This window comes from Podarcis liolepis (genome assembly GCF_965112155.1).
Source record: "Podarcis liolepis genome assembly, chromosome: 15".
Lineage (NCBI taxonomy): Eukaryota > Metazoa > Chordata > Lepidosauria > Squamata > Lacertidae > Podarcis > Podarcis liolepis.
Genome location: NC_139566.1, coordinates 32,401,555 through 32,460,061, shown reverse-complemented (window position 1 = coordinate 32,460,061; position 58,507 = coordinate 32,401,555). Strand labels below are relative to the sequence as shown.

Sequence of the window (58,507 nt, the reverse complement as noted above, 5' to 3'; positions counted from 1 at the left end):
TTCCAATGTGGTTTTTATATGTGTCTGGATTCCACCAAGGGTTCAAATCTCACTTTCAGCTGGTCACTAACTCTTGCCCATATCTACTTCACCGGGTTGTTGTGAGCAGTGCTATTATTCTAGAAAAAGAGGAGCCAGAACACACCATGAACCCTTTTTCTCTTAGAATGGCAATGGTCCCAGTGCATGACCCCAGTCAAGCTTGCAAAAATCTATCATTTGCCCGATAATAAATGTTGGAAATGTAAAGAAACGGAAGGTACATTCTTTCACCTTTGGTGGACGTGCCCAAGGATTAAGGCTTTCTGGGAAATGATATATAATGAACTGAAAAAGGTATTTAAATATACCTTCCTGAAGAAACCAGAGGCCTTTCTCCTGGGCATAGTCGGCCAATTGGTGCTAATGAAGGACAGAACTTTTTTCATGTATGCTACAACAGCAGCAAGAATTCTCATTGCAAAGTATTGGAAGACACAAGATTTACCCACTCTGAAAGAATGGCAGATGAAGGTGATTGACTACATGGAATTGGCAGAAATGACTGGCAGAATCCAAGACCAGGGAGAAGAGTCAGTGAAATGGGTACAAGCTTAATGGTAAGGATTTGCTGAATTAACAAATTTAAGTGGAATACAAAGAAGGGAGGTATGAGGAGGTCCGGGGAAATAAGAGTAAGGAAGATATGTTATGGAAAATTATTTGTTTTTTTAATTGTTTTTATGTTGTATTTTGTATTTTGTTGTTTTGTTTGTTTGTTTTTTTCATTTTCATTGTTATATTTTAAAAAACTTTAATAAATATCTTTTAAAAAAAATAGAATGACAATGGTCCCATGCTAATCTTCTCTGTATCTTTCCAATTTTAGTATATGTGCTGCCGAAGCGAGATAAGTACTGTATTGGAAAGGGAATCATTTACCCACTAGGGGAGAGTGGTTATGTAAGCTTTCAGAATATTTAGAATTAGCCAAATTGACAGATATAATAAGACAAAAACCAAAAAGTGAAGTGAAAAAAGGAATGGGAGTGTCTCAGTGAATACCTTAAAAGCCAAGGTTCGAGGACAGAAATCTGGCTGAGTCTGGAATAACCTTGCAAAGTGAAAGGATAAGAAGGAGGGATTTATATCTGGATGCTAGGACAGAGATGATAAGATGATAAGGAAAACAGGAAGGCCCAAGGAGAGGTAAAGGAGATGCTGTGGGATTGTGGAAGTCAATGTTTTTCTTTTTCTTTTCTTTTTAGTGTTTATATTATTATTTTCTTTTTCTTTTCTTTTTAGTGTTTATATTATTAACTTGTAAGATATGGATTTTTTTGGTTTTTTGAATGTTGCGTTTTGTGTTTTGTTATTTTTCGATATTTTTCGTGTTGTTGTTGTGGGAAAAATACTAATAAAATTTATAATAATAATTTTAAAAAAGAATGGCAACAGTGCCCACTTGAGAGGTGCCACAGGTGAGCTCCTGTCAGCTCCAGCTGGGGTGGGGAGCCCTGGTTTCGAGGATAATATGGAATATGGGAGAGAGGATCGCCACTCTGAGCTACTTGGAGGAATAGTGGGACATAAATGGAACAATACTATCAAGAAGGAAAATTTTCTTAGCTTATTTTTTGCAGTCTGGGCATGCCCTTAAAATGGAAAGGAAAGGTTTTATTCAAGGAGGAGCTGTATTCAGTGAGGTTTGCAATGCCAGAGGCAGAGCCCCACAGCGCTGTTATCAAATGATGTTACCGGTCACAGACAGGTAGCATTGAGACAGAAAAGGTAGTTCACTCTGCCAGTGTAGTAATTACCCCCGCTATTGAAATATTGGGGATTTTTCTAAAAGCCTATTATAAAATAATAGCAGCGCCCAGTTACTGTGGGTTTATCTCATCCATCAATGGAATGCAGAGGTTTTGCAATTCATCTCCTCTGTTTGTAGGGGAGGAGGGAGGTGGAATTTTAGACAGCTGATAATAAAAATTGCCGTGAGAAAAATACAAAATAAGCCTGGGTAAAACCCCTTCATTTCACTGACCAAGGTTTTTGGTTTTTCTGTCTGTGGTTTTTTTGTACAAAGAGGATTGTGGCATTTCATATAAGGGGACCATTGTCCTGGAAATAAAATCTCCATTTCACCTTTCTTCTCTGGCCACGATCAATAGGAGGAAATTAAAGTCCTGTCCTGGGAAGAAACAGAAAGCTAGCTTACTGCCACAGCGATGAAAGATCAGGTAATCATAATATAGGAAAGGGAAGCACAGGTGAGGTTTGGGCGCCATCTCTTGGATGCTGAGTGGCAGTGCTGCTAAGAAGGCCCACACGAAAGCTTTTCAGAAGGCAGCGTGCAGAACAATGAATGGAAGTAAAACATCAGATAAACTGAACAGAGGAAGTTAGCCCATGGGAGTTTAGCTTAGTTTCACTCCATAAATTCTTCTGTGAGAATCTATCATGGCCATAGGTGGAGGGAGAAGCCAGTGGCGTAGCGTGGGTTGTCAGCACCCGGGGCAAGGCAAGTACCGTATTTTTTGCACCATAACACTCACTTTTTTCCTCCTATAGAGTAAGGGGAAATGTCTGTGCGTGTTATGGAGGGAATGCCTATGGGTGGCATGCCTACGGGTTTTCCTCCTCTAAAAATTACGTGCGTGTTATGGTCGGGTGCGTGTTATAGAGTGAAAAATACGGTAATTTGCGCCCCCTAACCCGTGGATTTGCGCCCCCTAACCCGTGGATTTGCACTCCCTAACCCTAACCCCCAGATGTTGCGCCCGGTGCGGCCGCCCCCCCTGCACCCCCCCCCCGCTACGCCACTGGGAGAAGCATGCAACCAGCTTTATAGCAAGGTTACGGCTAGGGCAACCTGTGGCCCTCCAGACATATTGTAAAATCATAGCGTTGGAAGGGATCCCAAGGGTCATCTAATCCAAAGCAGGAATATGCAGTTGTCCCGTGTGGGGATTGAACCTGCAACTGTGGCATTATCTTTTCTTTTTTCAAAAAAAAAAATAATTATTGGTTTTCACACTTATAAAAAAAGAAAAACAAGAAAAAGAAAAACATTACAATACACACAAAAACAAAGACAAACACATAAAAATGAATTTTAACTTCCAAATCCTAATTTCATTACATTGATAACTGACTTCCTCAAATCCCCTCTAACTGAATTTCATTATATCACCTATTTAGCAGTTCTCCAAATTCTTATTTCTAATAATATTAGCTTCTTTCATTTACTAACTTCTTCTCCTTTATTAATATTCTAATCTTTAATATTTATTAATAACATATTCATATTCTACCCCTAAGCCTAATGATTACATCCAAGAAATTTCTCTTTATCTTATATTACAATATTTAGCCAAATATTCTTTAAAATTCTTCCAATCCTCTTGTGTCTCCTCTTCTCTCTGGTCGTGGCATTATCAGCACCACGCTCTGTTGTTGCTGTTTAGTCGTGACCGACTCTTCGTGACCCCATGGACCAGAGCACGCCAGGCACTCCTGTCTTCCACTGCCTCCCGCAGTTTGGTCAAACTCATGCTGGTAGCTTCAAGAACACTGTCCAACCATCTCGTCCTCTATCGTCCCCTTCTCCTTGTGCTCTCCATCTTTCCCAACATCTGGGTCTTTTCCATGGAGTCTTCTCTTCTCATGAGGGGCCAAAGTATTGGAGCCTCAGCTTCAGGATCTGTCCTTCCAGTGAGCACTCAGGGCTGATTTCCTTAAGAATGGACAGGTTTGATCTTCTTGCAGTCCATGGGACTCTCAAGAGTCTCCTCCAGCACCATAATTCAAAAGCATCAATTCAATTCCCATTATAGTGTTGGCTGGGGATAATGGCAGCTGGGGTCCAATATTTTGAAGGCCGTAGGTTTCTCGTTGATACTTCAGGAGAAGGGCCATAGCTCAGTGGTTGCATGCAGAAGACCCCAGGGCCCTGGCAACCGTAAATACACACCTTCCGGCGCCAGGCAAAAACATTCCTCTTCCACCAGGCCTTTGGCCTATTAACATCCTATACCCTTTTTAAATGTGTTTGTGGGAGGGGGGATTATTGCTTTTGTTTGTAGAGGCGGAGAAAGGGGGGTGCAGTGGGTGCGGCCCACCCTGGGTGCCATACCTGAGGGGGGAGTGACATTGCCACGCTTGTGGCAGCCGCACACCCCCAGGACGCTCACCCCACCCCCCTGGGACATTCACTCTGCCCCCCTGGGATGCTTGGTGTTATGTACTGAAGTTCTCACCCTGGGCCAGCAGGGGGATACTGTAGATAGTTTTCCATCAGGTCCACATATGCAAATAAGGGATTGAAAGTGACGTTCAGTGATTGGATAGCTACAGAAAATGGTTACTGTTGCGTTCTAGTGGAGCTCTGGCTGAACCCTTCAGTTCAGTTCTGTTCTGGCCTGTGAATAAACAAGAGCTGTTTGAAGAATCGCTGTGTCGTCTGATATCTTCACCCACAACTTAACACTAGCCCTGCCCCCCAGGTGCACGCCGCTCCATGTGCCAGAGCAGCCAGCTCCGCCTCTGCTTGTTTGTGTTGTTTTTGTGATTTGAAGTCATTTCGCATGTTTCCCTTCCATTGAGAAAACCTTCCTCCTTCCTAGCTTGGCACATTCAAGATTCCTAGGCGTCCTCTGGACCCTTACCAATCCCTCATTCATAAGAGCTTAAGTAGCCACCCTCAGCGCCATGATAATGAACTGCACCATGACCCTAGAGCGGTCTGTAAGTCCTGGCAGGGCAGGCAGAGCCATAAATCTATGGCAACACACTTCTCCACTCATCTCTGGGCCTCCATGTGCCATGCAGCTTCTTCATCTGTCATGCTCACTCGGCTGCATCTGGGTGGGCAGGAAGGACTGCTGATTTGAAAAGTGCTAATTCAGTCACTCTGGTAGCTGTGATTTATTCTTTTATTTTGTAATGGGCATAGGATGAGGGATTCACAACAGATGGATTCAGTGATTTTTTAAAAAAAAACGAAAACAAAACCTTGGTATTTTGTTATAATTTCTAACTTTTCTCCTAAACTTCAACATTTCACAGCACAAAACAGAGTGTCATTTGTGATGCCCCCCTCCCAGACCCCATCCTCATTTCAAGAATTACTAACGGAGCTTTTCCCCCGGCCCACCCCAACCCCACATCGCTGGAGGTCTGCTATATTTGTTTTAAAACTATGGATTTACCAGCTTGTTATCCATAGCTGGGGAACTTTATGCAGGTCTCTTAGGCCTTAAACAAAAAGCTTGGATTAGTGATTTTTTTTCCAGGCCATTGTTTGTTAGTGGTCCACTTGCTCCAAAAGGGAGCAAACCCTTTTATTGATTGAAAATCTGCCTTTGGTTCCATATTGCAGGTTCGTCTTTGGAGCAAATTTGAACAGAGGCTTATACAGTGGTACCTCGGGTTAAGAAGTTAGTTTGTTCTGGAGGTCCGTTCTTAACCTGAAACTGTTCTTAACCTGAAGCACTACTTTAGCTAATGGGGCCTCCTGCCGCCACCGCGCAATTTCTGTTCTCATCCTGAAGCAAAGTTCTTAACCCGAGGTACTATTTCTGGGATAGCAGAGTCTATAACCTGAAGCATCTGTACCCCGAGGTACCACTGTACTTTTGATCCAGTCACGGTACCATAACACATTAGTAAAGGTCCACTGATTTAATCAAGGACATCTCACTGACAGAAGGATGTGTTCTTGCTCCCATCTTATTTAATCTATATTTGACGGACCTTCCCCATACCATCTCATCCACCTAAGACTGGGCTAACTAAAGTCTTTATTCTCCTTTGTGCTGGTGACACTGTTATCTTATACAAAGCTGGGCCAATATATATTTTTTTTAAAAAAACCAACCACCTGAATATTGCGTATTTTTGTTTTCAATACTACTGAAACAAAGCCATCTCATCCACAAGTGGACTCCTGCTGAACTCCTCTCTTCTCCCACACATCCAACCCGTCGATCAGTCTGCACCCTTTCGGGAATGAGTCGACCACGTATCTCCCCGTTCGTCGAATTCGGTGACCGTTCGCCTGGCTTCCTTGGCTATCCTTCGAATTCTACGCAGATAGACAATGACCAGGAGAAGCAGGACTGCTTGCACGAGAAGGAAGATGAAAAGGCACATCTGAGAGATGAGCGCCAGGCCACAGTACCAGTACTGACAGGTGGAAATGATCTCATCCTCTGACAAATAGCTGATGATCCTGCCTTGAAGATGGGAGGGAGATAAGCATATGACGTTCCTGTAAAAGCTCCGGTTCTGCTGCCACTGGAGCCAGGAGCGCAGGTAGAGGATGTGACAGTCACATTCCCAGGGGTTTGCCCACAGGTGAACCACCTGGAGGTCTTTCAGGTTGTCAAAGAGCCCATTGGGGATGGAGGTGAGATTATTATGGTTGAGGTAGAGCTTGGTGGTCGAGGGAGGGAAGGAGGTGGGGAGGTTGTTGTGCATAAGATCTTTTGCCGTGCAGTCAATGAGAGTGGAGGCGCACAGGCAGGGCTCAGGGCAGGTTGGAGTGACGAGAGGGAGGAAGACGAGGAGGAGGATGAGCTGGAGGAAAATCATCTTCCACCCTGAAAGACGCAAGAGTCGCCAGTTAGACCAACAAACAATACAAGCGACACGAAGACCAGTATACTAGATAGCACTGCAATTCTTATTGCATAATATACATGATTTACTACAACAAAAACAAAATGTGTACACTTGTAAATTCTTTAATATATTTGAAATCAAATCAATCTTTGAAAGTCTGTAGAAGTATATTAAGTCTATGGTTGAAACAAAGTAATAGATGCTATCCTGTTGGCTAAGCGGTAAAACTTTTTAGGCATTCATGGTGCCGAAGTAGTAAGTGAATAACAACGTAGGACAGTGATTCCGGATAATCTGACTGTTTCGCTGGAATCTTCTTCAGCACAACTACAAAAGAATTCAAATATGAAACAATGACCTGTGTACATGAAAACTATATAAACTTCACACATTACAACCCATATGCTACAACTACAATAAGAAGAACAAAGGTACATACCCCATAGATTAGAAGAATGCACAAGGAGCAGTGGTCATGAGAATATGTAACCACTGCTACCAGTTGCATGAAACCATTTCCAGATGGCGCTCATTACAGGGATACTGAATTGCAGTTATGAATTGGCCAGTTAGACCAAAGCACTACCATCACACATACCAGGTCAATCACTCAAGGGAATGGAAGGACAGGGTCAACATTGCAGGTCGTCTAAATCAGGGAAATGGTGGAGCTCAAGATGTTGCTGGACTCTAACCCTGATCACCTCTGACTCTTGGCCATACTGGCTGAGGCTGATGGGAGTTGGAGTCGCAACAGTATGGGGTGGGCGACACTGTTCCCTCCATCTCTGGTATGAACTTAAGAGTAGAAAAATGGGAAACATTTTTCTCATCCCGGCGCAAAATCGGTGTGACCCCGGCTGCTTGTCATCTTAATTTGACCAAAGGTACTTCCTTTACTTTTCATAGTACACAAGCAGCCATTTGTGATAACAGGGTGTAGGGATTCGGCTATACAGCTGCAAATCTAATGTTTTGAGTGAGTTTTAAGTGCATTGTACAAAAGTGGCACTAGATGGCGATGGTGAGCTAATGGCAAATTCAATATATATATATTTTAAAAAAATTAAAGCATTTTCGCAGAATGTGTGTCTGTGTGTCTAGATTCAGCCTAGGTGGGGGAAATGGCCTGACCCACCAAAAGTACAGTGCCCATAAAATTCTGCAAATGCCCCATAGCTCAGAGCGAAAGCCTGTTTTCCTCCCTCTGAAAAGCATCCTAAATTTGCACCTTTAAAAGTAAATCAGCAAATGCAAAACGCATGCACATCATATGCAAACTTGTGCCCCAAGTCTTTAAACTCTCTATTGATGCCCCTGTACATTGGTCATTTTACTATTTTATAAAATTCAATTGCCCAGTACCCTTTTTCCTTTCTTGCTAGTATTTGGTGCTGCCAACCAAACTCCCTTATACCGAGTCAGACCATTGGTCTATCTAGCTCAACACTGCCTGATCTGACTGGCAGCAGCTATCCTGGATTCGAGGCACGAATCACTCCCACCTGGAGGTGCCAGGGGATGAACCTGTGACCTTCTGCATGCAAAGCAGATGCTTTACCACTGAGCTATGCCCCTTCCTCTAAAAAAACCCAGTCCTAAATTAAGGTAAAGGTAAAGGTAAAGGGACCCCTGACCATTAGGTCCAGTCATGGCCAACTCTGGGGTTGCGGCGCTCATCTCGCTTTATTGGCCGAGGGAGCCAGCGTACAGCTTCCGGGTCATGTGGCCAGCAGGACTAAGCCGCTTCTGGCAAACCAGAGCAGCGCACGGAAATGCCGTTTACCTTCCCGCTGGAGCGGTACCTATTTATCTACGTGCACTTTGACGTGCTTTTGAACTGCTAGGTTGGCAGGAGCAGGGACCGAGCAACAGGAGCTCACTCCGTCGCGGGGATTCGAACCGCCGACCATCTGATCGGCAAGTCCTAGGCTCTGTGGTTTAACCCACAGCGCCACCCACATCCCAAAATAGAATAGAAGGCTACCATATACCAATCACAACATTGGTCCAGCTAGCTCAGTATTGCCTACAAGGACTGGCAGTGTCTCTCCAGGATTTCCCTAGTGCTACCTGGCGGCACCAAGAATTGAACCTAGGACCTTCTGCATCCAAAGCAGGTGTTCTGCCACTGAGCTAAAGTCCTTCCCTGAAGGAAGACTCCTTCAGATGGTTCCCAGGTTGCTTCTCTGTTAATGGAATGGGAGGAGCACTGTGTCCATTTCCTCCCTCCATTTACACTCGTTGCCCCATTCCCAAAGGTTGCCCAAGGCCCAGGAGCACATTTTCAGCAGAGAGCTGCCAAAGGAAAGGAGCAGGGAAGGCTCATTCGATGAGCAGAACTTCCCCTCCCCAGTAAAGGAATGAGGATGAACCAGAGGTCACATATTTTGGGAGGAATACTTTTAAATCTACCAACACAAGAGATTTGGAGGGGGGGAGAATGAGAAGCAGGAGGTTAGTGTAAGAAGAGCTGTTCAAAAAGCCCATACAAAGGGATTGCAGCCCGTTTAAAGAGTTTTCCGTAACTCAAAACCTTGTGTATTCTTTCATCAGCTGACACACCGGTCAGGAGAGAGACAGAAAGTATCCCCTTGCTTATTCTTTCATCTGTTGCTTCTATGGGACCAGAATAGTTGGCTCCATATCAGACAAAGCGCTGGCAACAGGCAGATCTCTTAGAAACTCTTTGATACCCAGCGCTGGGTGAGTTTTTAAGACATCACTTTGAGACAGGAGTCCTAGCTCAGTGGCAGAGCATCCCAGGTCCAATCCTCCATCTTCCAAGTCAGGTTAGAAAAGATCTGTGCCTGAAGTCCTGCAGAACTGGGGCCAAACAATGGAGAGACAGATGAACCAATGGCGTGACTTGAAAGAAGGCAGCGCCCATATCTCTAGAGCAGTGGTTCTCAGAGGGTGAGATGCGCCACAGCGGTGTGGCAGGAAAGGATGGCAAATGTGGTGGTGCAGTTCAGTTTTTTGTGTTTTAGGGACGCGGGTAGCATTGTGGTCTAAACCACTGAGCCTCTTGGGCTTGCCGATCAGAAGGTCAGTGGTTCAAATCCCCCATGACGGGGTGAGCTCCTGTTGCTCTGTTCCAGCTCCTGCCAACCTAGCAGTTCGAGAGCATACAAGTGCAAGTAGATAAACAGGTACCATAGCGGCGGGAAGGGAAACGACGTTTCTGTGCGCTCTACTTTCCGTCACAGTGTTCCGCTGCACCAGAAGCAGTTTAGTCCTGCTGGCCACATGACCCGGAAAGCTGTCTGTGGACAAACGGCAGCTCCCTCAGCCTGAAAGCGAGATGAGCGCTGCAACCCCATAGTCGCCTTTGACTGGACTTAACCATCCAGGGGCCCTTTACCTTACCTTGAAAAAAAAAGGTAAAGGACCCCTAACAGTTAAGTCCAGTTGTGGACGACTCTGGGGTTGCGGCACTCATCTTGCTTTACAGGCCGAGGAAGCCAGCGTTTGTCCAGAGACAGTTTTTCCGGATCATGTGGCCAGCATGACTAAGCCGCTTCTGGTGAAACCAGAGCAGCACACGGAAATACCGTTTACCTGCCCACCAGAGTGGTACCTATTTATCTACTTGCACTTTGACATGCTTTCGAACTGCTAGGTTGGCAGGAGCTGGGACCGAACAACGGGAGCTCACCCCATCATGGGGATTCGAACCGCCGACCTTCTGATTAGCAAGCCCAAGAGGCTCAGGCTTTAGACACAGCGCCATCCACGTCCTGCGTTACCTTACCGTTTACCTATTGTGTTTTAACAAACAGCCATTACACGAATAAAAATAACAAGAATACTGCTGCTAATAGTGGTTTACATTTCTACTCCCGACCTTTAGAGGATAAATCATTTCCCATACCCCCTTTAAATTTTGTTAGATGAATGTGTAGAGCCTTAGTAAGAAATTTGGATGTTCTAAAGGATATATAACTTCTCTACATCAGACAACAGAAAACAGGTCTTTGCAAGAGATGGCCTCCCCTTCTACGATCTTAGCAATGGGTGGATGTAGTTGTTTCTAATATTATTACAAAAAGGGCATTCAAGGAGTATATGAGTTGCGTCTTCTGTTGACACAGAGTTGCAGCCACAAACTCTGTCCTCCTTCAGACAGCCCGTCCAATCTAATGGAAGGACGTTTAGTCTTGCCTGTGTAAAGGCTACCCTCATTTCAACATTTGGTAAATCTACCACGTACCTTGGCAGGGATAAATACAATGGAATAAATTTATTAGATGGACAAATCACAATCTCAGCAGTTTGTGATTGCATCTTGGTGCGGTGGAAAGATTCAAGGACAATCAAAGATATTTAAACATTTCAGTGTAGTATTGACTTTTTAAAATTTGCAGAATATGGATAGATATCTTTTCCAGATCAAGCGCTACTAGGAGCTGTTTCTTTTTGTTTTCCAGTGCATTTCTTATCGATAAAAGCATTGGGTGTGGCGCAAGCAAATTTTTAATCGGAAAGTGTGGCCCAGAGGAAAAAGTTTGAGAACCACTGCTCTATATTTATACCCTGCCCTTCCTCCCAAAAGAGCCCAAGGTGGAAAATAACTCTTGAGACTGCGATATCCTTAGGGGAATTGCAAAGATGGGCCAAATTATCCAAGAGAAGTCCTTGAGAATTCCTTGCAGAGTCACTGAAGATGTTGGAGCACAGCTCAGTCCTGGCTCATGCAAAAACAGGTGAAGACTCAAGTTTGGGAAGCGCTGCTCTAGATGGACAAACAACCTGACCTGACACAGGACAGTTTCCTATATACCTGTGGGGGAAATGGTTTTAGACTTACCACTCTCAGTTCGCTCCTCTGCAGAATGAGAACCCAAGCTGAATGCTGGCCAGCTGTGTGAGAAGTAGTAAGTGCGCAACTGAGCAATCCTGATAAATCCACTGCCTGCACCAGAAAGATAAGGGGAAGCCTGTTCCTAACCCGTCATTCTGCGGAGACCCCACAGGCTTGTCCTTGCAAGCTGATGCTTCTTCCCTGCTGACTGAAAGACCTGTTTTTTGCATCACGCTCAGAAATGGAATTGCACTCAGGAGCACTATCAGTTGTGGCAGAATGGTAAACAAGAAAACAATTCTGCAATAAAATAAAAAAATTCCTTCCAGTAGCAGCTTAGAGACCAACTAAGTTTGTTATTGGTATGAGCTTTTGTGTGCATGCACACTTCTTCAGATTCTGCAATAGTTCACCAGCAGGGATTCAGAAATACGTTCTCATGTGCCTGTAAGGAAGGGAGGTGGCAGAGGTCCTCTATTTTAGTGTGTTTTCAATATTTTGTTGGAAGCCGCCCAGAGTGGCTGGGGAATCGGGTGAGGTATAAATAAATGAAGAAGAAGAAGAAGAAGAAGAAGAAGAAGAAGAAGAAGAACAACAACAACAACAACAACAACAACAACAACAACAACTACTACTACTACTTCAGGTAGGGTTGGGAAGAACCCCAGTCTGAAACCCTGGAGAATCCTGGGAAATTTAGCTTTTTCAGGATGCTGAGAATTATTAAGAGGCCCCTGTTCCCCTCACATAGTTACAATTCCCAGAGTTGCCTGGAAAGAGGGATAGATTATTATAATACTCTGGGAATTGTAGCTCAGTAAGGGGAATAGGTAAAGGGACCCCTGACCATTAGGTCCAGTCGTGACTGACTCTGGGATTGCGGCGCTCATCTTGCTTTATTGGCCGAGGGAGTCGGCGTACAGCTTCCGGGTCATGTGGCCAGCATGACTAAGCCGCTTCTGGCGAACCAGAGCAGCGCACGGAAACACCGTTCACCTTCCAGCTGGAGCGGTACCTTTTTATCTACTTGCACTTGACGTGCTTTCGAACTGCTAGGTTGGCAGGAGCAGGGACCGAGCAATGGGAGCTCACCCGTCACAAGGATTTGAACCGCCGACCTTCCGATCAGCAAGCCCTAGGCTTTGTGGTTTAGACCACAGCACCACCCACGTCCCCCTGTGGGAAAAAGTGGTCTCCTAATAACTCGTGTGTGCGTGTCTTTGTGATTGAATGATTTTACATGTTTGAGTTTACAATCATACCACAACACATTCTAAGTTACAAGATTCCTACAAACCTCTGGACTTCCCACCTTCCCCTCCATGGGTTCTGTTGTTAAATCTTTTCTGCTGCATCTTTATTTTAATAATCCAATTTTTTATAATTCCATTGTGTCCATAGTTCTCATTACATTACAAGCATTATTGAAAGCTTGCTAACATTTTCAACTGCTTACAGCGGCCTTCAAGGTAAATTATAATTTTCCCCCATTCTTTATTAAAGTTTTGGTCTTCCTGATCCCCGAGTCTTCCGGTCAGTTTTGCCATTTTGGCATAGTCCATCAACTCGATTTGCCATTCTTCTCCGGTAGGGACTTATCTTCTTTCCATCTCTGGGCTCCTAATAGCTCTTAGCACCCTTAACAAATTATATTTTCCAGGATTCTTTGGGGCGAGCCATGATTGTTAAAAGTGGTGCAGAAAAGGGGCCCATGTCTCTGCCATAAATGTGGAAGGGAAGGAAGAGGAGGTCCATGCAATTGTGCAACACATCTGCAGATGCTTTCTGCACACGATTCCTCTCAAACATTCACTCAGGATGAGGAAATTTGTGCACTCGTCGAGTCAAGGGTAGGACTGACCACAAGGACTGATAGCCTGCCTCTGATGACTTGACACCAAAAGCATATGTCGCCCTTAGTTAAGGATGGAGTTCCACCACATCCTGTCAACCGGAACCCAGTCATGCTTCGAAATGTGCACCTCTCTGAATTTTGCAGTGCTGTTCTCCATCCAAGTCATGCATGCAAAAAACACAGGGTAAAGTATATTGCAATGTGAAATTAGGAGACAAAAATGCACTGTGTAAGGGGAAATTGCCTTACAAAAATGTGTACATTAGGCAAAATTGTGTACATATGGGTCCAATGGAGGAATTCATGCAAAAATCTTGTTGAATTTTCATGAGAACTTTTTTTTAAAAAAATCACATACTGGTGTGGAAATCTGGAGAACTGGATTATTATGAGTGGAAAAATGAGAAACTCAAACTGGCAGATTTACCTATCCCTAGTAGAATCTAGCCTTCTGTACAAAGGTGGATATCCTGTATGTTGCTCTGCCAACTTAAGCCTGACAACCAAGGAAGGTTGTCCAGAAGGGAATGTGAACCCTGACTGAAAACATTTCCCCAACCCTGATATAATTTATTGATTTTATTGACTGCATTTGCAGACCATCCAATAAAACAAGACCATCTCCAAGCGGCTTCCCATAGAAGAATCTAGATATAGCTATATAGATATTTCAATCCAGATCATGAAGCTTCTTGCTCACTTACCATGACTGATGGCGATAGTCCTCTCGCTGCAAGAGCCGGCCAACGCTTTGGATCTGAACAAGACTGAAGTCATTGCGTTCAAGGGTCAGGGAATGAGGGAAGGAAGGAATTCTCCTTGCTCAACTTCACAGGCTTAGGTTGTTTCAGGATCCAGACTGCTCTCGCCAGAAAATGCCTGTCCAAAGATTCCACCACTTATTCAAAAGGAAGCTAGTCTGCGATGATGTACAATCTGCGAGGCTGTGCCCTTAACAGTTCAGGGGATTGGACTGGTGCCTAGTATAAAGTCTAGCCTTCCTGAATGGCACCCACGCTTCTGTATGTGGACTTGCTCCCTCTTGTCATCCAGATGTAGCCTTGGAGATTGCTGCTCTTCAGCTCTCAAATGGATTGAGCCCAACATTCGCCAGAGAGTCTAAACCTTCAAGCTTTGTGTGATGAAGGGAAGAAGGGTTGGCCCTCCCTACTCCATCGTGTGTCCCTGTCAGAACTTCAACACTTTACACATGCTAGGAAGGTAGATTTCTGCAATGGGGATCTGAGGCGACACCATGAACAGGGAAACTATGGCCACCCACTGTGCATTATACTACATGTTCCATCATCCTGGACAATTCGCCGTGCTGTCACGAGCTGATGGGAGTTGTTGTACTTATTTGGAAGCAGAAAGGGCACGCTAGTGGAAACACAAATGGGAAGGAGGGGCCTCCACTTTGGGATGGGGGACCACTGCTGGTCACTTAAAGGTGAAGGGACCCCTGACCATTAGGTCCAGTCGTGGCTGACTCTGGGGTTGCGGCGCTCATCTCGCTTTATTGGCCGAGGGAGCCGGCGTACAGCTTCTGGGTCATGTGGCCAGCATGACTAAGCCGCTTCTGGCGAACCAGAGCAGCGCACGGAAACACCGTTTACCTTCCTGCCGGAGTGGTACCTATTTATCTACTTGCCCTTTGATGTGCTTTTGAACTGCTAGATTGGCAGAAGGAGGGACCGAGGAACGGGAGCTCACCCCGTCGCGGGGATTCAAACTGCCGACCTTCTGATCGGCAAGTCCTAGGCTCTGTGGTTTAACCCACTTACCCAAGGGCTATTCAAGTTCTGGAGCCAGCATTGAGTTCAGGTGATTTTTTAAAAATAAGAATTCACCAAGATCAAACTCCTTAAGCATCCCTGTTCTGCTATGGGAGGACTCGCTGATGCGATACCTGTGGGTACTAGTGTGCCTGCCAGTATCACCTATGGCACCAACCAAAGGTCTTAGTAAATATCCCCTCAAAAATCCACAAGGCCCAAGAGACTGTTGGCTCAGTTCCTGTTCGCACTGGCTTGTCCTCTCCTACATTGGACACACCGCTTTAAAGATGCCCACCTTTCAGTGAATACCGGGATCAGACACCCATCCTCCCTTCCATTCTGAACAGATGAGAGCATCAAAGAGCTTCCCACTGTGAGGGAGCCTAGCAGAAGCTGATGTAAGTGCCTTTCCCTCCACTGATGGGGTGGGATGCCCACACCATTTTATGTTCCTGACTCTCCTCCTGCTCTTTTAGATGTGGCAGCCATTTTGTCTTTTGCCATGCCCTCAAGACAGCCATGTAATGTTATTACACCCCCCTACGGCAGCCATTTTGTGTTTTGCTATGACAAGACAGCCATCTTGTGTTATGCCACACACGCCACGGCAGCCATTTTGTGACTGGCGGCCACGACACCGTCTCAAAATGTGCCCACGGACGACCCCTGTGTTATGGAAAGTAATTTAACAGAGTGATCAATGACAAAGAAGCATGGTTTCGGGTTTTTAAAACTTTTAGTTTACTTCATTGATCAGTTCAGGTAGTAAACATTATATTAATAATAATAATTATAATAATTATAATTATAACTTTAATAAAATGGATATGTTTAAAAGGTTCTGTTCTCTTTGATCACCATGACCAAAAAAAAAAAAAAAAGTTCAACAGAAATGTACAAAACAAACAAACAAACGAAAAAGCGGTAGGGAACAGAGCAAGGCAAGGTGGGTGTCACAGAAGCAATAGCAACAAGCCGCAGTTTACAACATGGCTGCAACGAGTGAGGTGTGAGGGGAAGCCTGAGAAAGGCAAGAGGTCATCACATAGCACAGAGAACAACCTTCCCCCCCTCCTTCCAGGGAAAAAAAAAAGGCATGCGGAATAACTTGTGAGAAGAAGCACAAAGTGTGTACCGTTGAATAGCAAACCACCGTTTGTGGGAGCAAATCAGGGTATTGGCACAGATATTGGCTCAGCACCTCCCTGGTGAGGCACAGTCTACCTTGGACCTCTCCAACCCACCACTCACATGCTACTTATGGAAGTTGTGGGCTTGCATCCCCATTGAGACTCTCTTAAGAACATTTAAGAACGGCCCTTGCTGGGTCAGGCTGCTGGCCCTTCCAAATCCAGCCTTCCCATCCTCACCGTGGCCAAGCAGACAACCGTGGGAAGCCCACGGGCAGGACCTGAGTGCAACATCACTCTCTCCTCCAGCGATCCACAGCGACTGGTTTTCAGAAGCACCCTACCACCCACAGCAAAAGCATTGCCTCGAACACAGCACAGGGAAGAGCAGAGAAGCGTACCTCCCGGGCGGTTGTGAGGAAGTGCAGAAATGTCCAGGCCAACCTAGGAGAAGAAAGCAGCAAATCCATAGGCGTCCTTTGCTTTTGGAGAAACCGGTGACCCTCCAGTTGTCGTTGTTGGGACTCCAGCTCCCATCAGCCCCTGGCAACATGGCCAACGGTCAGGGAATGATGTGAGCTGGAGCCCAGCAATGGCTTGTGCACGGCCACAGGTTTCACCATCCCCAAGTTGCAGTGCTCAAAAACTGGAGCGGGAGGACAGAGAAAAGCAAGGTGGGCCTTAATTAAAACCCACAAGCCCCGCTGCTGATATCCTCTGATTTTAGCCATACTCCAACAGCTTTCTAATAAAAAATAAAAAATAGGAAAGGGGTGCAAGGCCAACACAAAAGATAATAAGACTGGTCCCTCACTGCCTGTCTCCTGTACTTCAAGCATTGGTTTGTAACAGGCCAAACCATGTGTTGCAGTTAGAGATGGAAGGATTTGTCCATTTGAGTTCTCTCCGTTTCCCATTTTTCCAAACTTAAAGTCAATTCTCCACATCTCCACAGCAATTTTAGCTTTAAATAAATCCTCATGAAAGTTCTTCAGCATCTCAGTGTGACTCCCCCCCCCCCCATAAGCATCTCTGCGTGCGGAGTTTTGACACATTTTTGCAAAGCCGTTTCTCTTGATATGTGAATGCTATTCCCAATAAAATATTCATTTTTATGCGCTTTCGTAAATGTTGTTTGGTTGGAGACCTGAGCCGTAAAACTCAGGTAACTCTGAATTTCGAAGGATTCTGTGCTTTGCTTCTCAGAGTGTTTCAGAAACAGCAAATCTGATGGATTCGGAGTTAAATGAGTACAGAATTGAAATTCTCCTCCATCTCTAATTGCAGCCCATCAGGATTCGTGCATATGCACCACAGGCCATGGACCTTTCCCATAGACAGCTGGAGAATGGCCAAATGGACTCTACTCTGGTGCAGCTGTGCGTATTAGGGTGTAAGGCAGCTGTCCTTAAGGCAGTGTTTCTCAAACCTATTTAAAACTCAAGACATCCACAACTGTACTTGGGTTCCCCTTCATTTAAAGACAGACCAAACCATCTATGTTCCATTTGCCAATGAGCACACAGACCCACGCTGAACCTGCTGCTATGAGCTAGGACAAAGAGCCCCTCCCATTTAGAGGTGGGGCCATAATTTCTATCCAATTATATTTCGCTTCAGCCCATTCAACGATATTTCAAAGCCCCTGGAATGTTTCCAAAAGCACAGGAAGAAGGAAACATCAGGGGAAGAGCTTCACCTTTCATTGAGTCTCAGGGTTGTATCCAAGGTACCTGTGGCTCTCCAAGCTGTTGTTGGACTACAACTCCCATCAGCCCTGGTCATTGACCATGCTGGATGGGAGCTGAAGTCTAGCAACATCTGGAGGGCCACCAGTTCACCAATCCTGCCATAGCATCTCATACCTTCTCGAAAGCAGCAGTGGTGGCAACACCAGGAAGTCTCCAACTGCCCCAGGATAGTCCCCCTCCTTTGAATTTCCAATGAGCTTCTGTCCCTCAGCTGGAGAACATCGGCTTTTAAGCTCCTGTTTTTAAGGCAAGCTATAGGGCATGGCTGGGGAGGCTGTACCCATCCACATGTTGCTGGACTCCAACTCCCATCAGCCCCAGCCAGCATGGCCAATGGCCAGGATGGAGAGGAGCTGTAGTCCAACTGCAACTGCAAGACCACAGAGGCCCCTCACCACTCCTGCAAGAGAGCATTTCAGCCTAACAGTTGGCCATACAGAAACCCAGTGGGACACTGCTGAATTTCAATTTGTCGGACAAATAGCTGGAGCTGAGATGTATTAAAGAGCTTGCCAACGTCACAGTATTTGCATTATCACCAACATTGCTTTGTCCATTGTTCACGGTGTCCTGCCTTGTTCACTGGTTACTGTAACTATGTTGCTTTCAGCTAATCAACGCTGCCTGTTCTTTTGACATTCCATTCCCTGCTGACCTCATTCATTCCCGCAATGCTGTGTCTCATACGCACGCTTGCCAATTTAGGATACGCTCAATGCATCTGATGGAGCGGTCCATGTGGCCCGCAAAAACGTATGGCGTAACAGATTTATTAGTCTTTCAAGACTCTCTGCTGGTTTTGCTCCAGCAGGCTAGCTCAGAGAGTTCCCACAGTTATGTAGAAGAAATAATGAGCTTTAGATGTATGGCATGTACGCAGCCTAAGCAAGGCTGTGGCATGGTCATGTGGGTTGCTTGCTCTCCTGTGAAGTACCGCCTTATCAGGGAAAGCCACACAGCCTACAGCTTTCTTCACTGGATGCGAGGCTAGCATGAAAGACACGCAGAATGAGAACAGAGCCGTGGCTGCAGGAGAAGGCAATCCTTATCTCTCGCCAACAGTTCCCTGTGCCTTCCAGGATAAAGGGGGTATCATGGAACTTGTCACCCAGACTGGGGCCCCAAAGAAACAAGAGACAAGGGCTGTATTCATACCATCGTTTTAAAGCTCTATGGTGCCACCTTAACATGGTTTCCTGCAAAGCATTCTGGGAGCTGCAGTTGCTTAAGGGTGCCAAGAGGTGTTATTCCACGCACAGAGCTACAATTCCCACAGTTCCCTGTGAAGGTAAAAAGGTAAAGGTAAAGGGTCCCTGGATGGTTCAGTCCAGTCAAAGGTGACTATGGGGTTGTGGCGCTCATCTCGCTTCAGGACAAGGGAGCCGGCGTTTGTCCGCAGACAGATTTCCGGGTCATGTGGCCAGCAGGACTAAACCGCTTCTGGCGCAACAGAACACTATGACGAGTGTCAGAGTGCACAGAAATGCCGTTTAGCTTCCCGTCACAGTGGTACCTATTTATCTACTTGCACTGGCGTGCTTTCCAAGTGCTAGATTGGCAGGAGCTGGGACAGAAGCTCATCCCGTCGCAGGGATTCAAACTGCTGACCTTCCAATTGGCAAGCCCAAGATGCTCAGTGGTTTAAACCACAGCGCCACCCGCATCCCTTTGAAGAGGGACTGGCTGTTAAACCACTCTGAGAATTGTAGAATTGTTGCTCTGTGGGAGGAACAGGGGTCTCTTAACAACTCCAGACATTTACACTTCCCAGGATTTGGGATGGGTGGGGGAGATGGAGGCTGTTAAAAGTTAGAGCATTATACTGTAGATATAGAGGCAGCTTTAAGTAGAATCTGCCTGCCATTTGCTCCAGCTCCTTCTGCAATTGGCCACTCTGCCTTCCACCCAGGGCAGGCTTGCCCATGAGCTTAACCGAAGCAGCCGCCTCGGGTGGCAGAATGCTGTGAGATCTCATGAGAGTTCCACAAGATTTCACCGGAAGCCACCACAGCTACACAAAAACAAGGCCGCAGTGGTAGGGGGCGGCAGGGGAGGTGGTGCCAGGGAAGCTTTGCCTCAGGTGGCGAAACAGGATGGACCGCCCCTGCTTTCACCCCTGCCAGTCCCAATGGGCACCAGCAACTGCTGTCCCCTCCACCATTGCCCCGTACGGGAGCTGATGGGTTGATTCTTGGGAATAGGACACAGCCGGACATTGCGGCTAAGAGCAGTAAGCTAACAGGGGGTTCAGGGTAGGCCTCATGCCACACACAGCTCTGTCCTCCAACACCTCAGCACCATTTGCAACACACACAGAGATTCCACCTGAGGCAGCAGCAGTCATTACAGCCAATGTCAGGGCCGGCCTTTTCTGAGCACAACCATGAGACTCCCCAAGACGCTCTGTGGCTCATCTCGATTTCCTCCAGGCTTTAGCCAGGTGGAACTGAGGTATAAACTAGGGCTGCAACTTGGGACCCTGAGAAGTTTCACTTTCTATAAGGAAAGAAGGAAGTCTTCAGGTTGGTAGACCTGTCAGATATGTGGTTGAAAACATATTAGAAGTATTTGTAAAGAAGAAGCAAACATCTGGGGAATGATTCTGCCATGCCCCATGTGCTTGCTGGGGCCAATGTGAGTTGTAGCGGAAACATCTGGAAGGCAGCAGGTCACCAAAGGCCGTCCCAAACTTGGGTCTCCAGCTGTTACTGGACTACAACTCCCATCATCCCCAGCTACCAAGATTGGTGGTCAGGGATGATGGGAACTGTAGTCCAAAAGCAGTTTGGAAAACACTGTCCTAAATGAAAGTGTGGCACATCTAAGGGCAACACACTATATTCTGCTTGGTTTTTCTGTTTAAGATGGGAGGCGAAAGATAGAAACAGAAAGAAAGAGATTTCACCCTGCTCCCTGCAAAGGAGGACGATGCTCCCTTATCTTTAGCAGTGCCGCAATAGGGTATTTTGATAGGGATATATTCACATTTCTGTTGTGACAAGTTGCTCCTGTAAAAAAAATATCCGTTTCTAGTCAACAGTTAGAAAACAAGGGGCCCCATCTCTCTTTTGCATTCAAAAGCAGGTGAGGGTGAAACTTGTGGCCCTCCAGAGATAAACTACAACTCCCACCATCCCTAAACATTGGCCGTGCTGGTTGGGGCAAGTGGGAGTTGAAGTCCAACAACATTTGGAGGAGCGGGAGGTTTCCCAGCCTGTCCTAAAGGGAGAAGAAGGGTCAAAAGAGCAAAGAAAGCCGAAGGAGCCCTGTAATTTCAAATTAAAAGGTGGGCCCTGGCTACGAGAAAGCTGCAAAAGCTGCACAACACATTCCCTGGGAGCCTCTGGACACTTTCCAGAGTGTTACACACTTTGCACAGAATTTAAGTTTCCTTGTTGCAGAATGTGGACTTCTGGGTGCGAGGTGTATAAATTATCTCTGGCCATAAGACTGCCAACTGCTAGCAACAGTAGAAAAAATTCTGCCTCCCCTATTCAGATCTCAGCTGGTTCCATCTGTGAAGCCATACACCCTATAGCCACATCTCCTCAGTTCATGCATGTGTAGTTTGCTCTCAGTCTCACTGCATCATGGACTTCGTAGATGTAACCTTGTGAGTGTCGGGTGCTGGCCTCTAGACTACAAAATCCACGATGCAGTGCAACTGAGCACAATAAGAAAGACTCACACTAACTCTTTATGCCGCAGACATTTGCACGGTGGCCCAAACTGAAGGAATGCATGTTTCTAGAAGCCCACAACCACACGACACAATCCCAGGTTAGCAGAATACCATGTTTTGCTCCCATCCCAAGTCCATTTTCGGCTGGGATTTTTTAGATCCCTAAAAATGACTTGAGGCATTCACTGGACAGCGTACAAACCAATTAACACATTTCTCTAGGAATCCAAATTTGCTCCATGGTTGGTGAGAGACGAAGCATGGGCTGAGCGTGCCAAGATGATGCTAAACCTCAAAATAACTCCCGCCTTGCAGATCCTTACCTCTGCAAGAAGTCCAACAGTTGTACATCACTCAATACAATGCACCTAAAACAAGGGCAGTGGGAGCTGTTTTTTAACTAGGATCCCTCACCAGCAGGTCTTTTAAGTCCTTCCCCCCGTAGTGCAAAAAAGAGCCATGAGATTCTTAGTAAAAACATCATCGTCATGTCAGGAATGTTTTGAGAAACCATCAAAGAACGCCACACACCCAACCATCCTCATCCTCTCAAAGCGGCTGGTGGGGAAGAGGACCCAGGGATGTCCTAGGCAAGAGGTCAGGCTGGTTGGTGCTCATGTCAGCAGCACTTGGTTCAGAGGTATCGTCGGCCTTCTTGCAAAAGCTTGCCGTGACCTCCGAAAGTTTGAGGACAAAATGGGGGGGTGGGGAAGGCTGGAAAGAGGAGGAGGAGAAGGGTCACAGCACCTTGGTTAGAAGTAAACAGTTAACGTGCATTTACACAAGAGTCCTCAAAATCCATGTGCCATAGAAACGGTGGTTGGTTGGTTGGTTTTAAATACCAGAATGCTCCTTAACAACAGTTTAGTATATCTAGGAAAGAGTGGGGACAGCAGGGAATATCCCGATCGTGGAAGAGGTCCGCAGCAAGCGACCTCTCTCCCCTCTCGTCTTCCCGCCTTCCCACTAACAGACGTTGCTACGATCGAAACAGAGCAGGGAATAGCTGACATGGTGTCCCACAGCCATTGCTGGACTGCCAACTTCCTGTGATGGGCGTTGCAGTTCAACAGTGTTTGCAGGGCACCACGTTGGCTACCCCTGAATTAGAGACATGGAGGGAGGGAGGGAATGGGCGCCGCTCTTGCTCACAAGTCTCTTTGTTTTTTGTTTTGTTTTCTTTGCAACAGGAAAGTCCTTCCTAAATTATCTGCGATTCCAGCTGAACGACAGACAGTGACAAGGATGTTCCTTTCCTTCGCAACTTCCATCCCAGCTTCCTTTTTTTCACTGGTCTTGCATCTGTTGTTTCATTTTCTGCAGCATCTCTTGCATTCTACGCAACTGTGGGAAGAAAAGAGAGGGAGGGAGAGGTTACGCTGTTTATTTGAAACATTGGTATTCCACTTTTCCAGCTCAAAATAAAAAAATTCCTTCCAGTAGCACCTTAAAGACCAACTAAGTTAGTTCTTGGTATGAGCTTTCGTGTGCATGCACACTTCTTCAGATACACTGAAAGAGAAGTTGCCAGATCCTTCTATATAGTGAGAAGGTGGGGAGGGGTATTACTCAGAAGGGTGGTGGGAATGGGAGATTGGCAGATAGCTGAGATGAGCCTGTTGACGACTCTTAATGACTGTAATAGGTCTTACAGGAAAAGGCAAGGGGTGAGAAGGTGAGAAATGGCTTAGTCATGTATAATGAGATAAGAATCCAATGTCTTTGTTCACTTTTCCAGCAATACTCTCTCCCCCACCCCACCCCCGCCGCCAGGCTGCCCCCCATTTCAAGGCAGATTATATTTCTACACTGCATCATGGGCTTTGTAGTCTTCAGTGGTATAGTACAAGCCCCTGAGTCCTAAAAGAAAATGATGTTGCTGAACTTGTGCAGTGGAGTAAGGAATAAGACCTCCAACATCTGACTCTGAGTACTTACACTGCCAACAATGGAAAATTTGCACTTTCAGGCAGCGCAAAAGTCCACTCTTACCTAGAGACATGAACACGCCCCACTCTCTTTTTGACTGATGGGAACCTGGTATTTACATTGCTATTGGAGGCTACTGGTTAAATGTTAAGGTAAAGGTAAAGGGACCCCTGACCATTAGGTCCAGTCGTGACCAACTCTGGGGTTGCGGCGCTCATCTCGCTTTTCTGGCCGAGGGAGCCGGCGTACAGCTTCCAGGTCATGTGGCCAACATGACAAAGCCGCTTCTGGCAAACCAGAGCAGTGCACGGAAACACTGTTTACCTTCCCGCCATAGTGGTACCTATTTATCTACTTGCACTTTGATGTGTTTTCGAACTGCTAGGTTGGCAGGAGTAGGGACTGAGCTACGGGAGCTCACCCCGTCACGGGGATTCAAACCGCCAACCTTCTGATCGGCAAGTCCTAGGCTCTGTGGTTTAACCCACAGCACCACCTGCGTCACTCCGGTTAAATGTTAGCCTCCTTCAAAAACAGTTGACTTTGGGATTGCACCTATTGGACAGTGCCTGTGCCGTCACTGATGACAAAATGACACACACTTATTACCGACACCAATGACTGTGGAAGTTCTGAAGACTTAATATGAGTGAAGTTTTCTTCTTCTCTTTTTTTCTTAATATACTTTCCTAAGTATGCAAATATGCTTTGGGTTAATTGATGAGCCAGGGTGCTGGACCAGAAGGTCCATTGGCCTGATCCAGCATGACACTTGATCCTTTTTCAAGATGAGAGTGAACAATGGTAGGGTTGCCATATTTGAAAAAGTAAACAGCAGGAACCCCGAAAAGTTGTTCAGCTTTTTTTTAGGAAGACCCCCAAATGGTTGAGCTTTTCTTTAGGGGACCACCAAGATTGTTGAGGGTTTTGTTTTTTACAAAAATGCCAAAAAACCGTGATTTTTCAATTGGCTTGCCTAATCATCATCATTATCATAATTAATTTATACCCCACCCATCTGGCTGGGTTTCCCCAGCCACTCTGGGCAGCTCCCAACAGAATTGATGATGATGATGACGACAACAACAACAACAACAACAACAACAAAACAAAAACAAAACATCAGATATAAAAACTTCCCTAAGATCCAGGACAAAATACTGCCTTTCAGAAATTCCTTCTAACAATGGTAAAGTGCTCCAGCGCACGACAAAAGTACCACCACCACCCCCCAAACAGCTCCAAATTCAAGAAGAAGATAGCTAGCTTGGGTGATGTCTCAAGAGCGACCAACAGCGAAATGCTTCCTTACCTCTTCATCTTTCATCTTGATCAGCTTCTCCGTTTCCGCATCCGGTGTTGGGAGCGGCAAAATCGGAATGGGGCTCTCTATCCTGTTATCCTGAGTCAGCTTGCTAAAAACATGAGCAGGAGAAAAAGGGAGAGCGAATTAAGCTGGGTTTCATTAACTCTCCAATCCAGGAGGTTGCTTTATGGCAGTAGTGACGAGTCAAAAGTTCTCAGAAGACACTTTTCTAACAAAACAAAACAAAAATTCCCACTACCACTCCAGGAAAAAAAGTCCCCCTGCAACATTTATCCATTCATTCACCAACAATCTTGTACCTGCCGTTGCTTGCGAGCTCTAAGCACAACAACAAAAAAATCAGTGCAAAGTTTGATAATGATATGGAAGAAGAAAAGGTTGGGAAAGGAGAAAGGTAGAACCATCTCTGTTAATCCCCTTAATTACCTGGGTTATCAGTGGTTAAAATCAGTGCAATTTTTAAAAGGTTCAGTCTGCCATCTTGATTCAAACTAGTGTCCCATTGTATCCAAACATGGGGGGGGTGCATAATTTCAGGAACCGCCATGCAAAATTTGGTTGAAAACAGTGCAGGCTTGAAAGGTTCAGTCCACCATATTGATTCAAAATGGTGTCCAATTGTGTCCAAAGATGGACGGAAATCTGCTCCTTGATTTCAGGCACCACCATGCAAGATTTAGTTACATGTAAAGGTAAAGGGTAAAGGGACCCCTGACCATTAGGTTGAGTCGTGGACGACTCTGGGGTTGCGGCGCTCATCTCGCTTTATTGGCCGAGGGAGCCTGCATACAGCTTCCGGGTCATGTGGCCAGCATGACTAAGCCGCTTCTGGCAAACCAGAGCAGCGCACGGAAACGCCGTTTACCTTCCCGCTTGAGCAGTACCTATTTATCTACTTGCACTCTGACATGCTTTCGAACTGCTAGGTTGGCAGGAGCAGGGACTGAGCAACAGGAGCTCACCCTGTCGTGGGGATTCGAACCGCCAACCTTCTGTGGTTTATGCCCAAATGCATAGTGAAAAATGAACAGTTTTCCAAAATATATAGTTGATTCACTCATCCAGCCAACCATCAACTTTAAATCTCAATCTGGTTTAAGGAGATAACAGAAATCACTGGGTTAAAGCTGACCAAAAGTTCAGCGGTAGCATTATTATCAATTTATGATGGGGTGGAAGGTTTGCAGGCTATGAAGGACTTGCTCACAAACTTATTGACGGCTGCACAAAATATTATAGCTAGGAAGTGGAAGGGGCAGGCAGAATATAAAACCAAAGAATGGTATAAAAAGGTGTGGGATATACCTATGAATGATAAATTCGCATGTGCCATTAAGGTAAGGCAGGGAATATGCAGGAGAAATGATTTTGAGGAGATATGGAGGCTGTTTGTAGAATTTGTACTGTTAAAACGGAAAGGGGTCAAACCATCGCGAGAGGTGTTAAAATTTTGGGAGGTTGGGTAGTTACAATGGACTGGTCTCGGTGGTGGGGTGCACATTTTTTTCCTTATTTATTTATTATTATTACTTCGTAAAAAAAAAACTCAATCTGAAGCAAATGGCTGGTAACAACAAATAATAAATAAAGAATAAATAAAGATTCTAGTTTAAGTAAAGGGCTGAATTAAACAGAAACAGAGGCTCCACCACTGAGCTAAGGCCCTTCGCTGAAATGTTGCGTGTCACATTTTCAGAAGAGAAATCATCCCACTTTCAGAAGACGTTTGCCACACAACAACAACAGCTCCAAGCATAGCTGTCAACTTACAGATTTGAAAATAAGGGACCAGCAGCCAAAATAAGGGATTTTAGTCAACCAGCTCCTGAGCCAAAGGCAGAAAGTCCAGCCAGCCCAGCAGCCAAACGAAGCCTCAAGCGGTAGTTCCCACAGCGCAGCAAACCAGCAAAGGAGGTGCAGCAAGGAAAGCCACCATCACCTCTCCGCTGGGAAGCGCTGAGCAAAGGCGAGTCCCCAGGCAACACGGCCGATTTGATCAGCACAAGGCATGCAAGCTCCACGCCCCAGTCGTTCTTAGACTTCGTATTGGGTGAGCAACGCAGCCAAGCAACACAGTTGGAGCCTCCCTCCGCCCTGGCCGGCAGGGAAGGAGGGAGGGAGGGAGAGGAGCTGCTTCCTTTGAAATTTAAGGGACATCATCAATAAGGGACACCAGCAGGACACAGCGCTGGGATAAGGGAGTTTCCCACCAAATAAGGGACGGTTGACAGCTATGTCTCTAAGGGCTGATTCACACAGACGCATTCATCCCTTGACAGAGCAGAACCTCAGGGGGACCCTACCTGGTCATCTGCTGGATGCACTGCGCCCGATAGTTCTCGTAGTGAACGTCGCAGGTGACGTCCTTCAGGTCGTGCATGTGTGTTCGGATCAGCATGTTCCGCAGTTTCACAAAGTCACAGTGTGCCTGGTTTTCCACTGAGGAAGCAGCAACAACAGGCATCGTTTGGCACACAGCAACAGACAAACAAATCTCGGGTGAGGAGGGGAATGTATGCACCAAAATCCCCCTTTACATCCTAACCGTATTGTTATTTCAAGTGCACACACACACACACACACAACAATGTGTATGACTGTAAAAGGAACTGTTAGAGAATAAACGTGACAAGCACAGCTAAGCGGTGGTGGAAGGAAATCCACCGGTTAGCTCATTTCAGACACATTCCTCTGACATGCCTTGGGGAACCCATGAAAAGAAATACGCAATTTCAAGGGGACGCTGGTTTTTTAATTGCATACGACGCATGTGTGCATGTGCGTTTGTGTGTGTGGAGGCTGGCCCCTTTTTAGGGAAGCTTTTAATGTTTGATGCATTACTGTATTTTAATATTTTGTTGAAAGCCGCCCAGAGTGGCTGGGGAAGCCCAGCCAGATGGGCGGGATATAAATAAATTATTATTATTATTATTATTATTATTATTATTATTATTAGGGCAGATGAGGCACTTTGCAGACACCAGTGGAAGTCACTAAAGGAGCCACTGCTGCCACAGGTCCAACACTGAACTTTACATCCTCACAAATTGCTAAGTCTCCAATTAGTCGAGATGGCATTGTTCCATATCCCCTCTGTTAGTGATTGGGAACATAGACATGGCCTCATCGGATTACAGTAAGGCCCAGGGTTATGCTCCAATACTAGCCTGCCAGAGGCCTCTGAAGCAGGGGGTGGGGAGAGATCTGGCCCCTCAGGTGCTGTTGGACTACAGTTCCCATCATCTCTCTCTACTGGCCATGATGGCTGAGGCTCATGGGAGCTGGAGTCCAGCAGCATCTACAGCAGGGCAGTCCAACCTTTCTGACCACGTGGGCCGCAAGAGTACTTTGACACAGAACCTGCGGGCCACAGCACTGAATTTAATTCCCACATCATAAATGAAAGAGTTTGCAATATAGTTAATACTATTTAATATACACAATTAATATATTTAATTGGAGGACTCTGATCTAGAGGACATCAGGTTGGGGGAGATTGTTTTAAAAGCTTCCCCAGCAAGCGCATTCTGAGTTTTTTGACCATTGGCTCTCTGAATTCCATTGATGCTGCTTGCCATTTTAGCACATCGTGTTATTTATATCATGCTTTTAGCGCTGTGGTTGTTACGCGCTTGTTGCCGTTACTTGCTTAATCGTTTGCTGGGTTTCGTTAGCTGCTTTGAGTGCCCCCATTGGAGGGGAGGAAAAGCAGAGTATTATTTCATTTAATTATTTTAAATATATATATATACCCTGCTCTTCATCACACCTGGGTCCTAAATCTCCTTGCAAAAACAAAAATATACATGAATTTAGAACATGAATTAGAACACCGGGAGAATAAAACAGCATTTGTCACCACAAAGGTCTCCTGAAATAAAACTGCTTTCACCTGGTGCCTGAAACCTGCCAGAGGCAGCAGGTGTGCTGGGTTCCTCCCAACATTGTGGGTGCCCAAGGCGTGGGCATGACTGGTAGGAGCCCCGACGCACCTTCTGAAAGGTCCGTCAGGGCCTGTTGTGACTGCGGCAGGCTCCGTCAGGCCCTCCGGCTACTGCCACAGGTTCCAACAGAGCCTCACCTGCAGCGGGAGGGCCCATCAGAGCTCACTGCAGTCAGAGTAGGGGCCGCTAGAGATAAGGGTACCATCTCACCCTCAGGATTGTGGGTGCCCGTCGCCACAACGCAGATGTGTGACGTCACACGCGCAAACCTGCACATGCCGGACACTGAGGTCCAGCTCCAAGGCATAGCTGTCAACCTTCCCTTTTTTTGCGGGAAATTCCCTTATTCCAGCGCCATTTCCCACTGCTTCCCGCTGCTATCCTGGATTGTTACATATCCCGTAGACTGTCCCCGGGACAGGTGAGGCTGCTGATCCCTTATTTTCAAATCTGAAAGTTGACAGCTATGCTCCAAGGGCCTTCTGGAGGTTCCCTCACTGCGAGAAGCGAAGTTACAGGGAAGCAGGCAGAGGGCCTTCTCAGTGGTGGCGCCCTCCCATCAGATGTCAAGGAAATAAACAACTATCTGACTTTTAGAAGACATCTGAAGGCAGCCCTGTTTAGGGAAGTTTTTAATGTTTAATGTTTTGTCGTATTTTTAATATTCTGTTGGGAGCCGCCCAGACTGACTGGGGAAACCCAGCCAGATGGGTGGGGTATAAATAATAAATTATTATATTAACATTATTACATGTGTGTGTGGTGGCTCTCTTCCGCAGTCAGTGAGGCACCCTATTTCTGCAGGGAGGGGCTCAGAGAGACTCTGCCTCCATGTCTGACACACCCACCCACCCAGAAAAGGGTGCCTCTCATAGGCATCTTCACTGCCACCTGCCAGCTTTTCTCATTGACTCTGTGGGTGCCCAGCCCCCTCAATTATATTCTTGTGGGTGCCCAATCACCCATGGCTGCCTGGAATTGGCTCCCATGGCTGGAGCCCGCCCAGCTGTAGAACATTGAGGGGGCCCTTTGAATTTTTTGTGGGTGCCGGGGCACCCGCAGCCCTGCAGAGATGCCACCATGAGAGGCAGCGAATGTCTGACCTCTAATAGGAGGGAGTTCCATAACGCTGGACCCTCCACACTGAAAAGACAACTCCTCGTTGTCATGAGTCGTGCTTCTGGTCCATGGGGGACTGCTAATAGCAGAAATCAGAGTAGAATTAAATACAGTGGTGCCTCGCAAGACGAAATTAATTCGTTCCGCAAGTCTCTTCGTCTTGCGAGTTTTTCGTCTTGCGATGCACGGTTTCCCATAGGAATGCATTGAAAATCAATTAATGCGTTCCTAGGGAAACCGCCTTCAGACCAGGTCCGGGGACAGTCTGTCCCCGGACCTCTTCTGAAGGCTGGGGGGGGGGCAAGGGCTTTTCTTCCCACCCCCAGCATTTTAAAAAACCCCGGGACAGCGGAGGACTTCTCCGCTGTCCGGGAGATCTTAAAATGCTGGCGGACGGCATTTTAAAATCGCCCCGGACAGCGGAGGACTTCTCCGCTGTCCGGGGCGATTTAAAAGCCCCTGGGAAGGCAGGCAGGGGGGACAAAGACTTTCGCCCCCCGCCCGCCTTCAGAAGGTGTTCCCGCCCCCCGCCCCGCTTCGGAACAGCGTTCCGAAGTGGGGCGGCTGGGGCAGGTGTTCCCGCCCCCCCCCGCCCCGCTTCAGAACAGCGTTCCGAAGTGGGGCGGCTGGGGCAGGTGTTCCCGCCCCCCGCCCCGCTTCGGAACAGCGTTCCGAAGTGGGGCGGCTGGGGCAGGCTGGGGCAGGACACGGGGAGATTTTAAAATGCTGGGGGTCGGCAGCGAACGTTCCCGACCCCCAGCATTTTAAAATCTCCCCGGGACAGGGGGGGATTTTAAAATGCTGGGGGTCGGCAGCGAACGCTTCGCTCCCGCCCGCCAGCATTTTAAGATCGCCCGGGGCAGGCGGGGGGGAAGGCAGGCGGGGGGGAGCAAAGACTTTTGCCCCCCGCCGGCCTTCAGAAGAGGTCCTCTTCTGAAGGCCGGCTGTGGGCGAAAGTCTTTGCTCCCGACCGCCAGCATTTCCCTATGGGCTTTTGTCTTGCGATGCAAGCCCATAGGGAAATTCGTCTTGCGAAGCGCCTCCAAAACAGAAAACCCTTTCGTCTTGCGGGTTTTCCGTCTTGCGAGGCATTCATCTTGCGGGGTACCACTGTAGTATAAATAACCGAGGCATGGGCTTCCTGCTCTGGGTTGGCACTTGGAGGTAGACTGCCCCTGAACCAGCAGGTTCCATTTAGCTAGGAGGGCCAAACAGCTTTTCGGAGACCCAACGTCCAGGATTCCCATCTCACTTCCCAGGACCATGGCTCACCTTCCACGATTCCCCAAGGGTAGAGCCGCCCTCGTACCCTCTGACCTTTGGCCTCCACCACCGTGTTGCTGCCGATGACTGCGAAGGGAGCACTTTCCTGGAACGGGAGGAAAGATAATTTCAGGGTTTATTGGACATGATCAGACATGGACAGAGAAAGAACGTAGAGATCAGAGCAGTTGGAGAAGACCAGTGGAAGAAAAGAAGATTTAAGGAAGCAGAGTGAGGGATTCCTCAGTTTTCTTGGCCCAGGGTTCAACAGTTCCCATCAGCTCCAACCCCTGGCCATGCCGATTGGGAGTGATGGGTCTGGGAGTCCAATAATATCTGGATAGGCAAATGTGGTCCATATTGCTTTAGATGTTTGCCTGACATGCTGAAGGAGGGAGAGGACCATGTTCACGCATCAAGTGTGGGTATTTTAGGACAACATTTGTGTCCAAATTCATAAAGAAAACATCATTAGATCCCTTAGATCTATCCAATTACCGCCCAGTTTCGAATCTTCCATTCCTGGGTAAGGTGATTGAGAGAGCGGTTGCTGAACAGCTTGGTAGGTTTCTGGATGAAACATCGGCTCTGGATCCATTCCAGTCCGGCTTCCGCGCTGGTCATGGGACCGAGACGGCTCTGGTCGCCCTAACAGATGATCTTCGTAGACAGCTGGATCGAGGCGGGTCGGGGCAGCTGATTCTTCTAGATCTGTCAGCAGCTTTCGACATGGTTGATCATGAACTTCTGGACCACCGCCTCGCCGACGTGGGGATCCAGGGCACAGTCCTTCAATGGCTGCGCTCGTTTCTCTCTGGTCGGGGACAGAGGGTGGCGCTTGGGGGGGAACTGTCATCCCGCCACTCCTTGGTGTGTGGAGTGCCTCAGGGTGCGATTCTCTCCCCGATGCTTTTTAACATCTTTATGCGCCCCCTCGCCCAGCTTGTCCGGAGTTTTGGGCTGGGCTGCCATCAGTATGCTGATGACACCCAACTCTATCTGTTGATGGATGGCCATCCTGACTCGGCCCCAGACACACTGATCAGATGCTTGGAAGCTGTGGCTGGATGGTTACAAGGGAGCCGGTTGAAGTTAAATCCTTCGAAGACAGAGGTCCTCTGGCTGGGACGGGACGATATGGGATTGAGGGGGCAACTCCCATCTCTTGCGGGGGTGCAATTAGTGCCAGCACCGTCCGTTAAGAGTTTGGGTGTAATCTTCGATACCTCCCTCTCCATGGAGGCGCAGATTGCAGCTATAACAAAGGCGGCATTTTTTCATCTCCGCCAAGCTAAGCAGTTGGCTCCTTACCTCTCTCGCCCTGACCTAGCCACTGTGATCCACGCGACGGTCACCTCCAGACTGGATTATTGTAACTCGCTCTACGTGGGGCTGCCCTTGAGACTGACCCAGAAACTCCAGCGGGTGCAGAATGCCGCAGCGAGACTCCTTACGGGGTCTTCGCTGCGGGATCACATTCATCCGGTGCTATACCAGCTGCACTGGCTCCCGGTGGAGTACAGGATCAGGTTTAAGGTGCTGGTTTTAACCTTCAAAGCCCTACACGGCCTAGGACCCTCGTATCTACGGGACCGCCTCTCCTGGTATGCCCCACAGAGGAACTTACGCTCCTCAAATAAAAACTTCTTGAAGGTCCCAGGCCACAGAGAGGTTAGGCTGGCCTCAACTAGAGCCAGGGCATTTTCGGCTGCGGCTCCAACCTGGTGGAACGCTCTGTCACAAGAGACAAGGGCCCTGCAGGACTTGACATCTTTCCGCAGGGCCTGCAAGACAGAGCTGTTCCACCAGGCCTTTTGTCAGGGCACAGCCTGACTCCCTCCTTTGGCAATCTTTACAATACTTTAGTTTATGGTTGCCATCAATTTTGATTTTAATTAATTCTTATGATGTTTTATAATGTTGCACTATTTTAGTGTTGTTAGCCACCCTGAGCCCGGCTTCGGCTGGGGAGGGCGGGATATAAATAAAATTTATTATTATTATTATTATATTTTGTGATTCAACATATACTGTATTTTTCCGTGTATAAGACGAGGTTTTTATTATTATAAATAAATGTCAAGAATTGGGGTTCGGCTTATACACGGATAGTGCAGAGGGGCGACGGGCGACTGGTGGCAGCCATGAGCAGGAGATCGGCAGCGGCGATTGGGCGAGTGATTGGTGCCTGTGTCAAGGCCTGCTGGCAATTGGCTGCTGCTGTGGCAATTGGTGGCAGCTGGTGGCAAGCGGGCAGATGATTGGTGGCTTCCGCAGGCGATTGGCACTGTCTGCAATCCCCCCCCCCTAAAAAAAAAGCTCAACAACTCTGGGCAATCTCCCCCCCATTTCCTTAATTTGTAGTCCCCCAAAATCGGGGTCGTCTTATACACTGGGGCATGTTATACACTGAAAAATACGGTACTTAACTAATGCACACTTAACAAATTTTCACGGCCCTCTAGTGGCTGTGGTGGAAGTAATGTGTTAGTGTTGACTCTGAAAGCATATACTCAATTCTCACTAAACTAAGCTTTTTCATGTATATTTTGCTCTAGGAAGTTTAGTTGGCTCAGAATCAAGTATACACTTCCAGAGTTAATATTAAACACATTACTTCTGGTAAATGAGTCACCATAGCTGCTAGAGGGCTGTGAAAATTTGTGTCCCAGGCTTTTAAAGACTCAGCTACACATATACAGTGGTACCTCCGGTTGCAAACGGGATCCGTTCCGGAGGTCCGGCCGCATCCTGAGGAATTCGCAACCACAGGGAAACATTTGCACTGAAATGCTGGTGAGTTTTCATTACGATTAAATTGCAAACTGATGTGAAAATGTGGAAAACTTAAGACGGACAAAATGAAAAGCTGAAACAACCCCAAACTGAAAGGTTGTCTCATCCCTAACCATGACCAAGTATTATGGAAAATATTTTTCTCCCTTCCTCACCTTCAGCTCTCTGTCTTGTTGTTTGAAGTCCTCGTCTTCGTCAGAATCACACTCAGGAAACTGGTAAACTTTAATTCCAAACTTGTCGATCTCCTCCCTGATCTGCACAGGGCGATGGAGGGAAAACAGGAAGAACGCTCACATTACAACATAATACTTGGCTAGTGCCATAAAGAGAAACCTTTAAACCAGGAGTAAGGAATCTTTTTCAGTCCAAGGGCCACTTTCTCTTCGGGGCAATCTTCCAGGAGCCACAACACCACTTGCTTTCCACTACATCAGACCAACGCATAGCTGTCAACTTACAGATTTGAAAATAAGGGACCAGCAGTCTCGAAAATAAGGGATCAGCAGCCAAAATAAGGGATTTTGCTATTGTAAAGAGTTGCATACATTGGTAGGATTGACAGATGCTGTCAATCCGGAATGAGGCGGTTGCGGCGGCGCCACAGCCGCTGAAGCGCCAGCCTTCTGCGTCCCTCCCTATCCCCTCCTCTTCCTCCTCCCTCAGGCCACCTCCTCAGCTGCCACCACCGCTGCCGCCTCCGGGCTCGCGGGCGAGAGTCTCTCTCCCTCCCCCCCTCTCTCGGGAAGGGAAAGGCTGATGGAACTCCTCACACCAGGACGACGGCGCCAGCGCGCTCTTTCACGCAGCAGAGGACCCCGAGCCACTGCTTCCCTCTTGAGCCGGGTGAGCATGAAACCCGGAAATTTAAGGAACATCATCAATCTGGGACAGCAGCGGGACATGGCACTGGGATAAGGGAGTTTCCCGCCAAATTAGGGACAGTTGACAGCTATGGACCAACGAGCTCAGTATTATTTAGTCTGGGCCAAAAAGGAAGCACACCCTCATCCCTACATCAGAGCATTGTTACAACTGGTTTCTTGCAAGCTGCCTTGAGAATCACATGACTGAAAGGCAAGCTACAAGCCAGCCTTCCCCAACCCAGTGCCCACCCACTCTTCTGAGCTAAATTCAAGGCGTCACCATTCAGTACAAGGGTCGTCAATGCAGTGCCTCCAAATGTCATGGGCTACAACTGCCATCTTCCCTGATGGTTGGCCACACTGACACTGATGGGAGTTGTAGTATATACAGAGGGCACCACACTGGCTACACCTATATTAAGTATGTCAAGTCCTCAACAGCTTGGGACCAGTTTACTTGAAGCATTGCCTTACTCCACAAGTACCCACTTGACTGCTTCGATCTATAGAACTGACACTTTCACAAGAGCTACGTAATGTTGGTTCCACACTTGTAAACCGTCGATCCTTCGGTGTGGCAGCACCTACTCTGTGGAACTCCCTGTCCCATGACTTTAGACAGGCACCCACTCTATGTTATTTTTGGTGACTGTTAAAATGCTGCTTTGTTTAAGCAAGCCTATTCAGGCATGTCATTTTATTGTGTATACAGTTGTACCTTGGAAGTCAAACGGAATCCGTTCCGGAAGTCCATTTGACTTCCAAAACGTTTTCAATATGTTCTGTCCTCTCCCCCATGCTTTTCAACATCTACATGCAGCCAACTGGGAGAGAAAGCCAGGGGGTTTGGGCTGGGTGTTCATCAGTATGCGGATGATACCCAGCTCTACCTCTCCTTTAAATCAGAACCAGTGAAGGCGGTGAAGGTCCTGTGTGAGTGCCTGGAGGCAGTTGGAGGATGGATGGCGGCTAACAGATTGAGGTTGAATCCTGACAAGACAGAAGTACTGCTTTGGGGGGACAGGGAGCAGGTTGGTGTGGGGGATTCCCTGGTCTTGAATGGGGTAACTGTGCCCCTGAAGGACCAGGTGCGCAGCCTGGGAGTCATTTTGGACTCACAGCTGTCCATGGAGGCGCAGGTTAACTCTGTGTCCAGGGCAGCTGTCTACCAGCTCCACCTGGTATGCAGGCTAAGACCCTACCTGCCCGCGGACAGCCTCACCAGAGTGGTGCATGCTCTGGTTATCTCTCTCTTGGACTACTGCAATGTGTTCTATGTGGGGCTACTTTTGAAGGTGACCCAGAAACTACAACTAATCCAGAATGTGGCAGCTAGACTGGTGACTGGGAGCGGCCATTGAGACCACATGACACTGGGCTTGAAAGACCTACATTGGCTCCCAATACGTTTCCGAGCACAATTCAAAGTGTTGGTGCTCACCTTTAAAGCCCTAAATGGCCTTGGCCCAGTATATCTGAAGGAGCGTCTCCACTCCCATCGTTCTACCCGGACACTGAGGTCCAGCACCGAGGGCCTTCTGGCGGTTCCCTCACTGCGAGAAGCCAAGTTACAGGGAACCAGGCAGAGGGCCTTCTCAGTAGTGGCACCAGCCCTGTGGAACGCCTTCCCACCAGATGTCAAAGAGAACAACAACTACCAGACTTTTAGAAGACATCTGAAGGCAGCCCTGTTTAGGGAAGCTTTTAATGTTTGATGCATTACTGTATTTTAATATTTTGTTGGAAGCCGACCAGAGTGGCTGGGGAAGCCCAGCCAGATGGGCAGGGTATAAATAAATTAGTAGTAGTAGAAGTAGTAGCAGTACATATACACCTAGGTATGCTGGCTGGGGCGGATGGGAGTTGTAATTCAAAAATCTAGGAAGGCACCAGGTTGAGGAAGACTGGTATAAATCTTCAAAATGAATGAATGAATGAATGAGCACCATGGCTGCTCACCCGCTCTTTTAGCTTCTTGATCTCAGAAGGAATGAGGCAGTCGGCTTTGGCAATAAGGGGAACAATGTTCACTTTTTCATGCAGAGCCTTCATGAACTCCACGTCTACCGGCCTCAGCCTGCAACAAAGAAATGCGGCGTTAGAAGGCAAGCGATCTCTATTTTTCCCTGCAAACTAGCAAATTGCACACTGTATTAATTGATATTGTTTTTAACATTAGTGACCATGTGATGATTTTAGCTTATGAATTTTATCGTTTAATGTTTTTATTTGTACATTGGGGTACTTTTATAGCTTTGTTTAGAGTATGTAATGTTTTAATAATATAAATGTTTTAAGTCTTTTTTTACCAATTCAGTATATTTTCTTTTAATTGTCAAATGATTCTGTGTACATTGCGGCAGCCTTTGGCTATGTGCAATAAAACTGACTGAGACTGAGACTGAGACTGAGACTGAGACTGAGACTGAGACTAGCAAGGGGAACTTTCTGCCAAAAAAAAAAAGGACAGGACTTCCTCTTATAACAAGTCCCTTTTCCTAGAAGGGCAGCTTGGAAATGTTAGACTCTAAGCTTAATGGCTTTGTGGGGAACTTCCTGCTTCCTCTTCAGATCGTAATGTGTGCACTTATTTTATAATGTAGCAATCCAGTCCCGTTGCGTCAGGGAGCCCCTCCTGGTCATTCTGAGGAGTGGCAGACTAGAAGTCTGCCTTAAAGTCCAGTACTGATGGCACCAATGCGCTGTGGGGTAGGGAACCTTCATCCCATGGGTCTAATAAGGCCCATCAGGTCTCTCCCATTTGACTCACAAGCCCATTTGGGTCAAGCCACACCCATCTGCCCTTCACCTGATGCCATATTTGATATTCATCCTTACATTTTCCATTACAGTAGTACCTTGGGTTACAAACACTTCGGGTTACAGACTCCGCTAACCCAGAAGTAGTACTTCGGGTTAAAAACTTTACCTCAGGATGAGAACAGAAATCACGCTGAGGCGGAAGGCCCCATTAGCTAAAGTGGTACCTCAGGTTAAGAACGGTTTCAGGTTAAGAACGGACCTCCAGAACAAATTAAGTTTGTAACCAGAGGTACCACTGTATTACATCTGCATCCCACTGTTCCTCCAAGAAGCTCAATGTGGATTTTACCCTCATAACAACCCTGAAATGTAGGTTAAGGCCAAGAGAAGGTGAATGGCCCAAGGTCACTGGAGTTTCATGGCTGAATGGGGACTCGAACTCTCGTCTCCAAGGTGCTAGTCCAGAACTCTAACCACTACGCTACACTGGCTCCAGGGTATGTGAGGCAGATAAAGGAACAAGCCCATCCCACCTTACCCATGGCCAAAGGGGGAGATGAAGTAGAGGCAGCAGTGCACCCGGTTGTCCTGGATGTTCTTCCGATTGAGGCCGCTCTCATCTCGGAAGTACTGTTCAAACTGCTGGTCAATGTAATCCGTGATGGCCTTCCAACTAGAGCGAGTCACAAGGAAAAGATGGCAATGGGACACCAGTTTAGATGGTACTTAGGGACAGAGGATAACACACATTAACAGAGGAGAGATCCCTTAGATCCAGTGTAGAAATCGCTGAACTAACTATTGCCTATCATAGAGAAAGAACATGAAGAATTTGCATCCTGTCTGTCAACAACTGCAAGGATGTTAATGGCTCAAAACCGGAACGTTACATTACTCCCTCCTTGGGAACAACAGCTTGGGACTGGACCATAATAGCAAAAATAACTTATCTTTTCTAAGAGTGAGAATTGCAGTTCCATATAGAAACAAATTCTGGGGAAACAACTTGCCCCTTATACAGCGTTGTCAAGAAAATAACTACCTTCCATGAAAGCAAATTCGAGGAGGTTTTGAGTTTTTGCACTAAAATGTAAACATGGGGGGTAATGTTACAGGTGTATGTTATTTCTTTCAGCTTTCACAGAGCTGCTGAAAGGGCTACTGAGAAGATATGCAAAGTGCTTTGCTTTGCTCTATGTGGGGCTGCCCTTGAGACTGACCCAGAAACTCCAGCGGGTGCAGAATGCCGCGGCGAGACTCCTTATGGGATCCTCACTGCGGGATCACATTCACCCGGTGCTGTACCAGCTGCACTGGCTCCCGGTGGAGTACAGGATCAGGTTCAAGGTGCTGGTTTTAACCTTTAAAGCCCTATACAGCCTAGGACCCTCGTACCCATGGGACCGCCTCTCCTGGTATGTCCCACAGAGGACCTTACGGTCTTCAAACAAAAACATTTTGGAGGTTCCAGGCCACAGAGAGGTTAGGCTGGCCTCAACCAGAGCCAGGGCTTTTTCGGCTGTGGCTCCGATCTGGTCACCAGAGACTAGGGCCCTGCGGGACTTGACATCTTTCCGCAGGGCCTGCAAGACAGAGCTGTTCCACCAGGCCTTTGGCCAGGGCACAGCCTGACCCCCTCCTCTGGCAGTCCTCACAGAACTCTAGCCCAATGGTTGCCATTAATCTGATTTGAATTGATTTTGAATTGATTTTAGAATGAAATGATTTTAGAATGTTGTATCATTTTAATGTTGCTAGCCGCTCTGAGCCCAGCTTCGGTTGGGGAGGGCGGGAAATAAATAAAAATATATTATTATTATTATTATTATTATTATTATTATTATTATTATTAATCACTTAAACCTCTTTGCATATCTTATAGGCCAGTTTGCACTGGTATTGCAAAAGGCATACGAAAAGGGGGAAATGGTCTATTGGAGAGAAACCAGACTGTGTCTCAGTGGCGTAGCGTGGGTTGTCAGCACCCGGGGCAAGGCAAGTAATTTGCGCCCCCTAACCCATGGATTTGCGCCCCCTAACCCGTGGATTTGCGCCCCCTAACCCTAACCCCCAGATGTTGCGCCCGGTGCAGCCGGCCCCCCCTGCACCCCCCACGCTACGCCACTGCTGTGTCTCACAATTTCCCCTGCAGCAGAGGTATCCAAAACGGTGTGGGGTTAGGACTCACCACTCCGTGTTGTTCACAGCATCTCCAAAACCTGGCGTGTCGACAATTGTTAACTTCAACTTCACCCCCTTCTCCTCGATGTCCACCGTGTGTTTCACAATCTCTACTGTCTGACTGATTCTTTCTTGATATACAAAGATGGAAGAAAAAGAAGAACGGAGGTTAGCGCCAGAGCTGTCCCTCCCCTACCTCCAAATCGGCCTCACCATTTATGATTAGTTGCCAGGTTTTTTTCTCTCTCCTCTCCTTCCCCAAAAGGGGATTCCCCTGCCTCCCACCCATCCACCCCCAAAAAACAGGGATCCAGTGAGGATCCTAGAAATTATAGGTTGATTAGCTTCACCAGGGAAAACTGGTGGAAAGGGTTGTTAAAGAAAAAAATAATGGAGCATATAGAAGAACAAGCCTTGCTGGAGCATAACAAGCATGGCTTCTGCAAAGGAGGAAAGATGTGCTGTTGCACTCAGGTCTTGCTCGAGGGCTTCCTATAGGTATCTGATGGCCCACTGGCTTGATCCAGCAGGGCTATTCTAACACTCATAATTGTTCTAGAAGCTTTGAACTCTCAAGGAAACTTGTACCCCTCCAGTAGTTGTTGGGACTTCAGCTCCCATCATCCCCTGACCATTGATGATGCTGGTTGGAGCTGATGGAAGTTGGAGACAAACAACATCTGGAGAGTCTTAGAGACCAACTAAGTTTGTTATTGGTATGAGCTTTCGTGTGCATGCTCACCTCTTCAGATCTGAAGAAGTGTGCATGCACACAAAAGCTCATACCAATAATAAACTTAGCTGGTCTCTATGGTGCTACGGGAAGGATTTATTTTATTTTTTGGTTTTGTTTTGACTACGGCAGACCAACACGGCTACCTACCTATATCTAGAACATCTGGAGAGTCACAGATACTCCCCCACCAACCCTTCTTTTGAACATTCTTGGCTTGCCTTTGTAGAATTAGCTCCCACATCATCCATGTGGTTGATGCATCTATATCAATAGTCTTTTCAGATCCAGGATCTACCTTTAACCAAAGCATGCATTTGCAGACCCACTTAATTTTTTACCATATATTTAATATGGCGGTAGTGCTGCTGTTGCTACTTACATTAGATCAGGTCGTGATCAAATCATAACCTACTGGTTGAAGACACTATTATTGCTCTGCTCAATAACAAAGAGGCAACATTTCAAGCAACTGATGCTAGAAGCAGATCCCAGTTTATCAAGCCTAGGTTCCACTGTGGCTACAAATCTATGCCAGGGCTATAGCACTTCAAGCCGCAAGACAAGACACAGAATCGTAGCTGACAGCAACGGCAGGAAACAGCACCACGTACTGGTCGGAGGTGTCGCCTGTCTGATCACGGGCAAATACCTTCGGCATTGAGAAGTTTTCGGTCTTTGTAGAGGTCTGTCAGGAACAAGCTGTTTACCAAAGTAGATTTACCCAGGCCCGACTCTCCTAAAAAGGGACAGGCACAAATACCAGGTTAAAAGAACATCTTGGACAAGAGGTTTTCATGCTAAATTCCAAGATTATGCATTTGTTACTCTTCAAGAATGGCACCAGGGAGGTAGATTATCGTTCCCCCAAGCAGGAAATGTTTCCATGAAGAATGCTCTGTCCTTGGATTGACACAATATCTCATTGCCACAAATCTAGTTTGCCTTATTCACAATGCTCACATAAGATGCTGTTATTTCGGCAGGGAAAGATTCAAAGGCATTGATTTGGCCAAGGACACACTGAGGGTGACCCCTGAGAGCCTGTAGAAGCAAGCTATACTCAGGCCCCATCTACACTATGCATTTAAAGCAGGATCGTACCATCCTGGCTTCCCCCAAGGAATCCTGAGAGCTGTTGGTTTCCTAAGGCTGCTAAGAGTGGTGAGGGGACCCCTATTCCCATGCCAGAGCTATAATTCCCAGAGTTCCCTGGGTCATAGCTGTCAACTTAAAGATTTGAAAATAAGGGATGAGCAGCCTCAAAAATAAGGGATCAGCAGCCAAAATAAGGGATTTTCAGAGCACAGGTATGTTCAACTTCTGAGCCCCTCCAAGCCAAAGGCAGAAAGCCCAGCCAGCAGCCAAACGAAGCCTCAAGCGGTGGTTCCCACAGTGCAGCAACCCGGCAAAGGGGATGCAGCAAGGAAAACCACCGTCACCTCTCCGCTGGGAAGCGCTGAGCAAAGGCGAGTCCCCAGGCAAGGCGGCCAATTTGATTGGCACAAGGCATGCAAGTTCCACCCCCCAGTCGTTCTTAGACTCCTTATTGGGTGAGCAACGCAGCCAAGCAACACAGTTGGAGCCTCCCTCCTCCCTGGCCGGCAGGGAGGGAGGGAGAGGAGCTGCTTCCTTTAAAACCTGGGAAATTTAAGGGACATCATCAATAAGGGACAGCAGCGGGACACGGCGCTGGGATAAGGGACTTTCCCACCAAATAATGGACAGTTGACAGCTATGCCCTGGGTGGAGGGATTGATTGTTAAACCAATGGGCTGGGAAAACCTGAAAGACCACCTCCATCCCGACAGACCCTCCTTAGATCAGCACAGAGGTCTCCCTCTCTTCGTAGTTCTGCTGGGGAGTCTCACCTGCCACCATGAGGGTGAAATCAAAGCCCTTCTTCACAGATTTCCGGTGCACCTGGTTGGGGAGAGTGGCGAACCCCACATACTGCTTTTCGTGGTCCTGCAAGAAGGATAGCAGCAGCCATTGGTCACCTTCTTATTGCTGCTTTTTAAAACATTCAATTAGCTGTTCTACAGCTCCCCCAATCCAAAAAGGCAGAGAATCAATATCCTTACTGCAATAAATAAGGAAGTCGTTTTGAAATTAATTCAAATCAATCAAAACGGAAAGGTTATTATTATTAATTGTCGCTGTCGTTTACTTCATATGCCACTTGATACCAGGCTTCTAAGCAGTCTACAAGTACAAAAACCAGCTGTGCAAACATGAAAATGTAAACATCCATCATTAAAACAATCCCATGAAAATATTAAAATGCAGACATCTATAATTTTAAAAATGTGCAATGGAACAACCCCATTAAAACAGGAGACTCAGGACAAGAGGTGAAGGATGAGATGAAGTGAAACAAGGCTCCAGAGTCAGAGAAAGTCGGCAGATTCCAAATATTGGGGAGACAAAGGGTTTCAGAAGCACACTGATGGACCTGTGCAGCCAGCACAGGAGGTGAGTTCGGATCCTCAACAGGTCCATTATAGCCCAGTTTTACAGTGGTGGTGGCAAGCAGAAATATTTCCTGCTGCCACTCTTCCCGCCCACCTCCAACCCCTCCAAAAGAAACCAGTCCCTTGGGAAAGACACTATAGAGCTGTTGACATGGTGCATTCAACAAGAGTACGAGCTGAGTAGCTGTGCATGCAGATATTTGAGCCGTATTCAGGGCTGGATTTAGGTTGGATGAGGCCCTAAGCTACTGAAGGTAATGGGGCCCTTTATATGTCCAGCTGTCCTTTGTCAACAACAAATTGTTGCTGTTTTTTGTGTTGAATATATGCTACATGGTAATTTATCGACCTAAAGGTAAAGGTACCCCTGACCATTAGGTCCAGTCGTGGCCGACTCTGGGGTTGCGTTGCTCACCTCGCTTTATTGACCGAGGGAGCCGGCATACAGCTTCCGGGTCATGTGGCCAGCATGACTAAACTGCTTCTGGCGAACCAGAGCAGCGCACGGAAACGGAGTTTACCTTCCCGCCGGAGCGGTCCCTATTTATCTACTTGCACTTTGACATGCTTTCGAACTGCTCACCCCGTCGCGGGGATTCAAACTGCCGACCTTCTGATCGGCAAGTCCTAGGCTCTGTGGTTTAATCCACAGTGCCACCCGCGTCCCCAATTTATGGACCTACTAGGTGTCTAAAGTCATTTGCACATGTTGCCATGCAGCCAGTCCATGCAGAATGTAGGCACCTATATATAGAAATGAGCAAACCAGTGGTATTTTAGGGAGCAGGCTAGCAGACGGGGCCCATTACTTACATCATAGGAGCCTACACAACACAAAACACTGTTGCTGTATGTAGGTTTTGTTTTATTTGTTTTTTATCTTATATTTTGGAAATGTACATCCAGTTGTTTTTTCCCTTTAATTTTTTTATGGGGCGGCCAAGAGAGTGGGGCTCTAAGCTATAGCTTGTTTAGCTTATACGTAAACCCAGCACTAGCTGTATTGTACAGGTATTCACATATAACATTCAACAAGTGTAGTCTCTGTACTCTACAGCTGATCAATACACACTGTCACTCAAGGTTTGTTCAGCCATCACACTGAACACAGGTACAAGCTGTCTCTACTGGTGTATCAGTGGTTGTGCGAAAGAAACGTCCGCTTACATTGATTTGGCCAGCTTTTACACAGGTTCAAAGTCTGATGTTAGATGTGAAGCACTGTACAAGTGAACAGGCTCAACTATTTGTGTACACGGGACCACAGGTTGCACGCTCGGTTAATGTAGCATGTGCAGACATTGTACATCATCCCCCTCCCATTGGAAAAAACGCCCAAATGCCACCCTCTTTTCAATGTCTGCAAATGAAGTGGGGAAAGGGGAAGGTTAGGTCGGTTTGGCCCTGCCACCCAGTCTGCTCGACAGCAAGCGAAATTGTGAAGCCATCTGACAACCTGAACAACTGCAAGGTGGGTGGGTGGATGATTGGCACAGCCACAAAGCGGTGACTGGAAATCAACCGTCACAGAACAACAGCTTTCCGCCCGTCTTAAGCAAGACACTTTACAAGCGGAAACTTGTAATCCAGAATGCAGCAGCTAGACTGGTGACTGGGAGCGGCTGCCGAGACCACATAACACCAGTCTTGAAAGATCTACATTGGCTCCCGGTACATTTCCAAGCACAATTCAAAGTGTTGGTGCTGACCTTTAAAGCCCTAAACGGCCTCAGCCCTGTATACCTAAAGGAGCATCTCTGTTCCCATCATTCAGCCTGGACACTGAGGTCCAGCTCCGAGGGCCTTCTGACGGTTCCCTCACTGTGAGAAGTGAAGTTACAGGGAACCAGGCAGAGGGCCTTCTCGGTAGTGGCGCCCGCCCTGTGGAACGCCCTCCCATCAGATGTCAAGGAAATAAACAGCTATCTGATGTTTAGGAGACATCTGAAGCCAGCCCTGTTTAGGGAAGCTTTTAATGACTGATGTTTTAATGTATTTTAAATCTTTTGTTGGAAGCTGCCCAGAGTGGCTGGGGAAACCCAGCCAGATGGGCGGGGTATAAATAATACAGTGGTACCTCAGGTTAAGTACTTAATTCGTTCCAGAGGGCCGTACTTAACCTGAAACTGTTCTTAACCTGAAGCACCACTTTAGCTAATGGGGGCCTCCTGCTGCCGCCACACCACCAGAGCACGATTTCTGTTCTCATCCTGAAGCAAAGTTCTTAACCCGAGGTACTATTTCTGGGTTAGCGGAGTCTGTAACCTGAAGCATATGTAACCTGAAGCGTATGTAACCCGAGGTACCACTGTAAATTTATTATTATTACTATTATTATTATTATTATTATTATTATTCACCAAAGCCACTTCCGAGCAAGGGAGGAGGTGGGGTTGCAGGCTTCACACCCCTCCCCACACACGCGGGGGCTGGCTTTCCGCCCCCGCGATCACAGGGGAATCCTTGGACGCGTCATCCCCCTGGCTAGCCTATCAGCTGGCCCGGGAGGCATGGCCCGCTCTATTTAGGGCTGGCACGGCCAAAGATCTCCCTCTTTCCCACACCTCAGCTCATGTGGTTTATGCAGATGAAGGGGGGGAGGAAGCGCCATCACCTTCCCCCAAAACAAAGGGTAGTCCGGTAAAGGATTCCAGGGGGTGTGGCTTTGTTCTAAGCCTATGGAGGTGTGGGCCCACGGCACGCCCCCACGCGGTGACCCCGGGGGGAGGTCCTAGTTGACGTGCCTCAGCAGGACTCCTCCCACTGGTGGTTAACCCTCACCGGCCTTCAACCATGCAGGCTGAAGCCGGTTAGTTTTTAGGACCAATGCCTAAGGCCAATACCGCTCAAATCCTGTAATCAATAAAGTTGTGGCCTAATTTGACCCACTAACTCGAATTCTTGTGTCTCGTGTCTTTATTTCTGAGGGGGGAGGCGGGAACTCGCCACGCAATTGCCCATACAGCTGCAAGTCATTGTAGGTGGTCCACACACATTAAATAAGAATTACAGGTGTCCCGTTATGCAAGTGGACGAGGACTACTTTCTTTAAAAGACTCGAGTGATATAGGAGCTTATGGCACCTTGAGCTTCTTGGAGGAAAGGTGGGAAAGCAGAGGTGCAAAACTTGACTGGAGCCAACAGTGTGACGCAGCAGCTAAAAAAGCCAATGCAATTCTGGGCTGCATCAATAGGAGTATAGCATCTAGATCAAGGGAAGTAATAGTGCCACTGTATTCTGCTCTGGTCATACCTCACCTGGAGTACTGTGTCCAGTTCTGGGCACCACAATTCAAGAAGGACACTGACAAACTGAAACGTGTCCAGAGGAGGGCAACCAAAATGGTCAAAGCCTGGAAACGATGCCTTATGAGGAACAGCTAAGGGAGCTGGGCATGTTTAGCCTGGAGAAGAGGAGGTTAAGGGGTGATATGATAGCCATGTTCAAATATATAAAAGAGGTCAAATGCAGCCCCCTTGGCCTGTCTCTCTCTATGGCCTCTGGGACTCTCTCATGGTCCTTCCCCAAGCCAGACCCCCATGCCTGTGCTCTGTACCTTCCCCTTGACTACTTTTGCCCGGCTGGACTATGCCCTTGAACCAGTGGTGTAGTGTGGGTTGCCAGTACCCGGGACAAATCTTAAGGCTGCTCTCCCTGCTTTGAAATAACACAGGGTTTGCTTTGCCTTTACTCCATCAAGATTTTCTCACTCCAAGTGTAGCTAACCTGCATACCCTCCAACATTTCTCCGATGATAATAGGGACATCGTATTCTATTATTATTATTATTATTATTATTATTATTATTATTATTATTACGCCCATCTAACTGGGTTGCCCCAGCCATTCTGGGCAGCTTCCAACACATAATAAAACATTAAACATTAAAAAAACTTCCCAATACAGGGCTGCCTTCAGATGTCTTCTAAAGGTTGAATAATAACTTATCTCCTTGGCTTGGGGGTTGCATAACTCCCTACCCTCCAACATTTCTCTGATGAAAATAAGGACGTCCTAAGGGAAAGTGGGACATTCCGGGATCAAATCAGAAATGGGGATGGGAAGACACAAGATTTACCCACTCTGGAAGAATGGCAGATGAAGGTGATAGAGTACATGGAATTGGCAGAAATGACTGGCAGAATCCGAGACCAGGGAGAAGAGGCGGTGGAAGAAAAATAGAAAAAATTTAAAGACTATCTACAGAAATACTGTAAAATTAATGAATGTTAAAGGGATGTTGGATTGAAAACAAGTGGTGTTAGTTAAAAGATTAATAAGAATATGTAAATATGGATGACAATGGTGGAAAATATATATTTATTATAGGTTAAGATGTTGAGTAAGGATGAATGATAGAGGGCAAGGACTTGCTGAACTAAATATCTGAACTGGAATACAAAAAGGGAGGTGTGAGGAGGTCAAGAAACTAGTAAATGAGGTATAAGATATGAAAATACTAATCTTTTTCTGTTTTCTTTTTTGATGTTTTTTCTTCTTCTTTTTCGATTCTGTTAACTGTTTTTTATTGTGTACTTCTATGTGTTTTGTTTTGTATTTTCCCATTTTTGTAGCTTTTTTTGGTTTTTGTATTCTATGTTTAAATTTTGAAGCTTTTGGTTGTTTAATAAATATTATCATAAAAAGAAAACAGAAACGGGGATGGCTTGTGTAAATCTGGGACTATCCCTTGAAAATATGGACACTTAGAGGGTCTATCCATTCTGTCAGGGACTGGTGGCTGGACCCTAAGAAGTGGGCACCAGAAGAAGGGAGGTTAGACACTGACTTGGAAAAAGAAATCAGTGATCTGGGGCAGAGGCGGAGCCAGCTGCTCCGTGGCGCACATTCTGTGCACCCGGAGGCGGGGCTAGCATCTGGGGGCACGGCAATGTCACCCCCCATCAGGGATGACACCCAGGGCGAACCGCCCCCACCACACCCCTCTTCCACCACCACTGATCTGTGGGAGCCTGTAGCAGCCAAAAGAGGCAGGATTGGAGAGTGAAGAACAGGTAGAGACTCAAGGACTTCCACACCTCCTCCTGCTGCTGCCCTATCCATCTCCTGCTCCACTGTCTCCCAGGACCAGTAGAGGACTGAAGCGGGAGGAGCAGAAACGGGTTACACACAGGCGTAGTCTCCACCTGCTTACGGGCAGCTCAGGTGGGGAAAATATATAAGAGACCATCTTGCCTGTCACTTAGTACAGACCCAGGTCATCAAGCCTGAGCTTCTACAGCTGCCACCCGCCATGAACCACCATTGGCAGGACTAGCAGCAACAGTAGCTGATACATTCTGCACTTAAGGTATTTTACTCTCTTGTTAATTATGCTGTTTTTATTTTATATTTGACTTCCTTTAGTAATGTTTTATTTTGAAATGTTTAAGGTATTTCTTTTGTTAAATGTGCATTCTGTGCAGCAGTCGCTCTCCTTTGTAATGCTTTATTTTGAAATCTTCAGGATAACATTTGAGCGTCCTGTTGAATGCTCTGAATGTATACTTTATATCTGTTATATTCTAGATTGTTTTATTTGATGCTTTAATGCGTTGTAAACTGCTTTGAGGTTTTTCTTAAAAATGCAAAGCGGTATTGAAATGAAATTCATGATAAGCTGAGGTCAGGGTTGGGGCCTCTCTGTTGAGGCAACTGCCTCATCAGGGATACACCCAGGAGTAGCTGAGAAACGCAGCACTAATGGACATGCCTTTTCAAAACTTGTAGTTGTATATTTTGACAATGAAGAGTGAGTTTCTCACCCTGGACATTCCTTGCCTGACAAGCGCCGTGTCACATTCCATAGGACCTGGCAGAACATGGTTCTGAGTACTACAGAGATACTGACTTCCTGGATATATTAATTAGAAATATTAATCCACATGATTAATCTAACATGATTAAATTTTAAACACCAGTGAAAATAATTAAAAGGAAGATGGGTCACAGGGCTGGTCATTTCTCAGTGTCTTCCGAAGTAGAACATTAGATGGATGGTGGACGGACAAGCGCTTTCTTAATGAAATACTCGCTGCACTGCCAAGCTTGGGAGAAAGATGGATTAATCCTGATTCTCCCTTTCCACATTAGCGTGATGGTCGCTTGTAGCTAGTGAATGAGAAGTTAAAGTGTTTCTTTAAGTAGATGTTTTAAGCGAGTGCAGAGTTTAAAGAAGTCTCCGGGGTGGAGCAAAATGAAAAGTCGTTCATGGAATTGGCAACTGGGTGAATGGGGTTTTTTTTGGGGGGGAGGGTTGAGGCTGCTATCCAAACAACTAGATCTGCAAATGAAAGGATGTCCACTTGTGCAATGGAATTTGAGTTCCTTCTCCTCTCTCTACACAAGCCCCCCTCCCCAAATATGCTCCAGAGGATTGGGGAAGACACACACACACACCCGAACAGATTTAGGGGGTGGGCAGAGAGAAGAGAGGGGGGAGAAGTTTGTTTATTTATTTATAAAACTGTTTGTAGACTTCTGTATCATAAAAATACAGTGGTGCCTCGCAAGACGAAAAGAATCCGTTCTGTGATTCTCTTTGTCTAGCGGTTTTTTCGTCTTGCGAAGCAAGCCCATTGACGGATTAGCGGATTAGCGCTATTAGCGGCTTTTAGCAGCTTATCGGCTGATCGGATCAGCTGATAAGCGGCTTAGCGGCTTAGAAAAAGGGGGGGAAAGGGAAAAAAACCAGCAGGAACTCGCAAGACATTGTTGTAGGAAATTCGTTTTGCGAAGCACCTCCAAAACGGAAAACTCTTTCGTCTAGCGAGTTTTCCGTCTTGCGAGGCATTCGTCTTGCGGGGCACCACTGTATACACTCTGCAGCAATAGAAACATAAAAGCATGCAGTAAAAGCATAAAACGGTTAGAAATAAAGCAAAACAGTTAAATGCAAATGTCAATAAACCATTGTTGTGTTCTTGCACAAAGGCCTTGCACTAGTGGTTCCACTCTATTGGATTCTGCCCTAAATTTGAAAATTCAGATCAGGACTACAAAAGGTTAAAGCCCCCTACCGCCCCCCCCCAACATAACACAGCAGGGTCCTGACGTGGGTTACACACACACACATTTGTCATTTACATTGTAAAGGCCTTTAATAATAACTGTTTTCCTTTTAAGAATTTCCATCCTACTCATTTCTTGAAACGGATTCAAGACGATTAACAAAACACTGGTGACCAAAGCCAACATAATCCCTAAAAAAAAGCCCGGAATGCATTCAAATTAATGTCAACAATGGTTTTACTTTATTTATTTTTTAGATCAAGCTTGCCTCATTTTGCCCTTTTGTATAAGTTAATATATGGAACACTTTTCCCTTTGCTGGCTCTAAGGATGGATGGACGCAACAAACTATTCTTTAAGGGGGGTGGAGTTTTGGTGATTAAAGTGGCATCATGCCTGGTGCAAATATGGGATGAAAGTCCATTTCTGGTTGGGTTTTTTAATGGGAAATCCCAAAAACATCTGCATGGAAACACACTGTTTTTTAAAAAAGAAGTACTTACAAGGTGATCCGAGGGTTGTAGGTTTCCTCCATTCCTCTAAAAGTAAAAAAAGAAAAATTCCTTTTAAAACTTCTAAAAATAAAGTGCCCAGCCACCCACAGCCTGAAATGCGAGGGCACAGGGCACCCTGCTACAAATTGCACACACAGCAAGCTCCCCAGAGGGAGATAGGATTGGTACCCTTCCAGCGCTATTAGGAGGAGTTATAAAGAAAAGCAACACTGTCCCCAGGACTCACAGTTCCTGCTTCAACAGAAGGAACCCGCTGAGCTAGAACCCAGGCGCCCGGTCCTCAAGAGTTTCAGATAACTGGTTTGTGTGGGGAGGGAGCAAGGGTGTGTCCACACACGTCCGGCCCCCAACGTTCCTGCACACACCAGCACCATGGCAGACCTTTGATTATAGTCAACGCCAGTCAACGTGTGCTTCAGAGAGCCTCACACCATCAACATACGAACAGCTCTGCTGGATCAAGCCAATGGCCCATTGTTTCCTGCTTGGCAGGGGGTTGGACTCGATGGCCCTTGTGGTCTCTTCCAACTCTATCATTCTATGATTCTAGACCAGAATATCCTGTTCTCACAGCAGCCAACCAAATGCTTATTATGGGAGGTCCACACATTGTATCCAATGCTCAGAGTAGACTCATTGAAATTGATGCACATAACTCTTTTTCTGCCCAGAATTCACATTTGGTTTACTATTTCTTCAGAATACAGTGGTACCTCAGGTTAAGAACTTAATTTGTTCTGGAGGTCCTGAAACTGTTCTTAACCTGAGGTACCACTTTAGCTAATGGGGCCTCCTGCTGCCACTGCATGGCCACCGCACGATTTCTGTTCTCATCCTGAAGCAAAGTTCTTAACCCGAGGTATTATTTCTGGGTTAGCGGAGTCTGTAACCTGAAGCACCTGTAACCGAGGTACCACTGTACAAGAACACAAAGGAAGACACCAGAGCCCAGTTCAAGACATTTTGGCACCACAAAATGGCGCCCCCTGCCTCCTTCCCTGCCAGGGAAGAAGGGGTGAGTGAAGATCTACATCAGGAAGAAGAGAGGGGGAATAAAGATCTATGTCGGGAACGAGGGTGGGAGACCTAGGAGCCAACTCCTAGGGACTGAGATCCCTTCAGCTCCTTCAATAAAATACAGTGGTACTCAGGTTACAGACGCTTCAGGTTACAGACTCCACTAACTCAGAAAAAGTACCTCAGGTTAAGAACTTTGCTTCAGGATGAGAACAGAAATCGTGCAGCGGCAGCGGGAGGCCCCATTAGCTAAAGTGGTACCTCAGGTTAAGGACAGTTTCAGGTTAAGAACAGACCTCCAGAACAAATTAAGTTCTTAACCTGAGGTACCACGGGGCCGGGGGCCCTCAAAGTTAAGGGGCATTGCCATTTAAACTGTGTAGGTTTGTGTGTTGTGATTACTTGGGACGGGGCATACCTCTCACCCCCAATATTTTTTTTAAGTTAGTGGGAGGAGGCCTGCAGCACCTCCTATTCGCCAAGAGACCATTGTAGAGGCGGCGTTGGGGGACCACCAACGGATCCACAGCGACAGCAGCGAGTGATGCACTCCTTGGAGGCAGGATCTGCTGCCCCTGTGGATCCCACCACCCAAAGTAATCCACCTCACCTTGTCTCATGGGTGGCGTTGATACATCACCCAGGCCTACTTGTGAGTCCCAGCAACTGGTAATGAGAAGCAATCTGCCTCTGACAGGGCATGAGGGCTAAAATGTGAAGCTCAAACCCACCCAGCACTCCATGTTTACATTGGCTCCAGAACGAGGCAGATTCGTGGGCCTGCTTATGTCAATGGAATTCCAGCTCTGCTCAGCAAAGCACCCTCTGAATACCCCATTCACTGCTCGTGGTAAATCTAAAGAGGTCCTCCCAGCTGCTTTCTGCTCTTGATACACACAGAGGCTTCTTTCTCCCAAGCAGAACCACCTCCATCCTCATTTAAGAACTGCTATTCCAACATCTTCTCAACCAGGGAGTCAACCCAGTTTTTGCCGTCCATCTTTTCTTCTCCCTCCCTAGTCCCAAGACAACTGTTTAAGGAAGTTTTTAATGCCTGATGCTGTATTGTTTTTAATATTCAGTTGGAAGCCGTCCAGAGTGGCTGGGGAAACCCAGCCAGGTGGGCGGGGTATAAATAAATTATTATTATTATTATTATTATTATTATTATTATTATTATTATTATTACAACACGCAGTGGAAGCCATTCAACTTCCAAGGCATGTTTGAAAATGGAAGCATTTGCGTCCGGGTTTGGGGCGTCCAGGTTCCAAAATGTTCAACAAAAACGTTCGAAAACCGAGTGTCAGGGAACTGCCATCAGAGGCACGGGAGAAGGAGAGGGTCTCTGATTCTGCTGGAGAAGGTCCCAGCGCTAGGGGGAGACTCAGCCGGGAAGAAGGGGAAGAGAATGAGTGTAACACCAGGGATCAGGGAGAGCAACGGGACAGGGAGGTGCAGGGGCTCCAGGACTCTTCATTGGAAGTTAGCGAGGAGAGCCCAAGCACCCCACTGCCCACGCCCACCCTGCGCAGGAGACTCCCGCGCAGTGAAAGGCGGAGACGATTGGGCGTCAAACAACTCTTATGTTGGCAACGCTTTAAGAAACACCCACAGACAGATTCTACGAGTGACTAAGGGCAGCCACGCTAAGATGGGCTGCGCAGTCCGGAGGGTTTAACCAGGCAATCCGATGCTCAAACGGAGCAGGATTATGCACGAGTAACTCCCAACCACTACACCGAGGTACCACTGTACCAATTTTTCTGGAAACCACAGGAGGGCAGAGTGTTCTTGCACTCAGGACCTGCTTACAGGCTTCGCATGGGGGCATCTGCTTGGCCACTATGAGAACAGGACGCTGGACTTCATCCAGCAGGTTCTTCTTATGTTCTTCAGATAGGGAGCTTGTGGCCCTCTAGGTGTTGTTGGCCTACAACTGCCATCATCCCTTGCATCACTTGCATCACTGACTCTGCTTGCTGAGGCTGATGGGAGATGTAGTCAAAGGACATCTGAAGGAGGGAGCAGAGGCTCCAGGCCCCTTTGAAAGCCTTCTGAGATGAACTGGTGGTTTACCACCACATCTAGTGGCAGCAAATTCCACAAATTAATTGCATGTTATAAAAATAAACATAAAAAGGAAGGAGACTCCATAAACTCTCTAGCCACAGCACCACCAAAGAATGCCATAAAACAGTTAGGCGTTAACTTTTATGGGCTTGGAAGGACAGACAGGAGGGGAAAGTTCGTCTCCTGCTAGGACAATACCAGCCAGTGCATAAACTGAATAGGGGAAGGGTCGTAGTTTAGTGGAAGAGCATCTGCTTTGCATGCAGAAGGTCCTGGGTTCAATCCCCAGCATCTCTAGATAAACCCCTGCCAGTCAATGTAAAGGTAAAGGTAAAAAAAGAGGTAAAGGACCCCTGGATGGTTAAGTCCCGTCAAAGGTAACGATGGGATGCAGCGTTCATCTCACTTCAGGCCAAGGGAGCCAGCGTTTGTCCACAGACAACTTTCTGGGTCATGTGGCCAGCAGGACTAAACCACTTCTGGCACAACAGGATACCGTGACGAGTGCCAGAGCACACAGAAACGACATATACCTTCCCGCCGCAGCGGTACCTATTTATCTACTTGCACCGGCGTGCTTTCGAACTGCTAGGTTGGCAGGAGCTGGAACAGAGCAATGGGAGCTCACTCCAGCATGGGGATTCGAACTGCCAACCTTCTGAATGGCAAGCCCAAGAGGCTCAGTGGTTTAGACCACAGTGCCACCCGTGTCCCTGCCAATCAGTGTAGACTGTACTGAACTAAGTGGACCTGTGGTCTCACTCAGTACAAGTCAGCTTCCTATCATCCTGTGACTTAATGGAGGGGATATTAAGGAGCCTTTGCCCCCTTTGTCAAACTGCCTACTTCCTCCTTTCTTTTCAAAGCTTTGGACGGCAGGCAATAGAAGAGGAAGCCTCCGCAAGAGACCCAGAATGCAAATTCTTCCTCCCTGCCATCTGTCTCAGACAGGGTACTATTGGGAGGGACATCTCCCCTGAAAGGCAAGCTTTGAAAATGAACATTCAGAAGTAACGAAATAGTAACAGATTGCTGCTCCAGCCTTCGCCTGTGCACAGATCTTCAACTCAGGCCTGACTCTGGCTGGCTCCCTCCGTCAGGCGCAATAGCATCCTAGGCTAAAAAGAAAGGGCAGGAAATTTATTCGCTGTCTTCCCCTGAATTCCCTGCCCAAAGCAAAATCATCTTCATCATGTGCATCTCGCAGTTTGACTTGGCACGGCGGAAGACATCTATGTCTAGAGTTAGCATAAAAGCAGACTCCTTGGGCACACACACCCCAAATGACCCCCCACTGAATCAGAAACTCGCACATCACAGTCCCCCAGCTGTCTGCACACCGGCGGTCCAGCGACTGGGCGCTGATCGGTCCAAAGTGGGTCAAACGCTGGGTGCCCGAGACACACATGCAAATGTGCATTCAAACAAACATATTGTCTAATGAAATGGTACCCTATCCGAAACGTCAGCCCCAAATCAGGCACCCATAAAAGGCAGCATGTGTACATCAGTGTGTTTTCCTTCTGGCTTCCACTGATGTGAGCGGCAGCGATGGGAGGACAGAACAGAAAAGAGGCTGGTGTTTTGTTTTGTGGCTTGCATTTTATATAACCCACCGCAGCCTCTCGCAGATTCTGGCCCCCTCTTCCCCTCCCCTGAACTCTCACGCTCTGCCTTCGCCTCCTTACCGGCTTCCTCCTGTTCCTCTGCCCTTGGCAAGTCTCTTCTGTGGCTAACTGCTTCTCCTCAGGCACCATTCTTGTGCCCCCACCCCCTCCTCCTTCTCTCCAGCTCTCGGCTATTACTATAAATATACCCTTGTACCTTCAGCTTGGCTGAGTGGCTTCTCTGGGTCTGGGTCCTGGGAGAAAGCAGCCGCTCGACTAATCGCTCCTGAATAATGATTGAATCCATAATAACCAACGGCAGGCCAGACCGGGAGTCACCATGGGCCAAGCAGGAGAAAAAGCCCAGCCCATGCACTGCCTCCCAGCTTTGACTAAATCCATAAGGCTGCCACCCCCGCCCACACACGGGGAGAGAGAGAGAGAGAGAGAGAGAGGCAGCCCGGGCCTTTTCTGCAAGGCAACCACCAGCTGGCTAGAATTTCCTGTGTTGCTGTTGCCGCCTTGCTCACAGGAGGGTGGAATAAATATCAGACAACAAAGGCAGCGGCTGCCATGTGAGGAGAAGCAGCTCCGTGGGTGACAGTTTCCTCAGACAGTAGCAGCAGCACGGCGTAATGGTTAGAACAGGTCTGACTCGGTTCTGAGGCAGCGTCCTACCCCGGAGACGAAGAGTCCTCTTCATCGCTTCGACTGGTGAACCAGAAGCTCTAAGAAGGAGGGAGGGTGATTGGTTGATGGGCCTCCAAACTTTCTCCCGTGGTGGAACTCAAGGCAGTGACAGCCACAGCGCTGAGATCAGGAGATAAACATAAGAGCCTGGTGGACCAGGCCAACGGTCCCTGTTGTCCAACGCCCTGTTCTCTCTTCTTTTAATACAAATTTATTTATTTGGTTTTTCAAATTAAAGTTTTGCAGAGATACATCAAACATAAATCATAAAAACAAGATTCCAAGGAATCTCTTGGACTTCCCTCCTCCCCTTTGTGGGTCCTATTGTTAATCATTTCCTTCCGCATCCTTTATGATAATCCAAATCTTTTACATCTCCATTGTGTCCAGAATTCACCATTAAACTACAACTGATATTCCAGTCCTACTAACAATTTTAACTGTTTGCAATGGTCTTTAAGATAAGTTATAATTTCCCCCCATTCCTTATTAATATTTTGGTCTTCCTGATTTCTGATTCTTCCGGTCCTTTTAGCCATTTCAGCATAGTCCATCAACTTCATCTGCCATTCTTCTATGGTCTGGACTGTAGTGGTTTGGAGTTACTCGTGCGTAAACTGTCCCCGTTTGGGAGCTTAACGGCCTGGGTTAAACCGTCTTGACTGCACAGCCCATCTCAGCGTGGCTGCCTCAGTCACTAGCAGAATCTGTCTGTGGGCGTCTCTTAAACCTTTGCCAGCATAAAAGCTGTTTGACACCCAATCGTCTCCGCCTCTCATTGCGCGGGAGTCTTCTGCGCAGGGAGGGCGTGGGTAGTGGAGGACCAGTGCCCTCTTCACTGACATCCAGGGAAGAATCCCGGAGCCCTTTCCCCTCTTCCCCCATTTGCTCTCCTGGATCCTTGGTGTTACGCTGATTTCCTTCCCCCTCTATCAAGCTGCATCTCCCCCTTGTGCTGGTCCCTTCTCCTGCAGAATCGGAGATCCTCTCCTTCTCCTGTTGCTCCGATGTCAGTTTCCTGACATGGACTTTATCTTCTTTCCATCTCTGGGCCAATAACATCCGTGCAGCCATGGTCGCATACATAGTCTTTTCTGCTCCCTTGGGATTTCGGCACCTAAAATCCCTAAAAGGAACACCCTTTTCTCACAGTGGCCAACCAGATGCCTGTGGAAAACTCGCAAGCAAGATTCATGCACAAAAGCCCTCTGCCCTCCCTTCCAGCAACTAGAATTCAGAAGCATCCTTGCTTCCAAGTGCAGAGCGGAGCCGTTGTGGCTAGGAGCCATTCTCCTCCATGAATCTGTCTAATCCCCTTTTAAAGCCATCTAGGTTGTGGCCCTCACTGCCTCCCGTAGGAGGGACTACCATAATTTGTGCTGCATGAAGAAGTATTTCCTTTCATCTCTCCTGAATCTTCCAACTCGTTGGCATCTCCATTGGATGCCAACGAGTGTTATAAGAGATGTTGGTGCTGACCTTTAAAGCCCTAAACGGCCTCGGCCCAGTATACTTGAAGGAGCGTCTCCACTTCCATCGTTTCTGCCCAGACACTGAGGTCCAGCTCCGAGGGCCTTCTGGCGGTTCCCTCGCTGCGAGAAGCCATGTTACAGGGAACCAGGCAGAGGGCCTTCTTGGTAGTGGCACCCGCCCTGTGGAACGCCCACCCATCAGATGTTACGGAAATAAACAACTACCAGACTTTTAGAAGACATCTGAAGGCAGCCCTGTTTAGGGAAGCTTTTAATGTTTAACCGACCACTGTATTTTAATACTTTGTTGGAAGCTGCCCAGAGTGGCTGGGGAAAACCAGCCAGATGGGTGGGGTATAAATAAGTTGTTGTTGTTGTTGTTGTTGTTGTTGTTGTTGTTGTTGTTGTTGTCAATGCCATGCACAACTTCTCTTGTGACCTCTTGCTTTCCTTTAAATGCATGTCCCCAATGCTGAGGGCTTTCCTCATAAGGGAAGGAAGCTGCAGAGATGCGTTGGCTACTTCCCCGTGGCTCGTAGGGCCAGATCTGGCCCACAACTTAGCTAACCCTGCTTTGAGAAACACTTGCCGGCACAAAGGCAAAGCCAGGAGGTGTTGTCCCAAAACAGGGAGAGCAGCCCTACGACTTGAGTTCTATTCAAAGGGAGAGTATCTGGGTTAGGAAACCAAGCACACACCCTTGAACATTTTGCAAAATGAAAACAAGGGCACGCTTGTTAACGCCCTTAGTCTCATGCTACATACTGTTTTGCAGGCCCCACCCTCTCCATTGCTACATGTCAAAGGCTCTTTGCAACATCCTTCACCTTTGCAGTAGCCCCTGTCCTTCCCTCCACCGATGACCGAAAGACATGGTTCCTAGATTACATGATAACCTGGAAAATGTCAAGGTCCAACAATGCTATCAACGTTTCAAAACATGCCTCAGCACTGCATGGCGCATTAGGCTTCCTGTATACACATCTACCAACATCATTCCCTTGATATTCAACGTGTTGGTGCTGACCTTTAAAGCCCTAAATGGCCTCGGCCCAGTATACCTGAAGGAGCATCTCCACCCCCATCGTTCAGCACTGAGGTCCAGCACCGAGGGCCTTCT

The 58,507-nt window shown here is 47.1% G+C and overlaps 2 protein-coding genes across 8 annotated transcripts; both read right to left on the bottom strand.

Annotated features, from left to right (window-relative positions):
- Nucleotides 1-4,893: 4,893 nt before the first annotated feature.
- Nucleotides 4,894-14,850, bottom strand: GP1BB (glycoprotein Ib platelet subunit beta). 5 transcript variants are annotated; one of them, XM_083479107.1, is made up of 2 exons: nucleotides 13,970-14,850; nucleotides 4,894-6,584 (listed from the first exon to the last, which is right to left on the bottom strand). In XM_083479107.1, the coding sequence occupies exons 1-2, from the start codon at nucleotides 14,040-14,042 to the stop codon at nucleotides 5,971-5,973; spliced, it is 687 nt and encodes a 228-aa protein (XP_083335233.1). In that variant the 5' UTR covers nucleotides 14,043-14,850; the 3' UTR covers nucleotides 4,894-5,970. The 5 variants fall into 5 exon arrangements, 4 of the variants coding, with proteins under 4 accessions (XP_083335233.1, XP_083335234.1, XP_083335236.1 ...); XM_083479108.1 differs by lacking the exon at nucleotides 13,970-14,850 and adding an exon at nucleotides 11,417-11,746; XM_083479110.1 differs by lacking the exon at nucleotides 13,970-14,850 and adding an exon at nucleotides 7,205-7,402.
- Nucleotides 14,851-15,760: 910 nt separating this feature from the next.
- Nucleotides 15,761-55,676, bottom strand: SEPTIN5 (septin 5). 3 transcript variants are annotated; one of them, XR_014519923.1, is made up of 13 exons: nucleotides 55,443-55,676; nucleotides 50,517-50,552; nucleotides 42,399-42,495; nucleotides 41,180-41,266; nucleotides 39,802-39,925; nucleotides 38,152-38,286; nucleotides 36,810-36,927; nucleotides 34,140-34,241; nucleotides 31,198-31,294; nucleotides 27,166-27,301; nucleotides 24,848-24,950; nucleotides 17,659-22,950; nucleotides 15,761-17,628 (listed from the first exon to the last, which is right to left on the bottom strand). XR_014519923.1 is itself a non-coding variant. In XM_083479064.1 (12 exons), exons 1-12 carry the CDS (start codon nucleotides 55,530-55,532, stop codon nucleotides 22,894-22,896), a joined length of 1,182 nt encoding a protein of 393 aa, XP_083335190.1. In that variant the 5' UTR covers nucleotides 55,533-55,676; the 3' UTR covers nucleotides 15,761-22,893. The 3 variants fall into 3 exon arrangements, 2 of the variants coding, with proteins under 2 accessions (XP_083335190.1, XP_083335191.1); XM_083479064.1 differs by having other exon boundaries at nucleotides 15,761-22,950; XM_083479065.1 differs by lacking the exon at nucleotides 55,443-55,676 and adding an exon at nucleotides 55,307-55,402 and having other exon boundaries at nucleotides 15,761-22,950.
- Between the last annotated feature and the right edge of the window lie 2,831 nt (nucleotides 55,677-58,507).

Coding starts and splice junctions, on each gene's coding strand:
- GP1BB (XM_083479107.1), bottom strand. CDS start 14,042: ATGACTTCAGTCTTGTTCAGATCCAAAGCGTTGGCCGGCTCTTGCAGC. Junction 6,585..13,969: donor GACTATCGCCATCAGTCATG/GTAAGTGAGCAA, acceptor TGCGTCTTTCAG/GGTGGAAGATGATTTTCCTC.
- SEPTIN5 (XM_083479064.1), bottom strand. CDS start 55,532: ATGGATTCAATCATTATTCAGGAGCGATTAGTCGAGCGGCTGCTTTCT. Junction 38,287..39,801: donor GCTGTGAACAACACGGAGTG/GTGAGTCCTAAC, acceptor GACTCGCTCTAG/TTGGAAGGCCATCACGGATT. Junction 31,295..34,139: donor AACAAGACAGAGAGCTGAAG/GTGAGGAAGGGA, acceptor CTCCCGTTCCAG/GAAAGTGCTCCCTTCGCAGT.